This window comes from Magnolia sinica, chromosome 18 (genome assembly GCF_029962835.1).
Source record: "Magnolia sinica isolate HGM2019 chromosome 18, MsV1, whole genome shotgun sequence".
NCBI lineage: Eukaryota > Viridiplantae > Streptophyta > Magnoliopsida > Magnoliales > Magnoliaceae > Magnolia > Magnolia sinica.
In genome coordinates, this window is record NC_080590.1 from 56589526 (window position 1) to 56661614 (window position 72089).

Sequence of the window (72089 nt, forward strand, 5' to 3'; positions counted from 1 at the left end):
ACACTCCAAACCAGATTGCCGCCCCATCGCGCACAACAAGGTGAGTGGAAGAGACCTCACTATCCGCCTGCCAATATCGGGCCCGGCTCGTCGATAGCGGACCCATTCCTCGAGCTGGTCAGACTCAGCCTAGCATTGCCCCCTCCTCTCGGGCAGGTAAGGCCGTACCCCTTTCCAACCGACCACGACACAGTGGGAGACGCGGCCTAATGGTATACGGCCCTCATGCGCTCATACATCCACTCGGTCTAGACGTTGGAGCAACCTCTGGAACCAAGAGGGTTTAGGGACTTTCACCCAGGGATATCTATAGCACCCCATGTAGAACAGATTTTCGGTGTCCCATCTAGCCATCCATGATATGCCTGTGGAGGCTACGACCCTGATGTCGCTAGGGCGTACAGTAATCATAATGCGAGATGCATGAGTCATACAATCCAGTCATGCATCAATCCTGCGCATACCGTATGCGCATGTGAGATAACCTCCGCCTATCAGGGAGTCTCATAATAACATGCTCAATGACATATGCAATGATCAACCACATCTCATAACAAACATGCAGATGATGCGTATGGGCATGTATCATGATGCTAAATTGTCACATACTCATAATCGGTATCAACAACCGGCATCGACAATCGAGCTCGACAATGTGGACATTTAACCAACATTGCTCCCAAGGAATGGCCCACATAGAGCCAAACATATAATGGGCCCACGGCCTCACATAAAGGCCTGATATACAACACAGTGGGCCTTACTCAAGGGCCACATATACACAACAGGCGGGCCTTACTCATGGGCCTAACATACATCGTAATGGGCTCCATTGCCTGACCCTCAAATGCATCGCAATGGGCTCATCATATAGACCTCATTTACATCACATTGGGCCCTAGACATGGGCTGAATATACATCGCGTTGGGTCGCATATACATCACTCTGGGCCCCGACAATCGGAGTCGGCAATCGGTCACGACACATCATAATCGGTAATCGGCCTCGATCAATAATCGGTAATCGGCCACAATAATTGGAATCGGTCGATAATCGGCAATCAGCCCCAATAAATCAGAATTGATAATCGACCTCGATCGATAATCGGCCACGACAAATCATAATCGGCCACGACAAATCATAATCGGTCGATAATAGGCCTTGGTAATCGGAATCGGTAAATCGGCCACGTCAATCGGGGTCGATCGATAATCAGAATCGGTAAATCGGTCACGACAATCGGATCAATCGATAATCAGAATCGACAAATCGGTCACGACAATCAGATCGATCGATAATCAGAATCAGCAAATCGGTCACGACAATCGGGGTCGATCAATAATCAGAATCAGTAAATCGGTCACGACAGTCGGATCGATCAATAATCAGAATCGGCAAATCGGTCATGACAATCGGGTCGATCGATAATCAGAATCGGCAAATAGATCACGACAATCAAGATCGATCGATAATCAAAGTCGGCAAATCGGTCATGTCAATCGGGTCGATCGATAATCAAAATCGGCAAATCGGTCACGACAATCGGGTCGATCGATAATCAAAATCGACAAATCGATCACGACAATTGGGATCAATTGATAATCAAAGTCGGCAAATCGGTCATGACAATCGGGATTGATCGATAATCAGAGTCCGCAAATCGGTCACGACAATCGGGATCAATCGATAATCAGAGTCGGCAAATTGGTCACGACAATCGGGATCGATCAATAATCAGAATCGGTAAATCGGTCACGACAATCGGGTCGATCGATAATCAAAATCAACAAATCGGTCACGACAATCGAGATCGATCGATAATCAGAGTCGGCAAATCGGTTACGACAATCGGGTCGATCGATAATCAAAATCGACAAATCGATCACGACAATTGGGATCAATTGATAATCAAAGTCGGCAAATCGGTCACGACAATCGGGATCGATCAATAATCAGAATCGGTAAATCGGTCACGACAATCGGGTCGATCGATAATCAAAATCAACAAATCGGTCACGACAATCGAGATCGATCGATAATCAAAATCGGTAAATCGGTCACGACAATCGGGTCGATCGATAATCAAAATCAACAAATCGGTCACGACAATCGAGATCGATCGATAATCAGAGTCGGCAAATCGGTTACGACAATCGGGTCGATCGATAATCAAAATCGACAAATCGGTCACGACAATCGAAATCGGTAATCGGCATTAATGAGAGTGGCCTAACAAGGCATAAGTGAAGGTTACAATATGGACGTCCAACCATCATTGCCCATCAATGTGGACATTCAACCAACATTGCTCCCAAGGAGTGGCCCACATAGGGCCGAGCATACAGTGGGCCCACGGCCTCATACAAGGGTCTAATATACATCACCATGGGCCACGACCCATGGTCCTCAAATACATCATAATGGGCTACAACCCATGGGCTTCAATATACATCAAGTGGACTGCATCAATGGGCCGCACCAATGGGCCTCATATACGTCAAGTGGGCCGCATTAATGGGCTGCACCAATGGGCCTCATATACATCAAATGGGCTAGAAATACATCCCAATGGTCCTCAAGCATGGCCTGAAAATATATCACAATGGGCCGCTCATACGGGCCTAATATACATCCCGCTCATACGGGCCTAATATACATCAACATGGGCGACGACCTATGGGCCCCAAATACATCACAATGGGCTACGACCCATGTGCCTCAATGTACATCATAATGGGCCGTAACCTATAGGCCTCGATATACATCAAGTGGGCCACATCAATGGCCGCACCAATGGGCCTCATATACAACGAGTGGGCCGCATTAATGGGCCGCATCATCTGCACCATTCATCTATTTTAGATATCATTTTTAGAGTATGACCCAAATGAATCATAACTGATGATCATCTGTACCATAATGCAAATAATAGTGGAAATAATGATTTTCACCGTTTAAAAAATTCTAAGGCCCACCACCACGTTTATTTTCCATCAAGTCTGTTCATGAGGTCATCAAGACCTGGTTGAGAGGAAAACAAATATCATTTTGATCTAAAACTACTGTCGTTGTAAAAGGATTTTAATGGCATATGTTCATCTCTCCACTGTTTTCTTCAGTGTGGTCCACCTAATAGATCCGCCTCGTTTTAGTCTCAGCCCTTAAGACGGGCTTGCCAATTGGGTGAACGGTGTGGATTTTACACACGCCTCATGATCAGGCTGCTGTCCAGGCCCCAGGACGCACGGCCTGGATATAAAACACATGTCATGGTGGTCCAGATCAAATGGTTGGACGGTATAGATGAGACACATACACCGTGTGGGACCCAAAGAACTTGCTGACACAACAGCAACTGTTATTACTGGTGTGGGGCCCACACGTGTGATCCACCCAAAATAAACGGACGGACGGCCTGGATTATCATAGTACCTCATGATTAGACCTGCAGCTGCTGTCCAAACAAATAGACGGTGTGGAGATAAGACACTTACACCAAGGTGGGTCCCACCCAACCCAACAGATGGAGGGCTGTGGATATAGAATAACACATCAAGGTGGGTTCACAAGCACCGTCCAGAGGGACGGTGCAGATGCAAGTACATCAACGTGGGTCCCACATGGGGCCCACCACATATATACAGTATATCCATATATATTAAATCACGTGTTAATATAATATTATATGAAACATATTATATAATAAATACATCAACATGGGTCCCACAGGGGACCCACCACGTATATATAATATAATATTATTTTATATATATTATATATAGATACATTAAATCCAGTCCAGCGTCTAGACGCTGGACGTTTGGATGGACGACATGCAATGCATACATCTGGTGGCCCCACCTCCACACGTGCAGTACGTGTGGAATGGGTCCCACATGGCGGACGGGCAGCGTGGGATAAAACTCATACATCGTGTGCCATGTGGATGGGCCACAACGATTAGGATCAAGCTGCTATTTGTATTTTTATTTGGCAGCAACGCCTACTGTTGGACAGCAGCGGGTGCAGCAGATCACAGTCCATCTGGCCCACTAGCTCATGATCCGGAGGATGGACAACGCAGATTAAATACATACATCACAGTGGGATCTAAGCGGGGTCTACACGATTAAAGATCAAGCCGATATTGGTGTTTTTCAACCATCCAAATGGCCCAACCGGACCCACAGTCCAGCAGGGTGGACAACAAGGCTACCCCACCTGCTGGATGGTCAGATCCACATACCATAACACAGGTGGGCCACACACATCATCACAAAGAGATGGAAGGAGAGAGAGGGAGAGAGAGAAAAAAAAAACGGTGGAGATGGGAGGAGCTCCGCCACTATGAGCTCCTCCATACTCATGCATACATCAAGATGGGTCCCACATATGTGGGCCCTCAAATCACAAATCAAGTAAATAAAATCACTCACCTTAGATCCCTCCTTCCTTCTTCCGCCTATGTATGATAGAGCTCCAATAGGCACAACTTCAACGGTCAGGATGATCTTTGGATGGTGGAGATGGGAGGTAGGAAAGTGGGCCACAAAATCTCTCCCATGGAAGCTTGCTTGGACGTGGGATGCTTGCTTGGAGAATGAGAAAGAGAGATGAGAGAGAAGTGTAAGAGAGAGATGGGTGTGATGGGTGTGAGTGAGTGATGTGTACTTGTGTAAGAGAAGGTTGACTTTAGGGGAGGGGTGGTTGTACTTGGGGATGGGTGAGTGATGGAGTGTGATGTGTACTTTGATTGATGGGATTGATGGGATTGATGTGATGGGTTCTCTCAAGATTTGCAACGAGCGGCGTTTTCCTCAAACTGAACGCGGGCCCACATCTCCTGGCCAGGGTACTGCATCGGCGTGCAAGACGCGACATCAGAACCGCGGCGACGGCGCGGTCGCACTGGTACAAGTCTCGGGTCGCGCCGATTCTGATATACGGTATCTCAACAAAAAGCATATGATCATATCATTTGTGACAGATTTAATACGAGTTATACCCATTGGTGTTTTCATGGGTAAGCCGCGTCTTCTTCCATGCCTATTACTGCAAATGTTACAAATAATAATCTAAATCCAAATGATGATATGCATAGATTATTAAATGGTGCATTCAATTTTTCGAGCCCAGATGATCAAAAGAGTGATGCAGCATATAGACCTACACAGGGGATTAATACCGAAGCACAACAGATTTTCAAATTAATAGAATACGTCGAAAAGAAATTGTACCCAGGCTACAAGAAGTTCATTAAACTCTCTTTCGTTGTTTGAATATATCACATAAAGTGCCTTGGTGGATGGAGCGACAAGTCATTCACGATGTTGCTTGCATTGTTAAAGGATGCACTCCCTGAAGGTGAAACCTTGCTAATGTCTTTCTATGAATCCAAGAAGATTATTGGGGACTTGGGCCTCAAATACAATAAAATTGATGCTTATCCTAATGATTGTATATTGTATTGGAAGGAGGCTATTGACGAGCAATCATATGGTATATGTGGTGCTTTCAGATGGAAAACAGTTGAACATCAATCAAATGACAAGGCGACTTCTTCATTTGCAAAAGATAGAAAATTTTTAGCTAAAATATTATGCCATTTTCCTTTGAAACCAAGGCTTCAAAGGTTGTACATGTCATCTTAAACAACGTCTTCTATAAAATGGCATTACGAGTGTCGCACTAGAGATGAAATGTTAAGGCATCCGGTTGACTCCCCAGCGTGGAAAACTTTTGACCACTACTATCTGACCTTTTCTTCATATCGTTACAATGTTATACTTTGATTAGTAAATGACAGTTTCTGTCAGGCCTATGTCCTAGTGACCATTTCATTCCGTAGGATCCTGCGGTCCTTCAGGTTAAATTCTGGTGACCCTCGACTCGTAGATTGCATTTCCGCGTGACCCTGAGTCATATCCTGTAAACCCAAGTTGATTCAATCCGAGACATGAGCCATTGTGACTGCACCGTCGCCGCCTCTTGTGCACCAATCCGACATCTAGATCATAAGATGTGGGCCGCGGATGATTATGGCCATGGACCGAACGTTGCGGGACCCGCCTAACCCATGACACATTTCCTTAGGCCATTATGAGGATGACCTCAACCTAGCTATGGCTAGCCTACCTATAGCCACCCTAGCCCCTAGCCCATGATCCCTTTCTCTTCCCCATGAGAGCATGCCTTACACCTATCATCATTGCCTAGCTAAGAGAGCTATGCAATCATTGCATTTCTCTCTCTCTTATCTCTCTCCCTCTCTCTTTCATTTCCCATTTCCTCCATTGCTAGCAAGAGAAAGAGAGCTCCCAAAATTTTTAGCCACTTCCTCTCCCTAATCTTCCCAATCCAACTATCAAGAGACCATCTCAACCATTGAATCTTATCCCCTTGGAGCATTGGAAGCCATTGGTGGAAGAAGAAGTGCTAGATTTGAAGGTGGGTGCACTCTAGATCCAGATTTCATCCTCCCCTTTAGATATCTTTCTTTCATTTGTTTGGGGACTTGAACGACCTACCAATCTATGGTGGTGATTCTCCATGACCCCCTTGATGTGGCCTTTGGCCCATCTTCTTGCATGCGTGACCCATGGTGGGTCCATTCTCCATGGACCCTACCATGATGATTTCTACTCTAATCCATGCCTTCTAAGGGTCATCTAGACCCCTCATTTGTATGGTGGGGATGGTATCCCCACCTCAGATTTTTATATATTATGATGGGCCCATGTATATGATTGTATGGTGTAAATCTTGTGAGGGACTCATAGTGGCGGAGTCCCTCCTTCATTGGCCATTTTCTCTCTCTTTCTCTCCCTCTTTCTCTCTTCTTCTTATTTTGACAATGATGATGATGTATGTGGCTAGTGGGCCACGTGTATATGGGCCTCATTTGGTGGACGAATTACATCAAAACCGTCCGGCCATGGAATGTTCAGCAGTAACACTGCTGAACTATATGAAAGGAAAACACCTATATTAGATTGATCTAAATCAAGTGGGCCACGTCCACATGGGACCCACGTGTGATACATGTGTTATATCTAAAACCATCCATCTGCTGGATGCTGGGCTAGCAACCAAGACGTCCAGCAGCTGTTGTATCTGGCGTTAGCAAGTTCTGGGGTCCACCATGAGGTATGTGTTATGTCCATACCCACCCATTTGGCATACGTGTGGGATGGGACCCACCTTGACGTGTGTATTATATATTCCACACCATCCATTGGGCAGGACGGTGGGACCCCACCTCTGATGAATGTGTTATATGCACTCCGTCCGTCCATTTCTGGGTGCGTGAGGCCCACCCCAAACGTGTGGCATGTGTGGGAGTGGGACCCACCTTAATGAATGTATTTTGTATCAACACCGTCCATTTGGACGATGCTATGCCGGTAACCTACGACCTATGATCGAGTTTGCGCATGACCCTAAGTCATATCCTATAGATTTGAGTCAGCTTAATCCAAGACTTGTACCATTACAACCATACCGTCGCCGCGATTCCAACGCCGCGTCTTGCATACTGATCCGATACCCTGGTAGGGAGATGTGGGTAGGCGTTCAGTTCGAAGAAAACACCACACCTTTGCAATTCCAAGAGAATCTCTACAACATGTCCCATCAATCAATCAATCACTCAAATCAATCAATTAATCAATGCTTTCTTTCTCCTCAAGTCAAGCAACCCCAAAGTCAACTCTGTCTCACCCTCTCTCTTACACACCCATGCTAGTAATGTACACCATCACCTCAAATCCATCAACCATCACTTCTCTTACAACAACCCTCTCTCTCTCATTTTTCCAACACATTTTCCAAGCAGCAAAATGAGCTCATGTCCAAGCTTCCCATGGAGAGAAAAGTGATTTTGGTGGCCCACCTTCCCATCCTCAAAACCTTCATCCTAACCATTCATTTCTCATCTTCCACCATTAAAGAGGAACACAAGGAGATCGGCTTTCCAACGGACCAAGAAGATCGAACGGTGGGTGCTTATTAGACTAGATCTTTCATGTTTTGATGATGGACCAAGTGAGGCCTACCGATCAATGGTATGGATCTCACTTTAGACCCTATGTGTGGCCAATGGCCCACCTTGATTATCATGATCATTTCATGATGGGGCCATTCTCCATGGACTCCATCATGATGTTTATTTTTTCCTTGCATGGATATGGTCATCTAGACCTTGCATTCTAGTGGAGAAAGGATCTCCACCATTGATTTTGATCGGTGGGCCCACATGTATTGGGACTCACTTGATGTACGTGTGAGGTATGGAAGGGAGGGCCCATAGTGTCGGGGTCCCTCCATCGCACGTGTCTCCTTCTTTCTCCCTCTCCCCATCTCTTTCATTTTTATTATTGTTGTGTGTGATGATTTAGTTGTGTAGCCCACCCGGATGGACCCCACCATGAAGCATGTATTTGATCCAAGCCATTTGTAGGTGGGGCCCACTTTATATTTGTGTTGTATCCACATCATCCTTGCATTTGGTGGCCCACTTGAGTAAGGCCCACCTTAAATGCATGTGTTATGGCAAAGCCATCCAGTGTCTAGAGACGCTGGACGTGAAATGGAAACAAAAAATATTAGCTTGGTTCAAGCCTTGGAGTGGGTCGCTCATGTAGGCCCCAGCTTAATGTATAAGTTTAGTCCACGTCGTCCATCTCATTCCCTGGCTCATTTTAGGAGTTGAGCCGAAAGATGGAGTCAATCTGATATTCTGGCGGGCCATAGTATAGAAAACAATTATTTTTACCGTTGAAAACCACCCTAATGTTTCTACTCGCCAAAATTCATCATATATTGGCCTCGTTTGGTTTGTCTCGAGCCGTAAAAACCAATGGCTGGGGTGGATTTTGCCGATGCCGGCTCCACATAGGAAAAACCTTCAAAAAATGAGTTTTTAAAAAAAGAAAATTAGGCAGCAGCACTTGCTGCTGCCGCTGACGCCAGGACATAGCAACGTCCTACGTTTGACCCTGGAACGCTGGAAGCAGGGGTCCCATGCGTGAGCCCCACCGTGATGTGTTTTAAACATCCACACCGTGCATATGTTGGGTCCCCTTTGGGACAATGGGCCTCCCAAAAATCAACCATATGAGGCACTCAAGTGGCCCACGTCATTGGAAACAGTGGGACTGAATGTCTGCCATTGAAACCCTTTTTGGGTATCACAGGAGTTTTGGATTAATATGAAATTTATTTTTCCTATTCATCCAGGTCCGTGTGACCTTATCAACGGTTTGGATGGAAAATTAATCATTATGGTGGGCCCCACGTGAGACCCACGGATGTATGTGTTATTTACCACATCGTCCACGGACAGTGGAACCACCACGGTGCATGTGTTTTATACATGTTGTCCATCCATCTGATAGGGACAGTGGGTCCCACTGCTATTGACATCAGCAAGGTCTGTGGGAACGTATGATGTACGTATACCCACACCGTCCAGCAAAGGATGGTGGGACCCACCTAATGTATGCATTTTACATCCACATTGTTTGTGAAATGTTGCTGACTAGCAGCTGCTGCAGCCCACATTGTTGTATGTTTTGTACGTTCACACTATCCGTCCATGTGAGATGTGTGGACCCCAAACCATGATGTATGGGTCCCATCCACTCCGTCCGTTTGTTGGACGGGTGGGGTCCACCTTAAATTATGTATCCTATAGCCGCGCCATCCATCTGATAAGGACGGTGGCCCCCTGATGCATGTATTTCTCTCTCTCTCTCTCTCTCTCTCTCTCTCTCTCTCTCTTTTCCCATGTGATTTGTATGTGTGATATCTGGACCGTTCATGTGATGTAGACCCATCCTAATGTACTTATTCTATATCCTCACCGTCTGTCCCTTGTTGGGACGTGGGACCCACCCACACATGCTGCACATGTAGGGTGGGCCCCTATCTTGATAATATGTTATATATCATGCTGTCCATTTTGCTTCTCGGTATGGGCGCACCATGATGCATGTGTGGGACCCACTATCCATCTATTTTTGCCCAATCATGGGCTGCCTTATGAGGCCCACCTTCAATGTGTTTACAGCTCATCCATGAGGCCCATATTGATGTATTTGTGGTCCATCTATGAGGCCCACTTTGATGAACTTTGTGGCCCATCCATCAGGCTCACTTTGATGTATTTTGTGGACCAATCGAGGGCCCATTTGATATACATGAGGCCTATGGGTTAAGGCCCATTGTGATGTATTAGGGCCCATGGGTTGAGGCCCATTGTGATGTATAAGGGCCCGTGGGTTGAGACCCATGGTGATGTATTTGGAGCCCATGAGTTAAGGCCCACTATGATGTATTAGGGCCTATGGGTTGTGGCCCATTGTGATGTATTAGGGCCTGTGGGTTGATACCCATTGTGATGTGTTTCTGACCCATTTGGCAAAGCCGATTGTAATGTATTTGGAGCCCATGGTTTGAGGCCCATTGTGGTGTATTTGGGGCCCATGGGTTAAGGCCCATTGTGATGTATTCAAGGCCTGTTATCGAGGCCCACCTTCATGTGTATGAGGTTGTTGTTGAGGCCCACCTTGATATGAATGTAAGGCCCATGTTATGAGGCCTATTGTGATGTATTAGGGCCCGTGGGTTAAGGCCCATTTGATGTATTTGAGGCCCATGGGTCGAGGCCCAATGAGATGTATACAAGGTCTATTACATTGTGTGATTCCACCATGGGTTATGTAATGACATTTATGGCGGGCCATGTCTTAGGAGCAATGTTGGTTTGATGTCCACATTGTAAGAATAATGTTGGTTAAATGTCTGCATTATAACTCTCCCTAGGCCCCATTGATAGGCCCATACTTGTTGTGTGTAGGCCATCAAGGCCCATCTTCGTTGTAAGGATAGTTCATCACCATATAAAATGCTTAGTATAACTCCATTATTCATGCCCATACACATCATATGTATGCCTGATATGAGGAATGTTTGATCATAGCATATGCCATTGGGCAGACTATTTACGAAACTCCTTATGAGACAGAGTGCCCACATTATCGTGCTATACGCGCACGATTACTGCATGAATGGATAGTGTGACTCATGCATCTCGCATATATGTGACTTGATCATTGTATGCCCTAGCGACATCAGGGTCGTGGCCTCCACCGACACATCGTGGATAGCTAGATGGGACACCGAAAATGCTTAGTTCTAGCACTGTGGGCACGTAGGATGTCCTTGGCTGAAAATTCCAAAACCTCCTTTGTACTAGGAGATGCTCCAACATATAGACTGAGTGAAATATGAGCACCGGTGCCTATACCATGAGGCCGTGTCTCCCACTGTGTCGTAGTCGGTTGAAAGGGGGTGTTGCCTTATCTGCCCGAGTGAGGGGGCTATAAGCTAGGCTGAGTATGGCCAACTCATAAATGGGTCCACTATCGACGAGCCGAGTAAGTATTGGCAGACTGCTGGCTAAGCGCATAGTGAAGTCTCTTCCACTCACTAGGCTATGCAGCTAGGGAGGAGGCAGTCGGTGTGGAGTGTAATAGACCCCGGTGATTTCCCTAGAGAGCAACTGTACTAATATGTGGACTTATTGAGCAGTAATTGCATATCCATTCACTTATTCATTCACTATCCACTCGAGCTGGTGGTGCGTAACTATTTGTTACGTGTACCACGCATGGCCAGGATTTCGGTTGGGTGCGCGACTAACCTGAGATTAGGAGTTTACCACATTGAGTCTGACTATCCAAATTTAGGTATGGGACTGGTTTAGATAGAAGTCTCTTGTGGTGGACCCCATAGCCTGTGATACTACGTACTATCATCCCAACTTCACATTCCAGCATAGTCATTTCATTTGCACCGTATATTACATTACATCCGCAGTATTTAGAATTTTGGGTTACTATGTTTTTACACTTATATGGCCTAGATGAGGTTGATGGTATTCGTGGCTCATTAGGATTTGTATATTGCATTGCATCCTTAGCATCTGTTATTATCTTGTTATGTGTTGCATCGCATAGCCTTGGTACGGCTGATAGCACTCATGGACTTATCAGTATATTTATGCTTACTCTAATATCATATGATTTATGATCTTGTCAATATTTTCCGATGATGTATGATTTATAGGCTTTATGATATACTTGACACTTATCTTGGGCACACACTTTCACCACCCTCTAAGCTTTTGTAAGCTTATACATGATAGATGCGTGCAGGTGGCGTTAGGTTGCAGCAGCGTTGAGCTTGGAGTGTGCAGCGGCCCTCTGGAGCTTTGATTTCGATATATGTATTTCCCTTTCAGCATTGTATCTAAATGTTTATATTAGTGGATATGTGATGATGATGTTGCCTTATGGTCTACAAGGCTGTGTTATAGGGCATGAGCTCTCGACCTTCGAGTAGGTAGTACTGAGGGCTCAAATTTATGAGGCTGACTGGGCTGGTACGCAGAGCGATCGTGATCGGAGGAGAGACCGGAAGAGGCTATCCCCCTTTGGTGGCTCCCAATAGCAGCAGCGTCGACAGCGGTAGAGGCACACGACCCGCCGAGCACTAGCGGCACCTCCAACACCACCCCAGAAGCTGTTTGTAGGGACGTGTTTTTAATGCGGTGGAGTAGGGCACCGTATGCAGGAGTGCCCCCGCCCTTAGTAGGAGCAGCAATAGCCGAGAGCACCTCAGCAACCTCCACAGTAGCAGCGACCACAATCACCTCCCCTGTAGAGGCCCTAGCCACAGCCAAGACAATAGTATGGATTACCACAGCAGCAGCAGCAGAGCATCCTTAGAGGAGACAGGCACCTCCCCATCAGACTCAAGCTAGATTTTATGCAGCTCAGCTGGACCCGCAGTCCTCTTGAGGAGTCGTCGAGGGTATTCTTCCTGTCTCTACATGCATTGCTTGAGTTCTGTTCGATTCTAGTGCATCTCATTCTTTCATGTTCGAGGACTTCTACCATTTGACTAGATTACCAATAGAGGCTACCCGTGAGGGATTGACCATATCGATGCCCATGGGGAAGACTACAGTGCTAGGCCGATGTTGTTTATCTTGCCTCATCTTAGTCGAGGAGACCTTCTTATCCACCGATTTGTTTGTGTTGCCAATGTCAGAGTTTGACGTCATCTTGGGCATGGATTGGCTTATTGAGTACCACATTATCTTGGACTGCTCCGCGAGGACAGTCATGTTCTATATACCAGGCTTGTCGCAGTTCTAGTTCATTGCCGAGCCTAGATGAGAGCCGCTGTCTTGTTTGATGTCATGTGCAGTAGAGGAGCCCGTGGCAATGAGTGTTGATCAGTTGCCGATTGTTTGCAATTTCCCCAATATATTCCAGGAGATTTTAGAATTACCACCACACCGATATATTGAGTTCCAGATTGATCTTGTGCCCGGTACTGCACCCATCTAGAAGGCCCCATGTTGTATGATACCAATGGAGTTGTGAGAGCTGTAGCGGCAGTTGAACGAGTTACATGAGTTGCATTTCATGCATTAAAGCAATTCGGCGTGGGGAGTGACGGTACTATTCGTCAGGAAGAAAGATGGCTCGTTGAGGCTCTGCGTGGATTACCGCGAGCTCAACCGGTTCACAATTAAGAACAATTATCCGCTCCCAAGGATTGATGATTTGTATGATCAGCTACAAGGTGCACAATTATTTTCGAAGATTGACCTGTGGTCCGGTTATCATCATATTCAAGTTCGAGAGGAGGACATCCTGAAGATGGCTTTTAGGATGCACTATGATCATTTTGAGTTTCAGGTCATGTCCTTCGGACTGAACAATGCACCTGTAATCTTTATGTAGTTGATGAATGGGGTCTTCTATCCTTATCTCAATCAATTTTTTGTGGTCATCATCGACGACATTCTGATTTATTCGAGGACTCACAAGGACCATGAGCAGCATTTGGAGATCGCCTTGCAGACCTCCGTGCCCACTAGCTGTATGCAAAGCTGTAGAAGTATGAGTTTTGGCAGGAAGAGGTGTGAAAAGGCCAAGCTATCTGTCCTAGAGGGGGGGTGAATAGGACAATGCCAAATAAAACTTAAAACAACAAAATTAAAAAGAATATGATAGCCAAAATAAATCACAATGCAGGAAAGTAAAATAACCTCAAAATTCAGATCTTGAGAGGTTGATACAAATGTTATTCTAAGGACAACCTTACACCAAAAACTAGAGTTTATGGTAGGACAACCTTATTTCTAGAAAGATTTTTGTATCAAATCTCAAACCGAAGAGGAATACAGAAACAAATACAAACTGAATTGAAATAAATTGTAATCACAAATGTATTGTTCTAGGGACAACCATACACCATAAAAATGGCAGGGCAACCTTACTGGAACAACTTTCAAAAGAAATTAAAATATCAAGCGATAAAGGAATAGCAGAAAATAAATTCTAAACTATTACAACATTCTCACAATGCTTGAATTAAATGATTACAACATTCACCACCATACATACATCCCACAAAAAAAATAATTAAAGATTAGAAAAATAAATCAATCAACCACAACACAAGGGTTTATAGTGGTTCGCCTGTGTGTTCACCAACTGTTAAATAATAACCACACAAAATGCTACTCCACTCCTAATATCCTCACACAAGGGATATTAGGGTTCACTAAAAATAGGTTTTCCCAAGTTCACCCAAAACCTTTACAATTGTGTCTTTGTCTGTGGGCTTACACAATTAAAAAAACCCCACTTCTGAGTTTTCCTGGCTCTCCTCAGATAACGAATACAACAAGATTTTTCTAGCAAATCTTGAAAGAAACCAAAACAAAAAGGAATTTACAATTAATGTAAAATACCTTATTATCTCCTTCGTTGTAGCAGCCCGGTAGAACCAAATCAGAGTATATGATTGAATGTCCAAGTTCAATGTCCAGTACTCAATTACAATGGTTCTAATTCTAATAGATTTTAAATTAAACCAAATAGGGCTTGCCTTAATTGATTTTGATTCCAAAGAAAGGGAATAATAATTCCTCTTATCAAATCAGATTGGAATAGCAGAAACAAAATCAATTAAAATAAAGCTAAGGAAAGAGAATATTAAATAAGCACACTTAGCTTAGATGGAGCACAAAATTATCTCTCAGAAGTTCGACAAAGATTGGCTTGAATAGATTAATTAATTCAATGATTTCTTCTGAGATTCGTGCACTATTTATAGGTGAGCAGATCGCGTCTTCGACTGGTCTAGGGAGCTCTTCGACTAGTCGAAGCAACAACAGATATTTGAAAAATCTGGCGGGATATGCTCTGACCGTTCTACGACTAGTCGAAGGTCTCCTTCGACTGGTCGTAGGTCACGTACGACTGGTCGTAGGTTTCCTTCGACTGGTCGAAGAAACTATTAACCATCACTGGAATTCGAGTTGAAGATGTTCGACTGGTCGAAGATGCAGTCGACACTGTTCATACGACTGGTCGAACAAATTCCTGGACTAGTCGAAGCCTAACAGATTTTATCCGGAATTTGTAACAAACTCACGACTAATCGAGGAATTTCTTAGACTGGTCGAAGCAAGTCTAGGACTAGTCGAAGAAGACTTAGGACTAGTCGAAGAACGGACCAATCATATGAAAAATAAACATTCGGTTTATGTATCCGAAATGACCTACTTCTAAGGTCAACCTATGGTCAGTCAAACCTCAATCATGAAGTATGGACATTGAAACATTAGGAACAAGTGACCTTGAAGTATGAGCCTTGAAGTCTTGATGTAGATCAATCTTGAAATCTTGATGTAACTCAATCTTGAAAGGGTCTTGAGTTTTTGACAAACTGCCTTGTACTCTTCTTGAAGTCTTGCAGCTTGAGTTTTGTCTTGTGAGCTGTTCTTGCATTCAAGATTGATCCTTGTACTTGTGAGCTTTGCTTGAGCTTTAGCTTGATTATGAATGTTGATCCTTGAGAGAGCTTATAACAGAGTATAATAGTGATTTTGGCACCACAAATTTGACAACAAACAGGGATATAAACTATAACACTGACAATCTCCTCCTTTGTCAAATTAGTGACAAAACACATAACCAAGATAAACAAAAGTAAAACAACTGATTACCTGCAAATCAATATTCAATATTCAATATTCAACATTCAACCAGTTTCATTCAACAGGCTCAAACATACTCCCCCTGACTCCCCCTGAGTAACATAACCAATGCTACTCCTCTCACAATCACATTAAGAACAAACCATTCTCCCCCTTTTTGTCATAATATGACAAAGGAGAACTAAATAAAGGAATACATGAGAGTAAACATGAGGAGTTATGAGAGTATAGCAAAATAGTGATAGAGATACGCAGCATTGCTTTACATAGAATAAAATCAAGCATAAAACATAGATAGTATCAAACTCAAAGTCAATCAAGTGCTAAGTTATAAAGTTATTACAGACCAGAAGTCTCATATAAACTACTCAGAACCAGAACCAGATGATGGAGCTGGAATAGAGGGATCAAGTTGGTGCATGCCTTTGTTCAAGCCCCTAAGATATTTGCGCATGTACTTAAATTGTAAATCATGAGCAACAGACATGTTTTCCAACTTTACATTTATATTTTCAACTTTACCCTCTAATGCACTCAGACGTGCATCAACATCAGATGGTTCAAAATCTAGATCATTTGCTGAGTCAGAATCCAGTTCCTCAAAAATGTCATTCATATTAATGTCATTACTAGCTTCTTCATGACCACCACCACCACCACCACCACCTTGTTCAGGAAGTAGATCCAGCTTCATCTTATTGATATTAGTATTGTTGAAAATCAGATGATGGATAGGTGCCTCATCAACCGGCATATCGACTAACATATGAGTATCCAATACAGTCATTAAATAGGCAAAAGGAATGTCACTATGACCAGGATGGAGTCGAAACTGAAGAATGAAATGACAGATTAAGGATGGTAAACAAATCTAAGTACCATTGGAAATAGCATGAATAACACGAACCATAAACGAAGTCAAGTCAGATTTATTACCCGAACGAGGATACAGATTAGACACAAAGATTCTGTGGAGAATTCTGTACTTGGGTAACAAATACCTTGCGGGAAGCGCATTTCCTTTTTAAGTCCATTGAACATCCATGTTGCACAAGTCTCTAGTGAGCATGCGTTTTTCAGACATTGAGGGTTTATCAGTTAAGTTATGGATAGGAATACCCTCATCATTCACAGGAATATCCATAAGGGCTGAAATTAAATAACGATCAACGTCAAAAGGCCATTCTCTAGTAGAAATTTGAAAAGTTAAATTATCCTATGAGAAAGCACTAATACATGTAAACATGGATTGGGCAATGGACCAGTATGCAGGCCCACCCCAATGTAATAAGTTAACCCAACCTACAGCTTCAAGCATAGGAAGGATGTCAAAAGGTGTAATATGATTAATATCAACAGGATGTTCAACAATAACATTACGTGATCTAATGTCCCTAACATATGATGGATCATCATTGGGAACAAGAAAATGACGCTTAGAGATAGCGGTCGATCTGGAGGAAGAAGAAGGACCACGTGAAGTAGTTTTTCTACCTCTAAAAGCCATTTGCAACAAGGATTTCAAGGAATAAAGAAGTTGCAAAGGATTGAGAAGTGGGTTTACATAAAACAGATTTTTCAAAATCTAAATCCCAAATCTCAATGAAATCCAAAATAGAAAGCTTCAAGCTTGAAAAGGAAGCAATCTAGACACAAATCTGTAAGAAAAAGTGATTTGGAACACTAACCTTGAAGAACTTAAAGGATGGGTTCGACAAGTCGAAGCTCGGCTCCAAGGAGAAGAAAGATGAAATGAGGAAGAAAGCAAAAAAATTCCCTAATTTAAGTGAAACCCGAGTTTCACGACTGGTCATGGGTATCTACGACCGGTCGTAGGATGACTGGTCGTGTATACTCACGACTGGTCGAAGAAACTCCAAAAATTCAAATTTCTTGCAAATTCTGTGAAAATTGGAATTCAATCTAGCAAATATATACACTATAATATAAGAAGGCATAAATTATCAATTTGAAATGCACATGCCAAGATCAAATTTCATCTTTTTGAACCTGCTTTTATCCAGAGGTTTTGTGAAAATGTCAGCTCATTGATCTTCAGTAGGAATATATTCTAGAGATATAACTTTTTCTTCTACTAATTCCCTTATATAATGAAATCTAATGTCAATGTGCTTAGTACGAGAATGCTGAATAGGATTTTTTGAAATATTTATCGCACTGGAATTATCATAATGTAATAACATAGAATCCTGTTTAATTCCATAATCACTTAGCATTCGTTGCATCCAAACAAGCTGTGTACATGCATTACCGGCTGCGATATACTCAGCTTCAGCTGTTGAAAGTGATATAGAATTTTATTTCTTACTAAACCAGGAAACTAGACAATTTTCAATAAAAAAACTACCACCACTGGTTGATTTTCTATCATCTAGATTACCAGCCCAGTCAGCATCCGAGTACCCAGCTAATTGGACATTAGTCTCATGAGGATACCAGAGACCGAGATTTACAATACTTGCGACATATCTAATAATTCGCTTGACAGCAATCAAGTGAGATTCTTTTGGATCAGATTGATATCTTGCGCAAATACCAACACTTAGAGAAATATCAGGTCTACTAGCAGTTAAATATAACAAACTACCAATCATACTTCGATAAAGTTTTGAGTCAACATTTTTACCATTAGAGTCTTTTGAGAGTTTCAGGGTAGTACTCATAGGAGTATCAAAATTCTTGCCATTCTCAAATCAAAATCTCTTGATTAGATTCAAAGCATACTTAGATTGAGAAATGAATATTCCTTCAGATTGTTGCTTTACTTGCAATCCAAGGAAATAAGTCAATTCCCCAACCATGCTCATTTCGAACTGTGATTTCATCAAATCTGCAAACTCAGTAGTCAAGTCAGTACAAGTTGATCCATAAATGATATCATCAACATAAATCTGTACCATTAAGATATGATCATTATGTTTTTTAACAAATAGAGTTTTATCAACAGATCCCATTTGAAAATTATGACTTAAAAGAAATTTTGTTAGTTTCTCATACCATGCCCTAGGTGCTTGTTTTAATCCATAAAGTGCCTTTTTAAGCCGATATACATGATCAGTCTTTTTGGAATCTTCAAAACCCATTGGCTGTTCAACATAGACTTTTTCATGTAAATCGCCATTTAGAAAATCACTTTTCACATCCATCTGATAGATCTTTATCTTTCTAAAACATTCAATGGATATAAATAGTCTAATAGATTCAAGACGTGCTACTGGTGCAAAAGTTTCATTGAAGTCAATCCCTTCAATTTGAGTATAACCTTGTACCACTAGTCTAGCCTTGTTTCTAATTATATTTCCACACTCGTCAGACTTATTTTTGAAAATCCATTTTGTTCCAATGATGTGTTTATCTTTAGGTCTTGGTACGAGATACCAAACATCATTTCTTACAAATTGGTTGAGTTCATCTTGCATCGCAACAATCCAGTTCTCATCAACAAGAGCTTCTTTTACGTTAGATGGTTCAATTTGGGATGTAAAACATACATAATTACATATATCCTCAAGTTATCTACGGGTGCGAACACCGGTGAGAGGGTTTCCAAGAATTTGTGTGGTTGGATGATCTTTAACAGTCCTTAACTCAGAATCAGTCTGATTCGATGAGGTATCGGGTTTATCAATGATTAGTACTTCATCATTATCTAAATTAGAAATTGGTGTGTTTAAGTGATCATTAATGACAACATTAATGGATTCTTGAATCACACCAGTCCTTTTATTCAGGACCCTATAAGCTCGACTGTTTAAGGAATATCCTAGAAAAATCCCTTCATCACTCTTCATATTGAATTTTCCCAAAATTTCACGATCACGTAAAATATAGCACTTGCTGCCAAAAACTCGAAAGTATTTAACAGTAGGCTTTTTATTGAACCACAATTCGTAAGCCATTTTATTATTATCTTTTCTAGTGTAGACTCGGTTAATAATATAGCAAGCTGTGTTGACTGCTTCAGCCTAAAGATTTTTAGCGAGCTTCATGCTATTCAACATGACATTAGCCATTTCTTGAAGCACCCTATTCTTTCTTTCTACAATTCCATTTTGTTGTGGAGTTTTGGGAGCAAAGAATTCATGTAATATTCCTTGATCGGTACAGAACTTCTCAAAATTGCTATTCTCAAATTCAGATCCATGATCACTACGAATTTTACTGATTTGAGAAGATTTTTCAGTTTGAATCCTTTTGAGAACTTTTCTTACTTCTTCAAGGGTTTCAGATTTATCCCTTAAGAAGACTACCCAAGTAAATCTGGTAAAGTCATCAACTATTACCAGGATATACTTTTTCCCACCACGACTTTCTGTTCTGGTAGGTCCTATCAGATCCATGTGGAGAAGTTCGAGTGGTCTTGATGTGGTATTTGAATTCACCTTTTTGTGTGAGTTCTTTGTTTGTTTGCCTATCTGACACTCACCACATATTTTATCTAATTTCTGAAGTTTGGGTAAACGTCTTACAAGTTCTCGTTTGCTCAATCTATATAAATTTCGATAATGTATATGTCCAAGACGTTTGTGCCATAAATCAGTCTCATCTGTATGGACCATGTAACATGTTTGATTAGATGAGCTGGATTCGCTAATAATATAGCAATTTTCAGACGTTCTACGTCTAGTTAATATTACAGAACCCTTATTGTTTAGAATCTCATAGCTTTGATTAGAAAACCGAACATTATGGTTATTATCACATATTTGAGATATACTAAGCAAGTTATGTTTTAAGCCTTCAACGTATAAAACATTTTTAAACACAGGAAGATTAAAAAGTTGAACCGTACCTTGGCCTATAATCTTGCAGTTGCTACCATCACCAAATGTGACTGAACCATCAGTCATATCTTTCAGATCCGTGAATAAAGCTTTGTCACCTGTCATATGCCTGGAGCATCCACTGTCTAGGTACCACTTTGAATGACTTGTTGCTTTGAAAGCAGTGTGAGGAACCAAGCAGGTAACTTTAGGAACCCATTTCATAACTGTTTTAGGTTTAGGAACATAGTTGGTCTTCTTTTGTGTATATTTGTAGGAATGACCTATAGAGTTAGATTTTAAGAGCTCCTTGAGTAAATCAACTATCTTTTCAGCTAGTGGATTTCGTTTCTGATTAAAGTTGACATGGCTGTTTCTAGGTTTTTGAAAAGTTTTTAAATTTCTAGAAAAATCTTGATAAGTACTTTTCCCTTTTGAGTTTGAGGACTCTCCTTTAACAAACATAGGAGGAGTATACTTTTGTTTAGGAGGTAGATTTTTATCATAGCCCAACCTGGATCGATCGCCACATTTTCTTGATCCGGATAAAAGTTTCTCTAACTTTTGATCACCTTGGGCATATTTCCATGTGTCCTTTAAACTCAGAAGAGAAGATACTTCAGTTTTAAGTTTCTCAATTTCAGATTTTAAATCAATAATTAGGGAGTTTTTGAATTCCAAATCGCATTTTAATTTTTCAAAACAATCTGAAATTTGTGATTTTTCTAAGACAAGTGATTCAAAACAATTTTTGAGTTTAGAAAACTTTTCTTTTTGAAGTTTAAGTTTGACAGCAATTTTACAACTTTCCTTATATAGGGCATTGTAAGCGTCTTGAAGATCATCTTCATTTTCACATTCACTATTCAGATTTTCTTCACTTGTAGAGTCATTATCTGAAAATGTGAATTTGGCTAGAGTCATAAGAGCTTTAACCTCATTGCCCGACTCAGTTTCAGAATCTTCTGATTCAGAAGAACCTTTAGAATCAGATAATTCATCCCATGTAGCCAACATACCCTTCTTCTTGGGTTTGTCCCTTTTAGGACATCTATTTGCTAAGTGCCCATATTCTTGACAGTTGTAACATTGACTATCTTTCATGAATTTTCAAGATTTGGGTCTAAACTTCTTTTGATCATTTGATTTTTGAAAATCAACCATTTTCTTGCTTTTGAAAATCTTGTAAAATTTCTTAGCTAAAAGAGTCATATCATCTTTTGAATTACATTTAGAAGATTTTAGTATGATAGATTTACCTTTAGGAGCTTTAAAGTTTAACTCGTAGGTTTGTAGTGAACCAACTAGTTCTTCTACCCTCATATTATCCGTATCACGAAGTTCCTGGATCGCGGATACTTTAGAATTGAATCGTTCAGGAAGTGAGCGTAATATTTTTGCACACACTTTACTTTCTGGGATTTTATCGCCAAGACCCCACATTGAGTTTACAATGTCATTCAATCTAGTGTAAAAGTCCATAAACATTTCATTTTCCTCCATATGAATTTCTTCAAATCTGGTTGTGAGGACTTGGACTTTAGATTTTTTGACAATTGTAGTACCCTCGTGTGTCATTTCTAATATATCCCAAGCTTGCTTTGCAGTATCACAGGAAATGATTCTTTTGAACTCATCCGGTGATAGTGCGCAAGTAATTGCATTTAGTGCTTTAGCATTTGCACTACTCTTACTTTTCTGAAGAGTGGTCCATTGGTAATATGGTGTGACTTTCATAGATTTTGAACCATCAACCCCAGTAACTTCTATGATAGGAGGATTCCATTCAGTCATTGTGGCTTGCCACACATTTTCATCCATTGATTTGAGGAAGATCCTCATTCTGGCTTTCCAATAGGCATAGTTGGAGCCATTAAAGGGTGGAGGCCTTGTGACTGAAAGGCTATCAAAATTTGACATCTTAAATAGCTTAAATCGTTAGCTCAGGAATTAAATCCAAGAATTAGAAAAGACCTATTAGGCTCTGATACCACTTGAAAAGGCCAAGCTATCTGTCCTAGAGGGGGGGTGAATAGGACAATGCCAAATAAAACTTAAAACAGCGGAATTAAAAAGAATATAATAGCCAAAGTAAATCACAATGCCGGAAAGTAAAATAACCTCAAAATTCATATCTTGAGAGGTTGATACAAATGTTATTCTAAGGACAACCTTACACCAAAAACTAGAGTTTATGGTAGGACAACCTTATTTCTAGAAAGATTTTTGTATCAAATCTCAAACCGAAGAGGAATACAGAAACAAATACAAACTGAATTGAAATAAATTGTAATCACAAATGTATTGTTCTAGGGACAGCCATACACCATAAAAATGGCAGGGCAACCTTGTTGGAACAACTTTCAAAAGAAATTAAAATATCAAGCGATAAAGGAATAGCAGAAAATAAATTCTAAACTATTACAACATTCTCACAATGCTTGAATTAAATGATTACAACATTCACTACCATACATACATCCCACAAAAAAAAAATTAATTAAAGATTAGAAAAATAAATCAATCAACCACAACACAACGGTTTATAGTGGTTCGCCTGCATGTTCACCAACTTTTAAACAACAGCCACACAAAATGCTACTCCACTCTTAATATCCTCACACAGGGGATATTAGGGTTCACTAAAAATAGGTTTTCCCAGGTTCACCCAAAACCTTTACAATTGTGTCTTTGTCTGTGGGCTTACACAATTAAAAAAACCCCACTTCTGAGTTTTCCTGGCTCTCCTCAGATAACCAATACAACAAGATTTTTCTAGCAAATCTTGAAAGAAACCAAAACAAAAAGGAATTTACAATTAAATGTAAAATACCTGATTATCTCCTTCGTTGTAGCAGCCCGGTAGAACCAAATCAGAGTATATGATTGAATGTCCAAGTTCAATGTCCAGTACTCAATTACAATGGTTCTAATTCTAATAGATTTTAAATTAAACCAAATAGGGCTTGCCTTAATTGATTTTGATTTCAAAGAAAGGGAATAATAATTCCTCTTATCAAATCAGATTGGAATAGCAGAAACAAAATCAAATAAAATAAAGCTAAGGAAAGAGAATATTAAATAAGCACACTTAGCTTAGATGGAGCACAAAATTATCTCTCAGAAGTTCGACGAAGATTGGCTTGAATAGATTAATTAATTCAATGATTTCTTCTAAGATTCGTGCACTATTTATAGGTGAGCAGATCGCGTCTTCGACTGGTCTAGGGAGCTCTTCGACTAGTCGAAGCAACAACAGATATTTGAAAAATCCGGCGGGATATGCTCTGACCATTCTATGACTGGTCGAAGGTCTCCTTCGACTGGTCGTAGGTCACGTACGACTGGTCGTAGGTTTCCTTCGACTGGTCGAAGAAACTATTAACCATTGCTGGAATTCGAGTCGAAGATGTTCGACTGGTCGAAGATGCAGTCGACACTGTTCCTACGACTGGTCAAACAAATTCCTGGACTAGTCGAAGCCTAACAGATTTTATCCAGAATTTGTAACAAACTCACGACTGATCGAGGAATTTCTTAGACTGGTCGAAGCAAGTCTAAGATTAGTCGAAGAAGACTTAGGACTAGTCGAAGAACGGACCAATCATATGAAAAATAAACATTTGGTTTATGTATCCGAAATGACCTACTTCTAAGGTCAACCTATGGTCAGTCAAACCTCAATCATGAAGTATGGACATTGAAACATTAGGAACAAGTGACCTTGAAGTATGAGCCTTGAAGTCTTGATGTAGATCAATCTTGAAATCTTGATGTAACTCAATCTTGAAAGGGTCTTGAGTTTTTTACAAACTGCCTTGTACTCTTCTTAAAGTCTTGCAGCTTGAGTCTTGTCTTGTGAGCAGTTCTTGCATTCAAGATTGATCCTTGTACTTGTGAGCTTTACTTGAGCTTTAGCTTGATTATGAATGTTGATCCTTGAGAGAGCTTATAACAGAGTATAATAGTGATTTTGGCACCACAAATTTGACAAAAAACAGGGATATAAACTATAGCACTTACAAGGTGAAGTTCCTCGGTCACGTGGTGATGAGGGAGGGTGTCGCAGTGAACCCCTCAACGATTGATGCCGTGCGTTAGTGGGGCCAGCCCACGAACGTGTCTGAGATCCACAGTTTCCTTGGTTTTATGGAATATTATTGGTGATTTATCGAGGGATTCTCCCGTATTACAATACCGCTGACCAGGTTAACCTGGAAGGGCATAGAGTTTGTATGGAGTGATGCCTGTGAATGAGCATTTGTAGAGTTGAAGGACCACCTCATGTCTGCTTCTATCCACACTCTTCCCTCTGGGAGTGAAGGCTTTGTTGTATTTTTCGATGCCTCGCAAGTTGGCTTAGGTGCTATCTTGATGCAGGATGGGAAGTCGGTAGCTTATGCATCTCGCCAGCTCAGGGTCCATGAGCTGAACTACCCTACGCATGATTTGGAGCTGGCAACAGTTGTCTTGGCATTGAAGGTGTGAAGGCACTATCTCTATAGGGTCAGGTTAGAGCTTTTCTTCGACCACAAGAGCCTGAAGTATCTCTTCTCTCAGTTCGAGTTGAACATGAGACAACGTTAGATGGACCTCTTGAAGGACTATGATTTTGATCTTCAACACCACCTAGGTAAGGCGAACGTGGTGGCGGATGCCCTTAGCCGTCAGTCACGAGGCCTGGTGGCATACATGATGATTCAGGAGTGGAAGATGCTTAAGGATATGTCAGCGTTCTACTTCGAGATCGGCTTACAGTCTTCTATTGTGCAGTTATCAAGCTTGTCGATTCAACCTTCTATTGTCGCAAGGGTGATCGAGGCTCAGCAGGTAGATGAGTCGTTATAGAGTAATCGGGCAGAGGCCGCATCTAAGAGTCAGACAGATTGACAAATTGGTTCTAATGGTGGACTTCGCTTCAGAGGCTTGTTGTGTGTCCCGGATGTTTTAGAGTTGTGTGTAGAGATCTTATGACCGAGGTGCATCAATCGTAGTTTTCTATCCACCCTGGCTCGATGAAGATGTATCATGATATGAGGAGGCAGTATTTTTGGGTAAGGATGAAGCACTGGATAATCAGTTTTGTGGCCGATTGTAACACTTGCCAGCATGTCAAGGCTGATCATCAGAAACCCCCTAGTCCATTGCAGCCATTGAGCGTCCCGACATGAAAGTGGTAGCACATATCCACTAATTTTATTATGGGTTTGCTGAGGATCAGCACGGTCATCACGCCATCCGGGTTATCGTGGATCGTCTGATGAAGTCGACACATTTTCTTGTGATTCGTGCGGCTTGGCATTTGGACTGGCTTGCCAAATTGTTTATTAATGAGATCGTGAGACTACACAGTGTTCCAATTTCGATCATTTTTGACCGAGACCCGAGGTTCACGTCTCAATTTTGCAAGAGCTTTCAGAAGGTTATGGGGTCTGCCTTGCAGTTCAGCATCGCGATCATCTGCAGAACGATGGGCAGACCGAGAGGGTCAGCCAGATTCTTGAGGATATGCTTCATGCTTGCGTGATCGACTGCTCGGGTAACTAGGATGATCATTTGTGCCTAACTAAGTTCGCGTATAATAACAACTATCAGGCGACTATTGGTATGGCTCCCTTTGAGGCCTTGTATAGCATGCTGTGTAAATCCCCTAGTTGTTAGGCCGAGGTTGGAGAACACCGTCTCCTAGGCCCCGAGCTTGTGCAGCAGACGTTAGAGATTGTTGACATCATCAAGTAGAGGATGCGCACAGGTCATAGTTGGAAGAAGAGTTTTGATGACCGCCGGCGTCGTCCCTTGGAGTTCGATGTTGGGGACAGAGTATATCTCAAGGTCTCACCCATGAAGGGCATGGTTTGATTTAGAGTGAAGGGCAAGCTTGCCCTGAGATTTATTGGACCTTTCGAGATCACTGGGCGCGGTGGAGCAGTAACTTATAGGCTTGCCTTACCTTCTAAGTTGTCTGGCATTCATAACGTTTTCCATGTTTTAATGTTGCAGAAATGTAGATTAGGCACCATTCTCATGATTGATTGGCAGCCTCTTAAGGTCCGTGAGGATGCTTCCTATATTGAGCAGCCGATTCGCATCCTTGATCGGAAGGAGCAGGTCCTCTGGACCAACGTCATTCCTTTGGAGAAGGTTCAGTTGGGTCATCAATTTGTTGAGGATGCATCTTGGGAGCGCGAGGCTGAGATTAGAGAGTGCTATCCCCATTTATTTGCAGATTAATTGTACTTGTGTTATGCTTTGTATTGCATTGATTGTTATATGTGTGTGTGTGTGATGATGCTTTCTCTTCTTCCCTTGTTTTGTCTTGCATGATAGTAAATTTTGAGGATGAAATTTTTATTATGAGGGGAGAGTTGTCAGGCCCATGTCTTAATGACCATTCCATTCGAAAAGATCCCACGATCCTCCTAGTCAAATTCCGGTGACCCGTAACCCGTAAATTGCATTTGCATGCGACCCTAAGTCATATCTTGTAAACCCGAGTCGAATTAACCCAAGACCTGTGCCATTGCAACCGTGCCGTCGGCGCGGTTCCAATGTCCCATCTTGTGTGCCAATCCAACGTCTAGATCATAAGATGTGGACCACACATGATCATGGTCGTGGACCATATGTTGTGGGACCCACCTAACCCATGGCACATTTTCCTAGGCCATTATGAGGATGACCTCACCCTAGCTATAACAACCCTAGACCCTAGCCCATGATCCCTTTCTCTTCCCCATTAGAGCATGCCTTACACCTATCATCATTGCCTAGATAAGAGAGCTAGGCAATCATTACATTTCTCTCTCTCTCTCTCTCTTATCTCTCACCCTCTCTCTTTTATTTCTTATTTTTCTCCATTGCTAGAAAGAGAAAGAGAGCTCTCAAAATTTTTAGCCACTTCCTCTCCCTAATCTTCCTAATCCAACCACTAAGAGACCATCTTAACCATTGAATCTTGTCCCCTTAGAGCATTGAAGCCATTGGTGGAAGAAGAAGTGCTAGATTTGAAGGTGGGTGCACTCTAGATCTAGATTTCATCATCTCCTTTAAATATCTTTCTTTCATTTGTTTGGGGACTTGAAGGACCCACCAATCCATGGTGGAGATTCTCCATGATACCCTTGATGTGGCCTTTGGCCCATCTTCTTGCATGCATGACCCATGGTGGGTCCATTCTCCATGGACCCCACCATGATGATTTCTACTCTAATCCATGCCTTCTAAGGGTCATCTATACCCTTATTTGCATGGTGGGGATGGTATCCCCACCTCAGATTTTTATATATTATGATGGGCCCATGTATATGATTGTATGGTGTATATCTTGTGAGTGACTCATACTGGCGGAGTCTTTCCTTCATTGGTCGTTCTCTCTCTCTCTCTCACTCTCTCTTTCTCTCTCTCTCTCTCTACCTCTTTCTCTCTTCTTCTTATTTTGACAATGATGATGATGTATGTGGTTGGTGGGCCACGTGTACGTGGGCCCCACTTGGTGGACAAATTACATCCAAACCGTCTAGCCATGGAATGTCCAACAGTAACATTGCTGGACTGTATGAAAGGAATGCACCTATATCAGATTGATCCAAATCAGGTGGGCCACGTCCACATGGGACCCACATGTGATACCTTTGTTATATCTAAAACCATCAATCTGTTAGACGTTGGGATAGCAGCCTAGACGTCCAGCAGCCATGCAGCTGTTATATCTTACGTCAGCAAGTTCAGGGGTCCACCACGAGGTATGTGTTATGTCCATACCGTCCAACCATTTGGCACACGTGTGGGGCCCACCACCACATGCTGCACGTGTGGGATGAGACCCACCTTGATGTACATATTCTATATTCCACACCATCCATTGGGCAGAACGGTGGTACCCCACCTCTGATGATTGTGTTATATGCACTCCGTCCGTCCATTTCTGGGTGCGAGGGGCCCACCCCACACATGTGGCATGTGTGGGGGTGGGACCCACCTTGATGTATGTATTTTGTATCCACACCGTCCATCTGGACGGTGCTGTATGGGCCCTATCCCCACCGTCCGTCCATCTGCCCTAGGACAGTGGGACCCAACTCATGTACGTGTTGTATATTCACGTCATCCATTTGTTTTCTGGGGTGAGGCCCACCTTAATGTATGCATTATATATTAGCACCGTCCATTTGGATGTGCTGTGGGAAGCACCATGATGTATCCGTTTTATCCATGTTGTCTGTCCATGGACCCCCCATGATGTTAGGGTTATATCCACTCCGCCCGGCCACATGGGACGTGGGGCCACTGTGATATATGAGCTGTATACTCACACCATCCAGGGCAGCAGCCCACCCCGATGAATGCATTGTATATCCAGGCTACCCATCCATTTTTCATGGATTATGGGCTTCCCCATTAGGCCCATTTTGTGGTGCAACAGACCCACCTTGATGAATGCATTGTAGGCAATCTATCCACTTTTTTTCTGGACCATAGGGCTGATCTGTGGGCCCACCTTGATGTGTATATTGACCTCGTGGCCCATTTATTTTTTAGGCTATGTGGGCTGCCCCATCAGGCCCACTATGGTGTATGTGTTGCACTCACCACCCATCCCTTGTGCCTAGCCCATGGGCCGTTGTGTGAGGCCCAAAATGAGGTATTTTTGGCCCATGGGTGAGGCTCAATATGATGTAATTATGGCCCATGAGTGAGGCCCATTGTGATGTATATTAGGCCTTTGAATGAGGCCCATTATGATATATATGAGGCCCTTATGTGAGGCCCATTGTGAAGTATATGAGGCCTTCATGTGAGGCATGGGCCCACCATATGTTTGGATCTATGTGGGCCACTTCTTGGGAGCAATGTTGGTTAAATGTCGACATTGATGGGCACTGATGGTTAAATGTCCACATTTTGACCTTCCCTTAGGCCTTATTATGCCCATTCTCATCATTCTCTAAGTGGGTTAACCCAAATCATTGGGCCCCATTGATATGTGCATGATCCATCTATTCATATTAGGCTAACCCAAGAAGTTGAGCCCCCATTGGTTGCCTGTACGATTATTTCTTCTTAATCTTAGAGTCCATCTAGGACTTATTTGGGCCCTTAGGGCATTTATCGGGTCATGCAATAGTATGGTGAAGGAAGCCCGTTCCGCATCCTTAAGATTATAGGTAGGCCACCTAGGCCCAACCTTGAGATGACGAGAATTCATCATCATCGTAGACAGATGGATCTGTGCGATCAGAGTTGGTATATCCACGGTTGAGGGCTGATCCTTATGTTATGGTTTAGATCGGTTGTCCATCTATGGACCCCGCCATGTATTTAGGCCAGTTATCGATACCAATTATGAGTATGTGATAGCATAACATCATGATACATGCCCATACGCATCATCTGCGTATTTTTATGAGATATGGTTGACCATTGCATGTGCCATTGGGTAGGTTGTTTATGAGACTCCCTGATAGGTGAAGTTGTCCCGCATGAGTGCACTGTATGCGCTGGATTGATGCATGACTGGATTGTCTGACTCATACATCTTATATTGTGTGTTGTGATTATTATACACCCTAGCAATATCAGGGCTATAGCCTTCACAGTCATATAGTGGATGGAAGGATTGGACACCGAAAATCTTCTCTTTACATGGGGCGCGAAGGATGTCCCTGGGTGAAATTTCCTAAACCTGACGATAGCAAAAGATGCTCTAATGTCGAGACCAAGTGCATACATAAGCGCACGAGGGCCGAATACCAAGAAGTCACGCCTCCTACTGTGTCGTGGTTGGTTGGAAGGGGGTGTGACCTTACCCGTCTGAGGGTAAGGGGCGATTGCTAGGTTGAGTATGACCAGCTCGTAAATAGGTCTGCCATTGACGTGCCAGATAGATATTGGTTGAATATTGACTAGGCAGATAGTGAGGTCTCTTCCGCTTGTACGGTTGTGCGTCAAGTGTAGGGCGACAATGTTGTATATAGCGTATTAGACCCCAGTGATTATCTAGAGAGAACTATACTGATGTATGATGCTCTAGAGATGAGCTGAATTGATATGTGGATTGGTATGCTTGAGCTTCATCTTGCACAAGACATTAGCTATGCAGACCTTGCATCATTTGGCCTTAGTGTGGCCGATAGCATTCATACCTTGCATCGCATGGCCTTGGTACAGCTGATGACATTTATGGACTTACATGTTTCCACATTACTCTGATACTGCATTCTTGCATTCTTACCTTGCGCACATAATTCCACCACCCTCTAAGCTTTCTATAAGCTTATGCATGATTGATGCATGCAAGTGACATTAGACCATAGCTGAGCAGGAGCAGGAGCGTGCCGCAGAGCTTCTGGAGTTTTGTTATTATTATCATTATATTTTCCTTTCTGTGCATTGTATCTTAAAGTTTTTTTATCATAGTGAATTTTGTAATGGAGTTCTGGTTATTCTTCGTGGGTTATGCCTTTGGTCAAGCTTATTATGAAATGAATTCATGATTAAAATCCTCCTTATAGGATCCCAGGATCGGAACCTGGTATATGGGTATCAGGAGCTGAGAATGGGGTACTATGGAGGCTGTCGGTGCCGGATTCGTCGATCGAAAATTTTATGAGCTTGGTTTCCGAGTTTGGAGCATGACAGGAGTAATCCATTTAAGACAATGAGTATTACTCATAGCACATGGCCTACTATTTTGATACCATATAACTTACCACCATGAATGTGCATGAAGCAACCTTATTTCATGTTGTCCTTGCCTATTTCTAGTCTTTCTAGAACTGGTAATGACATTGATGTATATTTACAACCTTTAATAAATGAGTTGAAGGAATTATGGGAGGTTGACATAGACACTTATAATGCTTCAAGCAATAAAATATTTCAAATGCGTGCACATTGTTGAGGACTATCATTGACTTCTGTACATATTGGAACTTGTCTGGATGGAGCACTAAAGGAGGCTTTGCTTGTCCTTTCTGTATCAAGAACACTTCATCTAAATATATAAAGCATAGTCGAAAGTTTTATTATATGGGCCATCGTTAATTCTTGGAACATGATCATGAGTTTAGAACTGATAGCAGATCCTTTGATGGCACAGAAGAATTTGGTGAGGTGCCAACTCCGTTATCTGGGTCTGATGTGTTAGCTCAATTACAAGGAATTAATGTCACATTTAAAAAGAAGACTCTTGGTAAGCATAAGTTATATTAAATCAACAAAGAGTAGTTATAAGGCTCTAACTATTTACACCATTTTCTCTTATTAAAAAGCATGGAAAGCATAAGTTATTAAACTTACGAGATTTTAATACCAGTATGACTAGATTTCCATCAAGTAGTGTTTTTAGAAATAATGTGAATGAATTCTCAAAAAGTTAGCCAACATGATTTACTCTTCATCGTTCCTCTTAAAGGTAGGCCATTTATCCTTTTGACATTAGAGGCAATATAAGTTAAACACTAATTAGATAGTGCATACAACTGGATTTTCTGTTTTGATTTGCTTAATTTGTACATTTTATGGCTGCGATAGACTAATTTCATGGACTCCAGTATTGTTTGGATGATTCAGCTTTGATTTATTGTGACTTTCTTATAATTTGCTTTGAACTACATAATTGATGTGGTTTTTGAGTTTTATATGTTAAATTCATGTATTTTATGGCAATATCAAATGAACTTTTAGATAGTTGTAATTGTTTGCCTTGTGCTGCCACAATGATGATGATCATGATTTTTCAATCATTTTTGTTTTATTGATTGATGTTTTGCATATTGGTAATTCAAGTATGTTGTAACAGAACTTTGTGGTTCTGCCAAACTTATCTTTTTGCCGATTTAAAAGGCACATCTGGTTTAATGTTGAGGTTTTAGGTTATTGAACTTCCTCTTTTCTCAGAATTTGGATGTATCCACCTTGTGTTTGTCCTTCTATCATTCTAAAATTAATCTGGTAGAGTTGATTTGAGTCTTTCAATTGGAATCTCATGGTGGACTTATTTCGTTCTTTTGTTTTTTGAACAAATGGACAATTGTGGCCATTTCATCCACTGATCACATTTCAATGGCATCCCAAGAATTGGGACTAGAGTGCATTAAGACTGTGGAAACTGATGCACATTGTTATGGTTAGAATTTGCAGATACTGATCAAGTTGGAGGATAATAGACTAGTTGAAACTGTTGGGATACCAATTGAAGATAATAAAGGTTCTTATCACCTCAGTGCTTGTATATCTTTATAGGTAAGGTGCTTTTCACACAACAACAAATCCATGTTGATCGACTTTTCTCACTACAACAAAAGCAGGTAGAGCCGACACTTTGGGGGCTAGTTTTCCGGTGCTAACTAAAATCAGGCATTGGATAACCATCTCATGTAAATACACTACTAAAAATCCCTAACCCTAATTTTCTCCCCTCTCCCAACTCTTTCCCTCTCACCACCCTCGTCGTGCTCTCTCTCTCTCTCTCTCTCTCTCTCTCTCTCTCTCTCTCTCCCCCCCCCCCTAGATGGAGCGACAGCCATCGCCATCTCCACCTCTACTATCCCTTTCTCAATCGACCTTCTCTCTCTATTTCCCTTTTTCCCTCTCTCAATTGATCATCTCTCTTTGTTTCCCCTTTCTCAATCCACCTCTGCTCCTCTAGGGTCTCTCTCTCTCTCTCTCTCTCTCTCTCTATCTTTTATAGACCAGATCTAGGTTTTTCACTCTTGATTTTTCTAAAACGGATTTGGATTTTTCTCTCAAGCTATAATAGATTTTCGATGCAGATATTGGGTTTTCTCTCCAGCAATTAGCAGATTATCTAAGACCACATCTAGTCATAAGGTAATTTTAGCTATTTCTTACTCATATTATCTGAAATTGCATTAATAGGACCATTTGGTAAAGATTTCTATGTTGCTGTTTGTTTTTGGACTCACTTTTATCAATCCTTTTTTTTTTTTAGTGTCATCTCCAAAAGATGTATAAGATGTAGGTTTGGTTTGTCAATATAATCAAACAGAGTTGCTTTCTAAGGAAGCTATTTGTTTTCTTGAGTGCTATTATCATGTATTGTGGATCATGGTTTGGTGATCTGGATCATTGGTCTGATGTGGCCCATGGATCATTCCTCTTTTAAGCCCCCCCGGCCTAACACTGGTCATTTTTCCATCGAATGAGGGGGTTCTGCATCTGAGTTCCAACGGGGATATTAAGGGGAACCTGCCAATGGATATGTAGGACGTTTTCCATGTGGTCTTCTTTTGAAGTACATGCATTTTCAAGTATATATGCAGATGCATTTTTTATTGCAAGTTTGAGTTGAGTTGAATGGCAATTCTGTGGGCAAATGGGAATTGTTTTCTTTGTGATCACTAGACATTATTAGGACTTTATAAGTAGAACTCTGAACTCTACTTTATATAGCATATTGCTTGAAGAAAAAATGTTCCATCTTAAATATATTTCCTTTTACCACTTGAAACTAGTTCTGTTTTAGGCAACACTACTGGCGCTCAAACAGACTGGTGGCACTCCCTCGTGTACGAGTGGTGCCAAACATCATCTTAGATGTTCTTATGTTGACAAGCATGGGTAAGCAAGCCACTCTAATCAACAAGAACTATTTGGTTTTACATTTCATAATGGCATCACATAAAACATTGTCTGCACCAAGCAGCAAAGTCATTTTTTTAAGAAAAATATCAAATGAGAACTATATGATCTAAGGGCCCTAGAAGTGTCTACAAAGGTGGAGCCAAGATTTAAACATCCAAAGTGTCTTGGTGTCGTGAAGCCTAACAAAAATGGACTGCTCCAAACACCTCCAAGGTGACATCAACCCTTCATGGCTTTTAACTAGACAGTAAATAATACCGCAACAACCTGCATTGAACTAAGAAAAGCCAATAATTGGATGGGTACAATGTTCAATCTGGAGGTTTTTCTTTTTTTTTTTACTCCATCTTTAGTCTGCAATGAGACCCATTGGGTTGACATCAAAATTAGCCAATGCAAGGCCTATCTCCTAGCTGTGCTGTAACAAAATGAACAATTTCTCAGACCATTATCTAGTACAATTTGTATTGGGCACCTTATCTGCAGAATCCTAACATATTGTATTCTCTTCACACAAACACCCGTAAAAAATCATATAAGTTGCTAACTAAAATAAGTTGGTTCCAGTACTTGGCCATTCAGATGAGTTTGTTAGTTTATTCTTAACTATGTAATGTCTATAAATCAATCTATACATCTGTATTCCTGATCATGTTATGTTTTCTCAGGTTCTTTTAGTGGTTCTATTGCAGTGGTCTTTGCAGGGCTGTCTGAGGTTCTTTTAGTGGTTCTGCTGCAGTGGTCTCTGTAGGGCTGTCTGAGGTTCTTCTAGTGGTTATGCTGTAGTGGTCTCTGTAGGGCTGTCTGAGGTTCTTCTAGTGGTTCTGCTGCAGTGGTCTCTGTAGGGCAGTCCCGTTGCTCTTGGTGTTGATGGAGGAGGTAAATGGTTCTCACTTTATAGAGATAGATGGAAACTGTGACCACCAAATTCTATTACAAGCAAAAAAAATAAAAATAATAATAATTGCTCTCTCTCTCTCTCTCTCTCTCTCTCTCTCTCACACACACACACACACACTCATGGTTTGGTAGTTGACTCATTTGTATCCCTCATTTGGTGATATCTTTAGTTGAACAAGGTGTTATGCAGGCCACCATAACTTTCATGATATGTAAGAAATGAAGTTGCTTTATGAATTATATCCTTTAAAGGAGTCATAGATAGTTTGAGTAAATGTTATTAAATGCATTTTATTTCTATTAAGAAAATTGTTATTAAATCAAATTCAGTACACTGTTGTGACAGGTGCAAAATCACAAAAGGTGGAAACCAACAGGTGCAAAATCACAAAATTCCTATTTTTGTTTGGCTCATGTCCACCCAATGAGCAAATGGCTATGCTACATCTGGTAATTGGACTCGCCTAATTCTTGTAGGAAAGCATCTTAATAGTGTTACTTTGATTAATGGATTAGATCTCGTATGAATGTGTCAAGTCGGCACATGTGGTGGCCTGTGCATTAGCATTATTGTACACACATGTGGGCTTAACAAAGCTCTAATTATGATTAAATAAAATGGAATTATCTATTAGAGGTCGTGATCTCTAATATATAATTGTTACTAACTAAAAATCGGCATCTACCAAACTAGCCCTTATTATAGTTCATCATTATTCTTTCAAACCTTGGTCCAATCTGGCCCTTAATCTGTTGAAATTATGAGCATTCTTGAAAATGCTTTGGGATGATATTGACCTTGATATATGAAACATAATTATCTTTCAGAAAAACTGACCATGATATATGAAACATAATTATCTTCCAGAAAAACTGACCTTGATATATGAAACATAATTATAGTTAACATGATCTTGAGATTGACATTATACTATCAGAATTTGCAGGTTAATTTTCCTTTACAAAATAATGTAAGAATCTTGCAAAGTATGGTATAATTATAGTTAACATGTTCTTAAGATTGACATTATTCGAGTTCATATTATAAATTCCTAATGGAGCTTATTCTTTCCACATTAGTTAATTTATTATCGTTGTTGGTTCTTGGTAGGTAAAGAATTCCTATTAATGCCTTGTTTTGGAATCAGATAAACCCAAACTGTGTATAAATCTATCTTGGGTTGCACTTGTCGTGCTAAACTGCTGTTGAATTTCCTAACATGTCATTGCATTATGAGTCTTAAGCCCTAAACCATTAGCATTTACCTACATAATTTCCTTATAAATAGCTTCATTTTCATTGTCGTTGTTGTTCAGTGGTATTATCTATCAGAACTTTGAACCTTTAGAAATGTGTAGATATTCTAATCTTATCCCTTATGTACCATGTCTTGTTTTTTTTTTTTGGCTATTCATATTTTGTTATTGAATACCAACTATTTTTTATTCCATTAAACAGCTGGGGTTGTAGTTGTGATCATTGGGCTGTCTGCCTACAGGGTATATGCTAGCATTTAATCCCCACTGCTAGTTGTGATATGATCCATTTTTTGCTTTGGATCTGCCTCGTTTTGTCGCATTCCATAAAATGATCATGTAAGATGGATAACAGTGGATATAACACATACATCATGCTATGGCCCATGAAACTATGCCACTTAAACACACTTCCACCAATCCATGTCTTGCAGTGATTCTCAACTATTATAGAGATTTGACAGTTGGCAATATCCAATCACAAGTAAAATGTAATGCTGTGAGTTTTACACAAGTGTTTGATCCATGTTTTATCTTCCCTATGCATTTATAAAATAGAACTAATTAACATAAGTTTAAATAAAATTCAATAAATTTCTTTAGAACAACAGCCTGTATGGTAGAAGAGGTAACACCTTTACCTGTTTTCTCTGAGCAGTAGCCCCTTTGGAGCCCACTTTCACGTCGACCCAAGGGTCTTAGCGTGGAACTACCAAATCTGCCCGTTGAGTTTAAAAGAGAAACGCAGTGTTGTTTATTTTTATTTGGCAGTCTTATTTAATGGTTATACCTATGAAGGCACTTAATTTAATGGATTTAATATTGAATTTGGTATGCTTATAGGAGTTGAGGCTAGGGGTTTTATATTCGGCCTTCCAATTGTGTTAGTAATTGGTGCAAAGTTTGTTCCATTAAGAAAATCAAGAAAAATGTCAGGTATTATTCATCAATCTCTTCAAAAAATAATTGATCTTAATTTATATTTTTATTACTTCATTTATATGCTTTTCTAGAGGGCCAACTTGCAATTTCTCATAACCAACTCTGTCGTAAGATATTACAGTGGATGACGGTTCCCAACAAGTTAAGTTGCAAATTATTATGCAGAGTCGGTTGGATATCTTTTATTTTTATAAATGATCTTAATAGTTAGTTGGATGATGAATGATACTTGCGATTGAGAATGACAATAAACAACTATATATATATATATATATACATGTTATCCTCAAAGGATTTATTTTTTAAGGGGACATGATATTCTTGCAGCCTATGGTATGGTGCCCCAATATTGCTCGTATGTTACTAGTATGTTGTAGATATTACTAGGTTAATTTATCAAAACAAAATTTGTTTCTTTAGTTTAAAATTCATTTTGTTATTATTTAGCTAGATGATGAATATTAATTGCGATTGATTATGTAATTGTTTAAGTATAGGACAATCATTTGCCCATTTGAGAATTTTTATGTGGCCATGTATTGATATAGTGTGCTTTTGGAGGCATAAAAATTCTCAAATTATCCCTCATTTGGACAATTCAAGATTTAATAGATTAGAATGCTTTCAGTTTCCTGATTTAAATGCACATGATAGTTTTGCGTTGTATCTATCCTTTTCTTTCTGGTTACGTTTCTTATATTTATTTCTAATGTCAAATATCCTCACATTATGTGGATACTTGACATAGGAATCAAATGCAAGATCAACGTATCCAAAGAGACATTAAGAGATGCTAATAGAATTTCAGTTTGGGCATTTAAATGGGAACATGAAAGTATTACAATCTATCTAGTCTTGGATGGGTGACTGATTTAGTTAGTTAGTTAGAGATACCATTAAGGATTCAATTAGATGCCTAAATTATCGTCGCTTGTGGGGTGAGCAATAATGGCGCTTGTTTCATTATAATTTGTCTCTTTAGTACTCTTCCTTAAATTTCTCTTATACTCATTTTAGTTTATCTCTCCTAGGAAGCTTTGTCGGGCTCACGTTGTATTTCAACTAACTTGTCGAAGTAGCTAAGGAACATAGTGATGGATAAGAGTTGGATTCATTTGTCAAGGTATCTCAGTAACTTCTCCTTCCAGTTGTTGTGGTCCAATGGTTAAGATGCATTGTTTGATATGTCCTCCAATTGCATTGAATGATTTAAGGTAAGCAATGCATACTTAAGTGGAGCTACGGAATTCCTAGACTTTGCATTTACAAATACAAGTAATAGAAGGAGGATCCTATGTCTATGTAAGAATACAATAACAACTTCTGGGTATCTCGACAAGAAGCATATGATCATATTGTGTGTGACGGATTTAATACGAGTTATACTCATTGGCGTTTCCATGGAAAAACCATGTCTTCTTCTATGCCTAATATGGATCCAAATGATATGCAAGAATTGTTACACGATGCATTCGATTTTTTGGGCCCGGATGATAAAGAGAGTGATGTAGCATATAGACCTACACAGGGGCTTAATACTAAAGCACCACAAATTTTCAAATTACTAAAAGACATCGATAAGGAATTGTACCCAGGCTGCAAGAAGTTTAGTAAGCTCTTTTTCGTTATTCAACTATATCACATAAAGAGTCTTGGTGGATGGAGCGACAAGTCATTCACGATGTTAGGTGAATTGATGAAGGGTGCACTTCCCGAAGGTGGAACCTTACTAAGGTCTTTTTATGAAACCAAGAAGAATATTGGGGACTTGGACCTAAAATTAAATAAAATTGATGCTTGTCCCAATGACTATATGTTGTATTGGAAGGAGGCTGCCGATGAGCAATCAGGTGGTATATGTGGTGCTTCCATATGAAAAACATTTGAACATCAATCAGAGGACGAGACGACTTCTTCGACCGCCAAAGAGAGAAAAATTCCAGCCAAAATATTACCCCATTTTCGTTTGAAACCAAGGCTTCAGAGGTTGTATATGTCATCTAAAACAATGTCCTCTATGAAATGGCATTATGAGTGTCACACCAAAGATGGAATGTTAAGGCATTCAGCTAACTCTCCGGCTTGGAAAACTTTTGACCACTACCATCCGACATTTTCATCGAATAGTCACAATGTTAGACTTGGGTTAGCAACTAACGATTTCAATCCATTCAAAACAATGAGTATTGCTCATAGCACATGACCGGTTATTCTGATACCATATAACTTACCACCATAGATGTGCATGAAGCAATCTTATTTCATGATGTCCTTGCTTATTCCTCATCCTTCTAGACCTGATAATGATATTGACGTGTATTTGTAACCTTTAATAGATGAGTTGAAGGAATTGTGGGATGTTGGTATAGACACTTATGATGCCGCAAGCAATAAAATATTTTGAATGCGTATAGCATTATTGTGGGCTATCAGTGACTTTCTTGCATATGCGAACTTGTCTGGATGGAGCACTAAAGGATGCCTTGCTTGTCCTTGTTGTAATAAGGACACTTCGTCTAAATACTTGAAGCATGGTCAAAAGTTTTGTTATATGGGTCATCGTTGATTCTTGGAACTTGATTGTAGATTTAGAAGTAAAAGCAGATCTTTTGATGGTACAAAATAATTTAGTGAGGCACCAACTTTGCTATCAGAGTCTAATGTGTTGGATCAGTTACAAAAAATTAATGTCACATTTGGGAAGAAGACTCATGGCAATTATGGGCATAAGAGAAGATGAGAGGAGAGTGCGAAAGATCGATATAACTGGAAGAAGCAGAGTATCTTTTTTATTTTCCATATTGGGAGCATAATTTATTGTGGCACAATCTAGATGTGATGCATATTGAAAAAATGTGTGTGATAATGTGCTCAGGACACTGTTCAACATTAAAGGGAAAATGAAAGACAGTTTAAAGGCACGTCTCGATATGCAAGATATGGGTATAAGACAAACATTGCACCCAAAGTAACTTTCATCGAACAAAACATATTTTCCACCTACATGCTTTACTATGTCATCGAGTGAGAAAGATGATTTTTGCAAAGTTTTGAAGCGAGTGAAAGTTCTATATGGTTATTCAACCAAAATTTTATGATGTGTGCATCTCAAAAAGCATAAAATTTCAAGGCTTAAGAGCTATGACTATCATGTTATGATGCAACAATTACTTCTGGTAGCGATACGAACAACATTACTTGAGTGCGTGAGCTCAGTTTTGCTTGAATTGTACAATTTCTTTAGGGAATTGTATTCGAAAGTTGGCCAAGTAAAAGATTTTGATTGACTAGAATCTCAAATTGCGGTAACACTTTGTCATCTAGAAAAGATTTTTTCGCTGGCTTTTTTTTGATATTATGGTGTATTTTCCCATTAATTTTGTGGGCGAGGCCAAAATAACAGGCCCGGTACAATACCTATGGATAGACCCCATTGAGAGGTGTGTGTTAATGTTTATAAATTAATTTTATTTATCATGTTGTTCTAGTTGCGTTAATCGACCATATATTTCTAAACTTCTTAATATTGATAATCATAGGTAGCTACTCACATTGAAGTCATATGTACATAAAAAAAGTCGGCTCGACAGTTCAATTGTAAAAGGGTACTTAGTGGAAGAATGCTTAACTTTCTGCTTGAGGTACTTGTATAATGTGGAGACAAGGTTCAACTGACCAATACGAAATGACGACTATGATAACACTGTTATAAAAGAATCCGCTATTTTCCCATGAATAGGTCATGCATTAGGGAAGCCTGAGGATTATGTACTAGATAAAGTTGCATTTACACAAGCACATTGATATGTTCTATTTAACAGCGGCGCACTCATCCCATTTCTTGAGTAAGAAAACTATAACACTTAATTTATACATAATGAAAAATAAGTTACTATCTGAAATGGCTAAGCTATATGTCCTAGAGGGGGGGGGGGGGGGGGGTGAATAGGACTATGCCAAATTAAAAATAAATACTGCGGAATATGAAACAAAGAATAGATAACACTATACACCAATCACAGTATAGGAATGGAAAGCAGCCTGAAATAGAGAAATAGAAACAAAAATTGTTTTAAAGACAACCTTACACCAAAAACCAAAGTTTATGGTAGGATAAATTTATTTCTAGAACAAATAGAGAAACTGAAGCTCAAACTAATAAAGTAATAGTAAGAGATAAATTGCAGAAATATAAATCTTAACTATTACAACATTCACTACTGAGCTTGAAATGAAATGATTACAACATTCACATTCACATATCCATCCCACACATGAATAATTAAAGATATGAAATATAAACCACACAACCACAAAGCACAAGGGATTATAGTGGTTCGCCTGTGTGTACACCAACTGTTCAACAACAGCCACACAGCTACTCCACTCTTAATATCCTCACACAGGGGATATTAGTGTTCACTATCAAAAATAGGTTTTCCTAGGTTCACTTAAAAACCTTCACAATTGTGTCTTTTTCTGTGGGCTTACACAATTACAAAAAAAAAAAACCCTTCTTCTGAGTTTTCCTGGCTCTCCTCAGATAACCAATACAACGAATTTTTCTGGCAAATCCTAAAAGAAAACCAAATGAAAGTAAATTACATAAATATAAAATACCTGAATTTCTCCTTCGTTCTAGCAGCCCAAAAGAACCAAGTTGGAGTAGAGATTTGAATGTTCAAGATCAATGTCCAATACTCACTTTATAATGCTTCTAGTTTCTAATAGATTTTAAATTCAAACAGAAGGGCTAGCTTTAATTGATTTTGATTCCAGAAAAAGGAAAACAACAATTCCTCTTTTTAGATTAGATTGGAATGTAAGAAACAAAATCAATTAACAAAGCTAAAGAAAGAGAATATTAAATATGCACACTTAGCTTAAATGGAGCACATACTTATCTCTCAAAAGGCCTAATTAAATTAACTTGAATTGCTTTATTTATTCTCAGATTCGTGCTATATTTATAGGTGAGCAAATCACGTCTTCGACTGGTCTAAGGACCTCTACGACAGGTTGTAGAACCAACAGATATTTGAAAATTTGGGCATGATAAGATTTGGCAGTTTCACAACTGGTCGTAGGTCTCCTTTGACTGGTCGTAGCTGGCTGAATTTCAGCGCTGGACTTTGAGTCGTAGGTCTACGATTGGTCGTGGAAGCAGTCAACACTGTTCCTACGACTAGTCGAATAGTCCCTAGGACTAGTTGTAGCCTAATAAAAAATATCTGAATTTTGCAACAAACTTTACGACTGATCCAGGAATTTCTTTGACAGGTCGAAGCAGTGCTAGGACTAGTTGAACAAAGTTCAGGACTAGTCTTAGAACTGTCCAAACATATATAAAAAATATGAATTATGTATCCAAGATGGCCTACTCTAAAGGTCAACCTAAGGCCAGTCATACCTCAATAGTGAAGTAAGGACATTGAAACTTAATGACGAGTGACCTTAAAATTAATGATGCTTGAAGTCTTGATGTAGCTCAAATTTGAAAGCTTCTTGAGATCTTGAGATGGAACTTGAAAGCTTCTTGAGATCTTGAGATCGAACTTGAAAGCTTCTTGAGATTCTTGACTTGTGAACAATGCTTGTCAAACAAAGATGATTTTGAGTAGAGCATTGTTCTTCACAAATGTAAGCTTCATAACAGTGTCTTTAGCACCACAAATTTGACAACAAAAAAGGCTATAAACTATAGCACTTACGATCTCCCCCTTATGTCAAATTAGTGACAAAACACACTTCCAAGATATGTTATATAATACAGAATATTTGATTAAAGAATCATGCACCAGTTGTTATATCATGTACCTGTTGTTATCAGCTGGCATACATGATCCTGCAAACCTGTAAATCAATATTCAACATAACATACATGATCCTGCAAACCTGTAACTTAATATTTAATATAGTCCACTTCTACACATACTCCCCCTGAGTAACATACAATGCTACTCCCTCCTCATAACATAATCATTCATTAGACACACATCACATCCATATCCATTCTCCCCCTTTTTGTCATAATAGGACAAAGGAAGCATAGAACAAATGGCTGAGGAGAAATAAGAAAAGAGATATATGAGTGGAAACAAGACAAGATATGATTAACCAGCATAAACAGTTCACACAATTCAGATACAGAGCTAAGTCAAAAATAGCTACAGTCTCAAAACCAGTTAAGCTAACACAAGAGTAATAAAGTTATAACAAACCAGCTAACTTAAAATAACTAATCTGAATCAGATGAAGGAGCAGGGATGGAAGGATCAAGTTGATGCAAGCCCTTGTTCAAGCGCCTAAGATATTTGCGCATATACTTGAATTGTAAATCATGGGCAACGACATGTTTTACATCTTAACATTCATATTCTCAACTTTATCTTCCAATGCACCCAGACGTGCATCAAACTCAGAAGGCTCATAATCTGGATCATTTCCAGAATCAGATTCAAGTTCTTCAAATATATCATCCATGTTGATATCATCAAGAGGAAGATAACTAGCTTCTTCGTCATGTTCAGCTTCAGCATTGCCACCACCAACACCTTGACTAGGAAGGAAATCAAGCATCATCTTATTGATATTAGAATTGTTAAATATCACATGATGGATAGGGGCCTCTCCAACCGGCATATCGACTAGCATATGCATAGCCAACACATGCAGTCATCAAATAACCAAAAGGAATGTCACTGTGACCAGGATGGAGTCAAAACTGAATAAAAGAGTGACAAATCAAGGTTGGTAGACAAACATGAGCACCGCTAGCAACAACATGAAGAACACGGACCATGAAAGAAGTCAATTCAGATTTATTACCCGATCGAAGATACAAGTTAGACACAAAGATTTTGTGAAGAACTCTGTATTTGGGTAATAGATACTTTGAAGGAAGCACATTCCCTTTATAAGTCCATTGAACATCCAAATTGCATAAATCTTTAGTGAGCATACGTTTTTCAAATACAGAGGGTTTTTTAGATAAGTTATGGATAGGAATGCCCTCATCATTCACAGGAATTTCCATAAGAGCTGAAATCAAATGACGATCAATGTCAAATGCTCCTTCTCTTGTGGCTATCTTGAAAGATAAATTTTCCAATGAAAAATCACATATGCATGCAAACATGGACTGGGCAATGGACTAGTATACTAGGCCACCCTAATGTAATAAGTTATCCCAGCATATAGCTTGGAGCATAGGAAGGATCTCAAATGGAGCAACATGATTAATGTCAACAGGATGTTCAGCAATAAGATTACATAATCTGATGTCCTGAATATAGGATGGATCATCCTTGGGAGTCCGAAGATGACACTTGGTAATGGGAGCTGATCTAGAGGAAGAAAAAGGACCACGGGATGTTGTTTTTCTACCTCTAGATGCCATTTGCAACAAGGATTTCAAGGAAATAGAGAGTTGCAAAGGATTGAGAAGTGGGTTTTCTCAAATCAGATTTTACCCAAGAAAAACCCCAAATCTGAACGAAATTTGAAAATAAAAAACTTCAAGAGTCAAATAGAAGAAATTTATACTCAAATCTACAAGAAAAATGCAAAAGGAGCACTAACCTTGAAGATTTTGAAGGATGGGTTCGACTGGTCATGCGTCGGCCCGTTGGAGAGAGAAGAAGAAATGAAGAAGAAGAAGTATTTTCCCCAAATTATAAGAGATTCACGCGATGCACGACTGGTCATAGATGTACACGACCGGTCGTAGTACGACTGGTCATGTAGATTCACGATTGGTCGAGTACCGGCCAGAAAAACTGATTTCCAGCATTATATTCAAAAATTTGAAAACAAATCAAGCAATTATATACACTATGATACAAATAGACATAAATAATCACTTTAAAATGCAGATGCCAAGATCAAATTTCATTTTATTAAACCTGTTTTTATCGAACGGTTTAGTGAAAATATCAGCATGTTGATTCTCGGTAGGGATATATTCCAAAGATATAACCTTTTCTTCTACTAATTCTCGAATATAATGAAATCTAATGTCAATGTGCTTAGTACGAGAATGCTGAATTGGATTTTTTTAAATATTTATGGCACTGAAATTATCACAATATAATAACATAGAATCCTGTTTAATTCGTAATAACTTAGCATACGTTTCATCTAAACTAGCTGTGTACACGCTTTAGCAACTGCGATATATTCAGCTTCAGCTGTTGAAAGTGATATAGAACTTTGTTTCTTGCTAAACCAAGAAACTAAACAGTTTCCAATATAGAAGCAACCACCATTGGTTGATTTTCTATCATCAAGATTACCAGCCCAGTCATCATCCGAGTACCCAACTAATTGATCACTGGTCTCATGAGGATACCAGAGACCGAGATTAATAGTACTTGCGACATATCGTATAATCCGCTTGACAGCAGTCAAGTGTGACTCTTTAGGATCAGACTGATATCTAGCACAAATACCAACACTTAGAGCGATATCGGGTCTACTAGCAGTTAAATACAATAGACTACTAATCATACTCCGATATAATTTTGGATCCACATTTTTACCTGCAAAATTTTTTGAGAGTTTCAAAGTTGTACTCATAGGAGTATCAAAATTCTTACCATTCTCAAATCCAAATCTCTTAATCAAATTCATAGCATATTTAGATTGAGATATGAACATCCCGACAAGTTTTTGCTTTACTTACCACCCAAGGAAATAAGTCAATTCCCCAACCATGCTCATTTCATACTAAGATTTCATCAAATCTGTAAACTCAATGGTCATGTCAGTATAGGTAGATCCATAAATGATATCATCAACATAGATTTGTACTAATAAGATTTGATCATTATGTTTTTTAATAAACAGAGTTTTATCAACACATCCCATTTGAAAATTATGGCTTAATAGAAACTTTATTAGTTTCTCGTACCATGCCCTAGGAGCTTGTTTTAAGACGTAAAGTGCCTTTTAAGGCGATAAACATGATCAGCATTCTTGGGGTCTTCAAAACCCATCGGTTGTTCAACATAGACTTCCTCATGCAGATCGCCATTTAAAAACGCACTTTTCACATCCATTTGGTAAATCTTAAACTTTCTGAAACATGCAATGGATATAAAGAGTCTAATTGATTCAAGACGCACTACTGGTGCAAAGGTTTCATCATAGTCAATACTTCAATTTGAGTGTAACCTTGTACCACTAGCCTAGCCTTGTTTCTAATTATATTGCCAAGTTCGTCAGACTTATTTTTAAAAATCATTTGGTTCTAATGATGTGTTTATCTTTAGGTCTAGGTAAGAGATACCAAACATCATTTCTCATAAATTGGTTAAGTTCTTCTTGCATCGCAACAATCCAGTTTTCATCAGCAAGAGCTTCTTTTACGTTAGATGGTTCTATCTGGGATGTAAAACACACGTAATTACATATATCCTGAAGTTGTCAACGGGTACGAACACCAGTCAGAGGGTTTTCAAAAATCTATGTGGTTGGATGATCTTTAATAGTCATTAGTTCAGAATCAGTCTGATTAAATGAAGTATCAAGTTTATCAATTACAAGAACTTCATCATTCTCTGAACTTAAGACAGGTGTGTTTAAGTGATCATTAATGACTACATTAATGGACTCTTGAATCACATCGGTCCTTTTGTTCAGAACCCTATAAGCTCGACTATTTAAAGAATATCCTAAAAAGATCCCTTCATCACTCTTCATATCAAACTTTCCTAGATTTTCACGATCTCATAAAATATAGCACTTGTTGCCAAAAACTCGAAAGTATTAGACAATAGGCTTTTTATCGAACCACAATTCGTAAGCCGTTTTATTATTACCTTTACTAGTGTAAACCCAGTTAATGATATAGCAAGCTGTATTGACTGCTTCAGCCCAAAGATTCTTAGAGAGCTTCAAACTATTTAACATGACATTAGCCATGTCTTGAAGTACTCTATTTTTCCTTTCAACTATTTCATTTTGTTATGGAGTTTTGGGCACTGAGAATTCATGTAATATTCCCTGGTCGCTATGGAACTTCTCAAAACCGCTATTCTCAAATTCAGATCCATGATCACTACGAATCTTACTGACTTGAGAACCTTTTTCAGTTTGAATCCTTTTAAGAACCTTTTTCACTTCTTCAAAGGTTTCTGATTTGTCCCTTAAGAAGACTACCCAAGTATATCTGGTAAAGTCATCTACAATTACCAAGATATATCTTTTGCCACCTCGACTTTCCATCCTGGTAGGTCTTACAAGATCCATTTGGAAAAGCTCGAGTGGTCTTGATGTGGTATTATAATTCACCTTTTTGTGGGAGTTCCTTATTTGTTTGCCAATCTGGCATTTACCACATATTTTATCTAATTTTTGTAGTTTAGGTAAACCTCTTATAAGTCCCCGTTTGCTCAATCTATATAGATTTCGGTAGTATACATGTCCAAGACGTTTATGCCATAAATCAGTCTCGTCTGTATGGACCATGTAACACGATTGATTAGATGAGCTGGATTCACTAATAATATAGCAAGTTTTAGACGTTCTACGTCCAGTTAGTATTACTGAACCCTTGTTGTTTAGAATCTCACAGCTTTGATTAGAAAACCGTACACTATGGTTATTATCACATATTTGAGATATGCTAAGCAAGTTATGTTTTAGACCTTCAACATATAAAATATTTTTAAACAAAGGAAGGTTATAGAGTTGAACAGTACCGTGGCCTATAATCTTGCAATTGCTGCCATCACCAAATGTGACTGAACCATCAGTCATGTCTTTGAGATCGGTGAATAAACCTTTATCACCAGTCATATGCCTTGAGCATCCACTGTCTAGGTACCACTTTGAATGACTTGTTGCTTTGAAAGCGGTGTGAGCAACCAAGCAGGCAACTTTAGGAACCCATTTCACAACTATTTTGGGTTTAGGAGTATAGTTGGTCTTCTTCTATCTAATGTTGTAAGAATGACTACTGAGTTAGATTTTAAGAGCTCCTTTAGTAAATATATTATCTTTCCAGGAAGAGGGTTTCGGTTTTGATTTTTAAAGTTGACATGGGTGCTTTTAGGTTTTTGAAAAGTTTTTATATTTTTAGAAAAACCTTGATAAGTACTTTTCCCTTTTGAGTTTGAGGACACTCCTTTCATAAACTTGGGAGGAGTATACTTTTGTTTAGGAGGTATATTCTTATCATAGCCCAATCCGGATCGATCGCCACTTTTTTTTGATCTGGATAATAGTTTTTCTAACTTTGGATCACCTTGGGTATATCTCCATGTGTCCTTTAAACTCAGAAGATAAGATACTTCATTTTTAAGTATCTCATTTTCAGATTTTAGATTTTTAATCAGTGAGGTTTTGAATTCTAAATCGCATTTTGATTTTTCAAAACAATCTAAAATTTGGGATTTTTCTAAAACAAGTGATTCAAAACATTCTTTGAGTTTAAAAAACTTTTCTTTTTGAAGTTTAAGTTTGACAGCAATTTTACAACTTTCTTTGTATAGGGCGTTATAAGAATCTTGAAGATCCACTTCATTTTCACATTCACTGTTCAGATTTTCTTCACTAGTTGAATCATCATGATTTGAAAAAGTGAACTTGGCTAGAGTCATAAGGCCTTTAACTTCATTGCCATCTCAGTTTTAAAATCTTCTGATTAAGAAGAAGCTTCGGATTTAGATGATTCATCCCATGTAGCCAACATACCCTTTCTTTTTTGTTTTGTCCTTTTTAGGACATTTGTTTGCTAAGTGCCCATACTCTTGGCAATTGTAACATTAATTATATTTCAAAGACTTCCAACTTTCAGATCTAGGTTTAGATCTTTTCTTATTATTTGATTTTTAAAAATCTACCCTTTTCTTGCTTTTGAAAATCTAGTAAAATTTCTTCACAAAAAGAGCCATATCGTCTTCAGAATTTTCTAAATCTGAGTTTTCTTGAGAAATACCTTTAGAAGATTTGAGAGCAATGGATTTACTTTTAGGAGCTTTAAAGTTTAACTCATAGGTTTGTAAAGAGCCAACTAGTTCTTCTACCCTCATATTGTCCGTATCACGAAGTTCCTGGATCGCGGTTACCTTAGAGTTGAACCGATCAGGAAGTGAGCGTAGTATCTTTGCACACACTTTACTTTCTGGGATTTTATTGCCAAGACCCCGCAGTAAGTTTACAATGTTATTTAATCTTATGTAAAAGTCCATAAACATTTCATTTTCCTCCATATGAATTTCTTCAAATTTGGTTGTGAGGAGTTGGACTTTAGATTTTTTGACAATTGTAGTACCCTCGGGTGTCATTTCTAATATATCCCAGGCTTGCTTTGCAGTATCATAGGATATGATTCTTTTGAACTCATCCGATGATAGTACGCAAGTGATTGCATTTAGTGCTTTCGCATTGGCACTACTCTCATTTTTCTGAAGGGTGGTCCATGCGAAATATGGTGTTACTCTCATTGATTTTGAACCATCGATACTAGTCACTTCAGTGGTAGGTGGGTTCCATTCAGTCACTGTGGCTTGCCACACACTCTCATCCATTGATTTGAGGAACATCCTCATCCTCACTTTCCAACAGGCATAATTGGAGCCATCAAAGGGTGGAGGCCTAGTGACTGATAGGCTATCAAAATTTGACATCTTATATATAGCTTAGATCATTAGCTCAGGAATTAAATCCAAATAAAAAGCAATAAGAGCGAGCTATTAGGCTCTGATACCACTTGAAATGGCCAAGCTATATGTCCTAGAGGGGGGGTGAATAGGACTATGACAAATTAAAAATAAATACTGCGGAATATGAAACAAAGAATAGATAGCACTATACACCAATCACAGTATAGGAATGGAAAGCAACCTAAAATAGAGAAATAGAAACAAAAATTGTTCTAAGGATAACCTTATACCAAAAACCAAAGTTTATGGTAGGACAACCTTATTTCTAGAACAAATAGAGAAACTGAAGCTCAAACTAATAAAGTAATAGTAAGAGATAAATTGCAGAAATATAAATCTTAACTATTACAACATTCACCACTGAGCTTAAAATGAAATGATTACAACATTCACATTCACATATACATCCCACACATGAATAATTAAAGATATGAAATATAAACCACACAACCACAAAACACAAGGGATTATAGTGGTTCACCTGTGTGTACACCAACTGTTCAACAACAGCCACACAGCTACTCCACTCCTAATATCCTCACATAAGGGATATTAGCGTTCACTATCAAAAATAGGTTTTCCCAAGTTCACCTAAAAACCTTCACAATTGTGTCTTTCTCTATGGGCTTACATAATTTTAAAAAAAAAAACCTTTCTTCTGAGTTTTTCCGGCTCTCCTCAGATAACCAATACAACGGATTTTTCTGACAAATCCCAAAAGAAAACCAAATGAAAGTAAATTACACAAATGTAAAATACTTGAATTTCTCCTTCGTTGTAGCAGCCCAAAAGAACCAAGTTGGAGTAAGGATTTGAATGTTCAAGATCAATGTCCAATACTCACTTTATAATGATTCTAGTTTCTAATAGATTTTAAATTTAAACAGAAGGGCTAGCTTTAATTGATTTTGATTCCAGAAAAAGGAAAACAACAATTCCTCTTTTCAGATTAGATTGGAATGCAAGAAACAAAATCAATTAACAAAACTAAAGAAAGAGAATATTAAATATGCACACTTAGCTTAAATGGAGCACAGACTTATCTCTCAAAAGGCCGAGTTAAATTAACTTGAATTGCTTTATTTATTCTCAGATTCGTGCTCTATTTATAGGTGACCAAATCACATCTTCGACTAGTCTAAGGACCTCAACGACAGGTTGTAGAGCCAATAGATATTTGAAAATTTGGACATAATAAGATTTGACAGTTTCACAACTGGTCGTAGGTCTCCTTCGACTGGTGGTAACTGGCCGAATTTCAACGCTGGACTTTGAGTCATAGGTCTACGACTGGTCGTGGAAGCAGTCAACACTGTTCCTACGACTAGTCGAACAGTCCTCAGGACTAGTCGTAGCCTAACAGAAAATATCCGAATTTTGCAACAAACTTTACGACTAATCCAGAAATTTCTTAGGCAGGTCGAAGCAGTGCTGGGACTAGTCAAACAAAGTTCAGGACTAGTCTTAGAACTGTCCAAACTCACATATATCAAACATATGAATTATGTATCCAAGATGGCCTACTCTAAAGGTCAACCTAAGGTCAGTCATACCTCAATAGTGAAGTAAGGACATTAAAACTTAAAGACGATTGACCTTGAAAGTAATGAAGCTTGAAGTCTTGATGTAGCTCAAATTTGAAAGCTTCTTGAGATCTTGAGATCGAACTTGAAAGCTTCTTGAGATTCTTAACTTGTGAAGAGTGCTTGTCAAACAAAGCTGATCTTGAGTAGAGCATTGTTCTTCACAAATGCAAACTTCATAATAGTGTCTTTGGCACCACAAATTTAACAACAAAAAGGGCTAGAAACTATAACACTTACACTATCATGTGTCTTACTTAAACCAATTCATATGGAAAGAACACATGAATGTTATTATGCAGAAGAATCCTCGCGCACAACTAGGGGATATAGAATGCATTCACAATGAAACTTTCATAAATAGTTTAGAGATCGTGTAAGTAGTTGATACAATAGGTTGACCGACATGTGCATGTTCATTTATTTTTATTGTCCAGACATGTGCTTCTATTTTAACATTTTTAAAATAGTTTAAAAAGCTGTGCCAGGTAATGAATGAGCATGTCTCAGATGACCTTAGATGGCTAGCTCGGGGTCCTTGTACAATAAGAAGATACAAGGGTTTTATCATAAACGGCTTCACGTTTCACTTTAAAGACTGAGAAAAGAAAAGAAAAACTCAACATAGTGGAGTTGTGGTAACCGCAAAGACATCAAGCTTTGTGACTGTTAACGACAAAAACCCTATTGTAGGAGATGTAACTTACTATGGTGTCTTGACAAACATAATTGAATTAGAATATTGTGGTGATCGAAAAGTTGTATTATTTAGGTGTGATTGGGTTGATGTTCTATCTCAGGGCAGGGGTGTCAGGAAGGATGGGTTGGGGTACACACTCGTGAATTTGAAACGATTATGCCATTCTGGTCAATAGTTGTCTGATGAACCGTTTGTGTTTGCATCTCAAACTGAGTAGGTGTTCTATGTGCAAGACCCTGTCGAGAAGGATTGGCATGTTGTGGTGAGGACGAAACCTAGGGACTTGTTTAAGATGCATGGGGAGGAGTTTGCAAATGATGTTGATGCATACTTAGGGAGCTCACCATGCAATGATCAAAGTTTGGAGGATCCGAGTGATGATATTGATAGTTTGGAAAGGACAAATATTGATGGTATAACAATTATCACACCATTACCACCCACCCAGACAATGGTAGATGACCAAATAGATGATACTAAATTTTCTAATCATGATGAAAATGACATTATGTATAATAATTGATTTCTTATACGCCTAAAGTATGAAAGAAAAATTCACATGTCTTTTTTCATGTGATTGAGTTATTATTATTTTCACATGTTCATTTATTTTCACTGTCCAGACATGTGCTTCTGTTTTAGCATTGTCCATAAATTCACATGTCTTTTGCTTAATATGATGATTTTAGAATATGTTCCATTGATAATGAGATTTGTAATTTGTACGACTTGTATATTTCATAATGCAACTGTCCACAAATCAAGTTGTTCATTTTATGAATCTCCATTTAAATGAGAAATATTTGATTACAATACTATCATATTGATAGACATATACAGGTGTTAAACATGAGTACTATACGTAAGGTTAGGAGATTTGTAGGCACTATGACTGATAGCACCAGCCAGCCTCTGCTGCCTCAAACTAATGTTGGTCCTGCCTAGCCTTAATTGCCTTAGGCTACTGGTGGTATAACAAAATGTGTTCTTCTCTCTGGACAATATGTGTTTTACTGTGTAACTTTTTTTTGTTAATTAGTTTTATATGTACCATTGTAATTTTCTTTAACAGATTCAACGTCCAAGATAACAAAGACTTGAGGCCCCACACGATGCTTTGAAGTTTGGAAAATGCGTGAAGGCCAATGGATTTCTATTTCCACCAACAATCTAGGGCTGCCTGTTTGTGAGAATACTAGTAAGTTGGCAAATTTCATAGGGACAATAGCACGCAATGGTGAATATGCTCCCCTTACATTTAATGATTGGAGGGCAGTGCCGGATTTGAAGAAAGATGATATGTGGGGGCTTGTCATGGTAATGGTTACGATGCTTCTTTTTTTAAGTTTTTTTTTATTCATTATGTGATTGTCTGCTTTTAACATGTGATGCAGTCCAAGTTTGAGTTTGACGAAAATGCTAAGACTTGGGTGCTGAAGTCAATTGGTAAAAAATGGAGGGAATGGAAGGGCGAGCTGAAGAAACTCCACTACTCTTCTTATGAGACTGATGAGGAGCGGCTTGCAGATCTTGATGAGCGGGTCCAAAAGGATCAGTGGAAGACTCTTGTTTAGTTTTGGAACTCCGAAAAGGGGAAGGTATGCCTCATTCATTTATAGACTGGCCAGATATGTTTATATTGACTCATACATGCAAAGATGGAAAGCCTTTGGATGAGTCCTCATCAGTAGTAATGGTATGTTAATGTATTTACATGCAAGAACTCCATATAAATGTGTAACGCCCTGAAATTCGGGGGTCGAGCATAACTCAGCTCCCGAGTTCCAAAACATCACTTATGCAACATAATTAATGAATGATGTATGTTGACTGTATTAGCACATAAACATGGGATAGATTAAGCCAAAACGCAGATATGATTCAGGGGTAAGTGAATAAAGCAAGCGGAAGACTTATAGTAAAATATGTGTACAAGTATAAGCCCCTGAATTACATATACAACCAGATCGTGTAAAAGTGTTATTCATCAAAATTATAAGTACAAGTTACATCATTTCAGTTCCCAAAATAGTAATCCCATAGATCCCGCGCAACAGACCGAGGCTCGCTAGAACCCGTCTGAAAACTGCATATAGGAGAAGGCAGCCTCATCGTCATCCAGCTCCCGCTCTGCCTCGACGTCGCATCCACATCTGCAACATCAGGGCCTAAGACAGAGTCTGGTGGGTGTGTAACACCGCCCCAGAAACGTGGGAGTGAGTGATCAACTCAGTGGAACAATAAGGCACTGGTTAACATGTTATCAGTTCAATCAAACAGTAATGATAAAGCAGGACAATTAAATAAATCCTAAGTACTCTTATTAATGCAAGTATGAATGCGGTATGATGCGTGCCCTCACGCGTACACCCTCATCGTCTTCATCTTACGTTACGTATGACATCGCCTCAAAGTGCGCCGCATCTACAAAGCACATGCAAATGCGGTGCATGGATATGATTACCAAGTTGTTATTAGTACACAACAGGATTGGGAAACTAAGATACCTTCCTCATGTCACCATCCAAACAATGATCCATACTAGGGTCGTCAATCCTAGACATCTCATACGATTTTATATTTAAGGTCGTAGCAAAGGGCTCGTCACCAATCAATGCACGCCTTTCATGCCCTTACTACCACAGATCGGCTCGTCACCTCCTTGCGGTATCCAGGTATGCTCGAGGTCACTACAAAGGGCTCGTCACCAATCAATGTAGGCCGACAGCACGAATATAGTGTCCCATACCACCATAATCGGCTCACGAGATTAAGTTGCTCACTGGTCACTATGGGGAGGCTCGTCACCCCAGCGTAGGCCGACAGCTAGACCACGGTGTCCCATACCACCATGTCCGGCTCATGAGTCTTAGCGGATCAGGTACCATGGTTATTAGGATTTCACGTAAGTTCGGTACCCTAGATTCAAGCAGTAGCGTCCATACATGGTTAACATACATCGGACAATCGGGTTACTTGACGAACTCGACTAGCACGAGCGCACATTGAATTGAACGACATAGAGTGCGCAAACACTCCGCGTGGCCAAACCACTGCCGCCAACTCTAATACGGCTCGGGTTCGTCTAATACGTCCTACGTGGCGAAAGCAATCTCGACCACGAATATAGGGTCAATTACCGATCTCCTGGACTAAGGCATAGTCCCAAATATCCTACACTACTACAGATATTTATATGGAATGTAAAACAGTAATGGAACAACCACTCAAATCATGGTGCATACACATCTGAAGAATATCAACTTAACATAAATGTAAGCATAGGAATGCTTGAATTTAAATAACTTGGAATGTAAATGCATAAAGGAAATCATGCGCATCCATAGAAGTATTGAGAACCACTTCTCAACGCCTGCACTTAGTGTAATCAGTTACACTTAGGTCATTCATGCATTTCTACAAACACTTAGCATACAAGGAATAACATACATGACGTATGTTGGAATACATGCACTTAGACAATTCCCTTTACCAAGGAGTTGTCATACATGCATCTAGCATACATACATGACCAATAATCATGGCAAGCACAAGTGCGTATTTTATACGTATACGGTACATTATAAATACACTTAGAATACACAAATCTCAATATAGCACATGCATATCAGGAAAGCAATGTAAACATAACATTTGACATGTGAAATCTCATCCATAACAAGAATAAATCACTAACTGGGATTGAAAGCCTTGAAAACCATAACCTATACACTTAAAGTCCGCACCTTAAGCAAAGAAAGAACCGCCGAACTGATTTAGACGAGTTGTCTTCGTCAACGGCGCTAGAATACCCTAAAATAAGGATAGAAATGAGATACAACAACACCAAGTCTAATCTAAGCTCTAACACAGGTTAGGGTTAGTTTAACTTACCCCAAAAGAACTCAAAATCGCCAAAGGAACGATTCAAAGTGAAGGTTCAAAGGTGAAGAAGAACAAGGAAGAATCAAGATGATTCACCAACCAATCTCTCTCACTAACTCTCTCTTTTCCACTCTCTTTCCAAGCTAGGGTTAGAGAAAATTCGTATGGAAATGAGAGCTAGGGTTTAAGGACTATATATAGGCCTTAAAATGATGGAAATAACCCTATGGTCAAGGTATACTTAGGTTATAACCAAAGTACGCCTTTCTCGATCCAACGAAGCACTTCGGTGGGCCTATAACCACGAAAGGTCGGACTTAAGCTCACCGACCATGGATCTAGGTCAGCTGAGTTTTCGCTCTGATCGCTCTTCAGATCGCCGTGGCGGACCACACTCAATTCAACGGTCACGAATCTCAATCAGTCCACAAGCACTAGGATATGCCTGGGCCAACCATCCCGATCGAGGGTGAAATTGGGTCGAATCCAACGGTCCGATAGCTTAAAATCGTCGCGCAAGCTTCACGAGACTCCGATTTCATAAAAAGCTTAATAAATTCCAACCGTTCTCACACTCTTCACTCCGAACTCAACCAAATCGACCGAGAACATCAGATCGACTTAATTTTTGAGGTGAAGACCAAGCCCAACTCAGTGACCACAACAGCCTAAGATCATCGCCATCGGACTTTCGACGCGCGGTCCAGGTCCGATCCAGATCTTCCAAAAATTCCCAGAACAACTGGATTTAGCGATGGATCCCAGATTTCCGAGTAACGTAGCGCTCACTAATCTACACGTTTAGAGCCATGCAGATACAATTTAAAGTGATTGATGCGAATTTCACAAGCAATCAAGTAAAGCGCTAATTACCCCAAAAACAACTACTTAAGGAAAGATTAGCACAAAATTCCAAGGTCGTTACAATCTACCCCCTTAAAGAAAATTTCGTCCTCGAAATTCATACCTTCATATAATCCTCGAGGATCGGAGGGTAGGTCTTCCCTGACCTCAGCTTCAGATTCCCAAGTAGCCTCTTCTACACCATGATGCGTCCATAACACCTTCACGAGAGGGATAACCTTGCTACGCAGCACTTGCGCTCCTTCCTATCCAGAATACGCGTCGGTCGCAGACATAAGTGGCATCCTCACTTAACCGCACTTGCTCCCAATCGATAATATGCGAAGGATCGTGAACGCATTTCTTCAAAGATAGAAACATGAAATACGTTATGCACGACCCGCAAGAGGTGTGGGCAAAGCAAGGCGGTAAGCTACCGCTCCCACTCGATCCAACTTGAAATGGACCAATAAATCTCGGCGCCTTCCCTTCTTACCGAAACGCAAAACTCCCTTCATAGGAGAGACCTTCACAAAAACATGATCTCCCACTACGAACTCAAGCGGCCGACGCCTCGTATCAGCATAACTCTTCGCCTAGCCGTCAGAAGTCGACGCCGAATGATGTCAACCTTCTCTCAAGTCACCTGCACCAACTCTAGGCAAGCAAACTACGCTCACCAATTTCTGCCCAACAATGTGGTGCTCTGCACGGGCAACCATACAACGCCTCATAGGGAGCCATGCCGATACTCGCCTGGAAACTATTATTATACGCGAACTTTGCATACTGAAGACAATCATCCCAACTGTCTTTGAAATCCAAAACACAAGCTCGCAGCATATCTTCCAGGACTTGATTCACGCACTCCATCTGCCCATCTGTTTGCGGATGAAACACGGTGCTGAACTTCAATTTCACACCCATTGCTTCCTGGATACGAGTCCAGAAGATAGATGTAAAACACATGTCCCTATCAGACACAATCTCCAAGGGAACTCCATGCAGACGCACTATCTCTTTGATATACAACCTAGCCAACTCGTCTGCAGAGTAAGTGACTCTGATCGGTAAGAAATGCGCTGACTTCGTTAATTGATCGACGATCACCCAAATAGAGTCAAATCCCTTTCTCATCCTCGGCAACCCAGAAATAAAATCCATAGAGATGAAATCCCACTACCATTCAGCTATGGGCATGGGCTGCAGCAACCCAGGAGGTCGGCGATGCTCGCCCTTGACCTGCCGGCACGTGAGACAACGAGAAACAAATTGAACTGGACCTTCATATTGTCCCACCAATAAGACCTCTTCATATCTGATACATCTTCGTGCTACCTGGATGCATCGCAAGTTTAGAACTATGGGCTAACTCGAGAACCTCACGTCTCAAGTCAGAGGGATGTCGGGAACACATAACCGCCACGAAATCGTAGGCCCCCATCGGAACTAACACTCCAGTCGGAGTTCCCATCTGTACCAACCCGCCGCCTCATCTTCACCAAAAGCTCATCATCTCCCTGAGCCGCAACGATCCTCTCGTCGATAGGGGCCGTACACGAATGTGTGCGATAACCTCATACGGCTCAACCACCGTAAGCTTCGCTCAAAATCGCGCACGAACTCCAACATCTCCCACTCTGCTATCATCAGCGGAGCCGCAAACTCCAAAGCCTTCTTGCGACTCAACGCATCTGCCACAAGGTTCGCCTTACCAGGATGGTAAGAAACATCGAACTTGAAGTCCTTCAATGTTTTCATCCATCTGCGCTGCCTCATATTCAAATCACGCTGCGTGAAAATATACTTAAGGCTCTTGTGGTCGCAAAAGAGCTCGAACTCCTCACCATAGAGGTAATGTCTCCAAAGCTTTAATGCGAAGATGACATGTGTTTCCATGTCGTGCGTAGGGTAATTCTCTTCGTGTTTCCTTAATTGACGCAAGCATAAGCAATCACCCCGTCCTTCCGCATAAGGACACAACCCGGCCAACGCGAGAGGCGTCGGTATATATAATATACTTAACCCCTTGCTCTGCAATACTAGCACAGGCGGAAGTCAACTTGTCCTTCAGCTCCTGAAAAGCTAACTCCGCCCGCTCACTCCAAGCAAACTTCAAATCCTTCCGTGTCACCTACGACAACGGCCTGGCAATCTTCGAGAAGTCCCGAATAAAGCGTCGATAATATCCGCAAGGCCAAGAAAACTCCTCACCTCGAAAATCGAACCTCCAGTCCTGCACCGCAGCTACCTTGGCAAGGTCGACGGCTATACCTTCCTTGGACACCACATGTCCCAGAACTTGACTTCCTCTTTCCGGAAATCACACTCTTGAACTGTGCGAAAAGCCGATGCTCCCTAAGAGTACCCAAAACCGCTCTTAAGTGCTCCTCGTGCTCGTCCGGCTCACCGAATAAATCAAGATGTCATCAATAAATACAATGACGAATCGAAACAGAAATGGTCGAAACCCTGTTCATTCGATCCATGAACACGGCCGGCGCGTTCTCAGAACGAACGACATCACAAGGAACTCATAATGACCGGCGGTCCTGAAGCGGTCTTCGCACGCCCCATCCTTGACGCGCAATCGATGATACCCGATCGCAGATCAACCTTCGAAAAGTACCGTGCCCCCTTCAACTGATCAAACAGATCATCAATCCTGGGCAAAGGGTACTTATTCTTCACAATTACCAAGTTCAACCTGCGATAATCAATACACAATCGTAAGAAACCATCCTTCTTCTTCACAAATAAAACAGGTGCTCCCCAAGGAGACACACTGGGCCGAATAAAACCCAATTCTAGCAAACCATCTATCTGCTTCCTCAACTCCTCAATTTCATTCGGAGGCATACGATAGGTGGGTAAAGAAATGGGCGCCGCACCAGGCATAAGATCAATAGCAAAATCAATCTCACGCTGAGGAGGTAATCTAGGAATCGACTCAAACACATCTTCAAACTCCTTAACTACCGACGTACTAACCAACGCCGATTCGGCCGAACTCTCCAACAGAGAAGAATAAAAATCAATACGAAGAGGGTAACTGACCTGAACTGGGAAAGTAACAATCTCGCCCTCAGGTCCATGGATCGTCACTGATCTAGCTTCACAATCAATCTCAGCTTGCATCCTCGTGAGCTAATCCATACCTATAATAACATCGTAGTGATAAAGCGGTGCGACTAGCAAATCAACACTGATCGATCCACTTCCCAGATCGACCAAACAATCCATACAATGCTTGCCCAAGGCGAGGACATCCCCGTAGCGGTAGTAAGCGTCACTCCATGCATAGGAACCGATCTCAAACCCAAACGCCTAACGCCGCATAAGAAATAAGAGAAGTAGTGGACCCGTATCCACTAACACGAAACCGGAATACCTTCAATATGCGCGTCACCTCAAAGGACCTCGGCACCAAGTCAGACATAGCGCTTCAGCCGAAAGCGCATGAACACGAGCTTGCCTGACTATTCGGCGGAGGAACCATGGGCCGATGAGGTGGCCTGAAACCAGGACCCAGTCTGAAGGATGGATGAGCTGGCGCCGATCGAAGAGGAGGAGGAGAAATAACCGAGGCATCGGACGGCTAACCCTCTGCGGTGGAGTAAAACCACCGTCGCATACGGGAAAAGCAGAAACGGTCCAAGTGCCCAACCTTCCCACAATAAGAACATCTCAGATCAGCTCTCTGCTGAGCGGGCGGCGCCGAACGCCTCGGAGGAGAATCAACACGCGGCCTCTTGCCAAGGAAAGGTGCACCGAAATCCGGTCTCGGCCTAGGAGGCATCGGTGCTCGCATGCGGGACGCTCCGTCCCGCTCTGCTCCCAAGGACATGCTCACTAGCTCCGCATATGAAGAAATGCTGGCACAGAAAATCTTCGATTCGATCTCAGGTCGCAGCCCCTCAGGAAAACGCCGCATCCTCATCGATCACCAGGATCAAAGGAACATACCGCCCCAACTCAATAAACCGGTTCTCATACTCCGTAACCGACAACCCTCCCTGGCTGAGGCGAAGGAACTCACTCTCCTTCTCATGTCGTTACGTAACCGGAAATACTTCTCGTGGAAGCGCGCCTCAAACGCCGCCACGACCACACGAAGTCCACCTCGACAGGTGCGAAGCACACCGTCCCACCACAAACCGGCCTCCATTCTCAAACATGAAGGTGGCAAGCTCAACCTCGCTCGACCTCAGAACAGTGAAGCGGCCTCAAGATCTTAGAGATGCGGTCAATCCAATACTCGGCCTCCTCGTCCATGAGAACCCGCAAAAGTAGGAGGTCGCAAGCGCTGGAATCGCTCGAATGTGCCGGCACTAACATGCACCGGCACTCCTGCATGGAGGCATAGGTGAAACAGTTGGAGTCGCCATCGACTGAGCAAAGATGCCACCATGGAGGAGAGGAACTCCGCTGCCGCTGCCTGCCGCGCATCGTGCCTCGCCGCGCATCAACAACATCATCTCGCTCAAACCTATCAACAGTGAAGCGTAAGAAGGTGCATGGCTCGGCCCAGAACCGAGGGTGTGACTGGAGGAGCCATAGGTGTCGACCCAACACCAGCACGAGATGGACCCGCCTGTGGATCTGACTGGCTATCGCTCAAGGGAGGAACCCCAGCAAGCGACTCAATCAGAGAAAGACGGGCCGAAGTCTTCGAACCCTTAGGAGGCATCCCTACATTAAATCAAAGGATGCAACCTGTCAGATTCTAAGTCACATAATCCATCCACACAACAACAACACAGCACAACTCCAAAAACAAACAACATGCATTCCATTAACCAAAATCGTCGCAATACAAGTAGTGCAGCAATACATGAATCACGACTAGGAAAGCATGAAAACAACAACATCTAACACTTCAAACAACCACAACTACTACAACCACTAACAGCTACAACACTACAACAACACCAACTACAAGCCAACAACGGCTACACACAGAAAGAAAAACACAAACAAAGCAAAGACGGCCACGACGATGCTACTCGTCGGAGTCAGGAGATGGAGGCGGAGCACCCTTATCCTGCAAGCAACACAGGATAGACTTCAAAGTCCGGGACATCTTCTTGAACTTGTGCTTAACCAAGCCTCGAAGATCAACCATCTCCTGGCGTAACCGCTTGCCCTTCTTCAAGCCGTGTAAGACGGGCATCTCTCGCAATCTGCTCTGCGCCGCTCTGGCACCACAAGAGGAGAGCGATCACTCGAATCTCGTGCCTCAATCTCTTCCTCGTCTTGCTTTGCTTCTTCCTCGAGACTCCGCACCACCTTCAAGATAACTCTCATCATACCACTCTCGCACCCGGCCTCACCCTCGAGGCAAGCCGACTCGTAACCAACCTCCATCGCCTTAAGGGTCCTCAAGTTGATATAACGAACAGGAACCGCTTCTCCGCTCCAAGCCTATAGCCAAACTCATGTGCGATCTTGCAAATGAGGCGGCCAAAGGGAAGAGACTCGGTCCGTCTACTCGAACGAGCGATGAGAATAATCTGACGCAGGACGTACGTCGGCACACACAACTTCGCATCCTGCCCCACCTGATACAGAAAATCCACCATCAGGCGCGTACACTCGCTGCGGTTGCTCCACCTTGGATATACATTGAACGTAAAGATGTGGTGAAGCAAACGGAAGTCGTCCGTCATGAAAGAAGCCAGAAGACTCCTATTCGGCTGCCATTCGACCAGACGACCACACAAGGATCGGGTGCGACGATCCCTCTCGCGCACACTGTCCACATTCTTCTCGCTGGCATGCACTTCCCCAAGTGGCACCTTCAAGAGTCGGGATATCAAAGCAACATTGACAATTCCAACTCGACCGCTACCACAGGGAATCTTGAACTGCAGAGGATCTAGCGAAGGCTCCAGAATGTTGGCATAGAAGGCCCGAACAGTGCTAGCATTCGCGCGATACTCGCCTTCGAACAAGGGACCCCAACCAGCCCCTTCTAGGCGCTCCAACAAAAGGAACTCTCCAAAGAGCCGCGGATCAACATGAGCCTCAAAAAGGACTCTACGCCCCTCATAGACTCCATGCGACAATTCCGCCAACAAGGTCCTACTGACAGGAGCTCGAGGATCGAGGTCCCGCTTCGTCTGGAACTCGCGCGTGGCGGACGTGCTAGCTGCGGCACCTCTCGGCCTCCGTGCACGGGTTGGGCGGCTCGGCCCGCTTCATCCACGGCGCTCTCTTCTTCCCCATCAAGGAAAGAAGGGAAGAAATGGAAAAGATGGCCGTCACAATCTCAAAGAGGGCCATGAGAAATGAGAGAAAGAGAGAAATAGGAAGATGGTGAAGCTTCCACACAACTATGAGCCAAAAAGGGAATGAAAGGGCTCAAATGAGAGGGAAAGATGGAGAAATCAGCAATGGAATGGAAGATTTGAGAATGGAGTGATGGGTTTGCACGAAAATGGAAGGAAGATGAAGATTTGGGAGAGATTTGAGAGAGTTTGGAGAGGTTTTGGAAGAAAAGGAAAGCTTGGAGGTGGGTGTTGTGAAGGAAATAGATGAAAGGAAGGGTTTTAAAATGAAAACCGTGGAGGGGTGGGCCACACAAGCCTCATGGACGATCGGCCCGCGTCGGCCCGGCCCGCCGACCGGCGATCCCTCGCCGAACCGGCGATGGCATCGCCGGTCTCTGGACATATCGGCGATGCCTCGCCGATTTGGCGAGGTCCTCCTGGTCCTCCTTGGTCCAAATGATGTGGTCCCCCCTGGGTCCCACAGAAAATGCCCCGATTGGCCCCTTGTGTAGTTTGAAGCCTATCGGGTCATTCTGACAGAAATCTGGTTCAACCGGCGATTTCTGGAAGGTTTAAAAATGAATAATGGGAAGATAGACCATCTACACTCATTAATAGAGGGTCTAGGAAAGATTTCGGGTCGCTGTGTGTGATCAGGTAGGAGTACAGACTCGATCTCGGCAAGGGTTTGCAAGAAACTTTCGCCGATAGAAACTACGGAGCACAAACACAAAGCGATGATAGACCCGCACCCAATTACACTATAGTGGCGACAACGTGCGGTGTGTGACCATAACCCAGGTCCGGTTTAATCCAGATCATGCTCTGATACCAACTTGTAACGCCCTGAAATTCGGGGGTCGAGCATAACTCAGCTCCCGAGTTCCAAAACATCACTTATGCAACATAATTAATGAATGATGTATGTTGACTGTATTAGCACATAAACATGGGATAGATTAAGCCAAAACGCAGATATGATTCAGGGATAAGTGAATAAAGCAAGCGGAAGACTTATAGTAAAATATGTGTACAAGTGTAAGTCCTTGAATTACATATACAACCCAGATCGTGTAAAAGTGTTATTCATCAAAATTATAAGTACAAGTTACATCATTTCAGTTCCCAAAATAGTAATCCCATAGATCCCGCACAAGATCGAGGCTCGCTAGAACCCGTCAAAACCGCATATAGGAGAAGGCAGCCTCGTCGTCATCCAGCCCCCGCTCTGCCTCGACGTCGCATCCACATCTTGCAACATCGGGGCCTAAGACAGTCCGGTGGGTGTGTAACACCGCCGAAACGTGGGAGTGAGTGATCAACTCTGGAACAATAAGGCACTGGTTAACATGTTATCAGCTCAATCAAACAGTAATGTAAAGCAAGACAATTAAATAAATCCTAAGTACTCTTATTAATGCAAGTATGAATGCGGTATGATGCGTGCCCTCACGCATACACCCTCGCGTCTTCATCTTACGTTACGCATGACATCGCCTCAAAGTGCGCCACATCTACAAAGCACATGCAAATGCGGTGCATGGATATGATTACCAAGTTGTTATTAGTCCATTCACACAACAGATTGGGAAGCTAAGATACCTTCCTCATGTCACCATCCAAACAATGATCCATACTAGGGTCGTCAATCCTAGACATCTCATACGATTTTATATTTAAGGTCGTAGCAAAGGGCTCGCCACCAATCAATGCACGCCTTTCATGCCCTTACTACCACAGATCGACTCGTCACCTCCTTGCGGTATCCGGTATGCTCGAGGTCACTACAAAGGGCTCGTCACCAATCAATGTAGGCCGACAAAGACGAATATAGTGTCCCATACCACCATAATCGGCTCACGAGTTTAAGTTGCTCACCTGGTCACTACGGGAGGCTCGTCACCCCAGCCAGCCGACAGACCGACCACGGTGTCCCATACCACCATGTCCGGCTCATGAGTCTTAGCGGATCGTGTACCATGGTTATTAGGATTTCACCGTAAGTTCGGTACCCTAGATTCAAGCAAGAGGCGTCCATACATGGTTAACATACATCGGACAATCGGGTTACTTGACGAACTCGACTAGCACGAGCGCACGTTGAATTGAACGACATAGAGTGCGCAAACACTCCGCGTGGCCAAACCACTGCCGCCAACTCTAATACGGCTCGGGTTCGTCTAATACGTCCTACGTGGCGAAAGCAATCTCAACCACGAATATAGGGTCAATTACCGATCTCTTGGACTAAGGCATAGTCCCAAATATCCTACACTACTACAGATATTCATATGGAATGTAAAACAGTAATGGAACAACCACTCAAATCATGGTGCATACACATCTGAAGAATATCAACTTAACATAAATGTAAGCATAGGAATGCTTGAATTTAAATAACTTGGAATGTAAATGCATAAAGGAAATCATGCGCATCCATAGAAGTATTGAGAACCACTTCTCAACGCCTGCACTTAGTGTAATCAATTACACTTAGGTCATTCATGCATTTCTACAAACACTTAGCATACAAGGAATAACATACATGACGTATGTTGGAATACATGCACTTAGACAATTCCCTTTACCAAGGAGTTGTCATACATGCATCTAGCATACATACATGACCAATAATCATGGCAAGCACAAGTGCGTATTTTATACGTATACGGTACATTATAAATACAATTAGAATAAAAAAATATCAAAATAACACATCCAAATAACAAAAGCAATGCAAACATAACATTTGACAAAAGAAATCTCATCCAAAACAACAAAAAAACACTAATCTGGGATTGACAGCCGTGAAAACCATACCCTATACACTGAAAGTCCGCACCTTAAGCAATGAAAGAACCGCCGAACTGATTTAGACGAGTTGTCTTCGTCAACGGCGCTAGAATACCCTAAAATAAGGATAGAAATGAGATACAACAACACCAAGTCTAATCTAAGCTCTAACACAGGTTAGGGTTAGGTTAACTTACCCCAAAAGAACTCAAAATCGCCAAAGGAACGATTCAAAGTGAAGGTTCAAAGGTGAAGAAGAACAAGGAAGAATCAAGATGATTCACCAACCAATCTCTCTCACTAACTCTCTCTTTTCCACTCTCTCTCCAAGCTAGGGTTAGAGAAAATTCGTATGGAAATGAGAGCTAGGGTTTAAGGACTATATATAGGCCTTAAAATGATGGAAATAACCCCAGGGTCAAGGTATACTTAGGTTATAACCAAAGTACGCCTTTCTCGATCCAACGAAGCACTTCTGGTGGGCCTATAACCACGAAAGGTCGGACTTAAGCTCACTGACCATGGATCTAGGTCAGGCTGAGTTTTCATACCGACCGGCTCTTCAGATCAGCCGTGGCGGACCACACTCAATTCAACGGTCACGGAATCTCGATCAGGTCCACAAGCACTAGGATATGCCTGGGCCAACTATCCTGATCAGAGGGTGAAATTGGGTCAGAATCCAACGGTCAGATAGCTTAAAATCGTCGCGCAAGCGACACGACTCAGATTTCATAAAAAGCTTAATAAATTCCAACCGTTCTCACACTCTTCACTCCGAGCTCAACCAAATCGACCCAGAACATCAGATCGACTTGATTTTCGAGGTGAAGACCAAGCCCAACTCAGTGACCGCAACAGCCTAAGATCATCGCCATCGGACTTTCGACGCGCGGTCTAGGTCCGATCCAGATCTTCCAAAAAATCCCCAGAACAACTGGATTTAGCGATGGATCCCAGATTTCAGAGTAACGTAGCGCTCACTAATCTACACGTTTAGAGCCATGCAGATACAATTTAAAGTGATTGATGCGAATTTCACAAGCAATCAAGTAAAGCGCTAATTACCCCAAAAACAACTACTTAAGGAAAGATTAGCACAAAAATTCCAAGGTCGTTACAAAATGTGTAGCAGTAGGTAGAATATTTACCCATTAACTATTACCATGTGATAATTATTATTGTAGACAAAACTTAATGAACAAATATCTCAACAACGCAGGGCCTCACAGAGTAGCACGACAAGGAATGATCTATTATCTCAAGTCATGGGAAAAGACAAGTATGGTCGTGTCCGCACTAATTGGTTAGGACCATCTCCATCTGATTTGTGGGGTGCAACATCCAGCCAACAAAGGATGACTTCCATTGCTTAGAGAAGAGATGAAAGATATAAGGAACTACATGCTAAAATGGTCTCTCTTAATGAAAATATAGCTGCACTCTCATCCCTAAGAGTAGCTAAAATGTCATCCCTTAAAGAAACTATGGTTGAAATCTCATCCGCAAGTGATGTTGAAATTTCTTTCTTAAAAGAAACTCTGATGAAATTGATAGCCATTATGAATAATGCAAACAATAACCCACCCACAGTATTCGATGCTACTGCTAGTTCTAACATGAACCAACCGTCCTCATCATCAAGCCATTGGGTGACCTCTCAGGTAATTATATTATATACATGTATATATTTACATATGCACTATGTCCTAGATTATATATAGTTTAGTTGGTATATAATGATTGATATTGATTTATCATTTGTAGAAACACTCGACAAATAAGGGGAAGACCACGAGTTACACTAGTGCTGGGGTACTTCCTTATACCAAGTGAATAGTTCTTTTATTATATTTTTATGTTATTATATTCTTAATTATATGTGGTATACAGATGAGTGTTTATTCAATACAATGCAATTTTTCAAATAGTGAATTTTATTTTGTAGGATGTGACTAGAGTTCTTCTTACAAGTATCATGAAACCCGGGGTTACTTTTGTTAAAGGAATTATTTTAAGCAAAGAACCGCTCACAAAAGTACTAATTAATTTCTTTTTATTGTTTTGTTTTAGAGGTTTAAGGAGAGATGGATTGAGCTAAATGAAAGGATCTCCCTCTCTCTCTCTCTCCTGTAAATGTTTTATGTTTTGTGCATGGGTTTAGGATTGATGTGTGATTGGTTTTGGATAGAAAGTGTTTAACTCTAATTTTGCAATTTGGATTAACTTAAGATCCAATGCATATGATAGGTTGGGTAACAAAATCAACAAGTTAACCAACATGATTTACTCTTGTTATTATCAATTTTCTTTTAACTCAATGCAACTCTTGTTCTTTCCATGTTTCTTTACAACATTAATAAGAGGGTGTTTACCTTTTTTAGCATGTTTTTTGAGGCAGTGTTAGATGATGGAAGCCAAGTGAAGGAGAACAACTACATTTATGTAAGTATTGTTGTTGTTATTATTAGAACATATTTGTAGTATTACAAGTCTTAACCTCCATTTGGTCATCACATCAATCTTTATGAATATGATTTTTTTATCAAACCAAATGGATCTTAAGCCCTTTTTTAAATCTGCCAATACAACTACTTGCATTGCCGGTCCCAAGCCCGGGTAAAGGAGGAGGGAGAAAGGCTTGAGCGTCGCAAAGTCAATAATAGAGGAAGCTTAGTAGAATTTTGCACAGTATCTTCAATTGCGTGTTGATGACTATTGGCATTTGTGGAACCATTATAGAGCTGCTTAATTTCAAATCCTACTATAGTTTTCCTGGTATTTTAGTTTTTGTTCCTTCCTGGTATTGATCTTGTTAATTTCTTTATCAGGTAAGCCTGGTTTTACAAAGAAACAAGAAGATCTTTTTTTCCCTCCAGACTTTGCTGATGATTTCCCAGTGGCAATGCAGGTTTCATCTTAAACCCATTATATGTGGACAAAGTTTGAGAAATATTTTTTCAATTCTAAGCTTTTACTTGTTATTATGCAGATATCCAATAAGTACAGCCTGATATATGTCATCACAAAGCTTGGGCTCCTATTTGTGTATGACTTGGAGACCACTAAAGCAGTTTACAAAAATCAAATCAGTCCAGAGGCTATATTTTTTACAACAGAACCTTCATCTGTAGGAGGCTTCTGTGCTGTCAATAGGCGAGGGCAAGTGTTACTTGCAACCGTCAACGAAGTGACACTTGTGCCTTTCGTTAGTGGCCAAATATGTCTTTAGTCTTATTTTAGTTTTATTCCTAATCCAACAAATTGAACGTTTGTATTAAAAAAATATCTGTTGGCTCTTTCAATTAAACAATCTAAAGCTTGCTATTAATCGTGCCAAAAGAGGAAACCTTCTAGGGGCTAAGAATTTGGTAAGTGATGCTTACCTCATGAGAAAAAAAAAAAGTTGTTAATGGAGACTTCATCACCCAACTTACTACACCAAAACTTTGGTTTAGGAATGTTAATGGCATTATTTAGGCATTTAGTTATCTTATTTTTTCCCCTTTTTCTTTCTTTCTTTCTTTTTTTTTTTCCATTTAGTTATGCTCTTTAGTTTTCAATGTATATGCTTTGCTGGATCCAATTTTGAATTGTTTGATTTCCCCCATACCGTTTGGCAGTGCAAGGGATTTTTATTTTTGAGGAGATTATTGATGCTTCCCCTACATTTTCCAGGGCTGAAGTTTGATGCTTGTGCACCTCACTTCCAAAGGCCTAAGATTGGTGGGCTTAGTCACCTTTTTTCACTGTAGACTTGGTAATATTTGCCTCTGATTCCTTGGAAAGAAGCCAATGGGATTCTAATTGTTTTGTATGCATGCGATGCATTCTGTGCTGAATTCAGTGAAAGCGAAAACTTATAAAAGATCTGCTATCAATGGATTTTAATTTCCATGGACTGTTGCTTTCCTTTTTTTTAATTAGATCTTTTGTTCATATATCAGTATTTTTTTCCAGCTAATTGTAAATAGGTGGGACAAGGCTCTGATTGTAAACATTTTTGCCATTGTATTATTGCAGGTCAGACATTAAGGCTTCATTGCCTTGACAATATATTTGATAGTTGTGGTAAAAAAAAAAAAACTCTGATTACTCATCAGAAAAACGTAGTCATTCTTTTCCGGATGGTCTTCTTTCTTTTTTCCTTTTTTTTTTCTTTTTCTCCGTTGGGTTACTTTGCAATATATAAAATGTGGGGGTTCTTAATTTTATAAGCATTATTGATTGTTCTTTATTTTCAGATGATGCTGGTTTCAAATGATACTTTAAACCTTGTTGTCAATGCTATTGAGATACTATAAAGGAGGAATCCTTTTCTTATATACTACATTCCTATTGTCATTATAATAGGAACCATATGCTAATCTTACAATGCTTGAAATTGGAGAATAGGAAATAAAATTTTCTTACTCATCATATTATTTGAAGGGTCTAACAATGATCTTATTCTTGCTTTTTTTTCTTTTTCTTCCTCTCTCTCTCTCTCTCTCTCTCTCTCTCTCTCTCTCTCTCTAATTGAAGAACTTCAATAGACATTTCTTCCCATTGCATGTTCGTAATTTCAAGACCATTTTCAATTTATTGTAATAAATAATATATTTTTTTATTGTGCAGTAAAAATTTTGTTTAATATTCAGTTTTATTTGTATTGCAACATTTTTATGTTTTAAATATTAAAAAAATACAGGTTTTGATTGAATTATATATATATATATATATATATATATATATATATATATATAATTTGCTGGCATGCTAAGGCCTCTCAAATCTTTACAAAGACTTTACCGGTGCTTGTGTAGAAATCTTACGGCACTTTTCCTTGAGAAAAAGTGTCCAGGAATAACTTTTACCGGCGCTCGGAGTGACTTTTGCCAGTGCTTATTTGTGTCGAAAAAAGTGCAATTGCCGGCGTTCAGACAAGTGTCGGGAAAAGTTACCTAGCTCTGACATATCTTTTACCGACATACCACTTTACTGGCACTTGACTAGCACTGGTAATAGTATAGCCAGCGCTTTTAGGGGTTTTACCAGTGCTTTTGAGCACTAGTAAAAGTCCCATTTGTTTTAGTTTCTTTTCATGCATGATTTTCTATTTGGGAAGTAAAAGGGCTTGAATGTTGGCAAGGATACTTACATGCATGAGTGCATACACACAAATACATATATACATATTCTAATCTTCCTTGTATATTCTGTAATCCCTTTTCTCTTAAAATATCCAGGTAGGTTGCCCGTTGTGTTGCTCATTTTGTGTTGCTGGCAAGGGAGGGTTCTCAAGGAACCTGCCGCGACATGAAATTATTGAGCAGGTTGTCCAAATATTCTCTCTCTCTCTCTCTCTCTCTCTCTCTCTCAACCATGTGGTTTCTTGGTATATTTTCTTTGCTAGGACCACACTCATGACTACACCAGGTCACCCCTATGCTGCACATCAAAGCCATGCACCAGGGTTGGACTGACTCTCTAGATGGTGACGTGGCCCAAGATGAGGCCAGTCCACTCATTAGACAGCTGGGCAGCACGTGCATTGGATGGGGCCATTGGCAATATCTTTGTTTTTTCCCCAAACCACCACTATTTTTTTCCATGTGTTCCTCACTTGATTAGTGGATCGGTATGGTTTCGACATCTCACTCGGATGCCAGGTCGGCAAGTGTACTCACAGGTAGATGTGTGCGTCTGGTGTCCACTTAGCAAAGAACATTTTAAATTCTGTACATATGAATGGGGGTCTTGGATATAATGGTATATTTAATATGTTATGTC

At 40.6% G+C, this 72089-nt stretch overlaps 3 long non-coding RNA genes across 3 annotated transcripts; all 3 read left to right on the forward strand.

Moving 5' to 3' along the window:
• Window positions 1-35023: 35023 nt before the first annotated feature.
• LOC131233974 (uncharacterized) lies at window positions 35024-35790 on the forward strand. Its single transcript, XR_009165436.1, has 3 exons — window positions 35024-35142; window positions 35284-35353; window positions 35721-35790. It is a non-coding gene; the product is annotated as an uncharacterized LOC131233974 (long non-coding RNA).
• A 1043-nt stretch (window positions 35791-36833) lies between these two features.
• On the forward strand, window positions 36834-38901 carry LOC131233522 (uncharacterized). The gene is made up of 3 exons (XR_009165266.1): window positions 36834-37567; window positions 38605-38696; window positions 38788-38901. It is a non-coding gene; the product is annotated as an uncharacterized LOC131233522 (long non-coding RNA).
• Window positions 38902-68443: 29542 nt separating this feature from the next.
• Window positions 68444-69555, forward strand: LOC131233584 (uncharacterized). Its single transcript, XR_009165290.1, has 3 exons — window positions 68444-68762; window positions 69149-69228; window positions 69310-69555. It is a non-coding gene; the product is annotated as an uncharacterized LOC131233584 (long non-coding RNA).
• Window positions 69556-72089: the final 2534 nt, after the last annotated feature.